Below are 72,089 nucleotides of genomic sequence, written 5' to 3'. Positions count from 1 at the left end.
AACAAACATGGAGTAGTGGGAGTAGTTTATAGGCCACCAAACAGTAGTGGTAATGTGGGACACAGTATAAATCAGGATGTAACAATGGTAATACAGTAATCATGGGGGATTTCAATCTACATATAGACTGGGTAAACCTAATTAACACTAGTGCTGTGGAGGATGAATTCCTGGAATGTATACAAAATGCTTTTCTAGAACATTATGTTGAGGAACCAACTAGAGAACGGGATACTTTGGATCTGGCATTGTGCAATGAGAAAGGGTTAATTAATAATCTCATTGTAAAGGAGCCTCTATGGAAGGGTGACCATAATATGATATAATTTTATATTAAGTTTGAAAGTGATGCAATTGAATCCAAAACTAGGGTCTTAAATCTAAACAAAGGAAACTATGGAGATATGAGGGCCAAGTTGGCTGTAGATTGGGAAACTACATTGAAAGGTATGACAGCAGACAGACAATGACCAGCATTTAAAGAATTAATATATGGTTTACAACAAATTTACATTCCTTGGAGGCACAAAAGCCCAAAAGGAAATGTGATCCAACCATGGTTAACAAGAGAAGTTAAAGATTGCATGAGATCAAAGGAAGAGGCTTATAAAGTTGCCAAAAATGTAGTAACCCTGAGGATGGGAGCATTTTAGAATTCAGCAAAGGAGGACCACGAAACTGATTAAGAAAGAGAAAATAGAAAAATAAAGTAAATTTCCAAGAAACATAAAAACAGACTGTAAAATCTTCTATAGGTACGCAAACGTTTATGGGTGGCACAGTGGCGCAGTGGTTAGCACCGCAGCCTCACAGCTCCAGCGACTCGGTTTCAATTCTGGGTACTGCCTGTGCGGAGTTTGCAAGTTCTCCCTGTGTCTGCGTGGGTTTCCTCCGGGTGCTCCGGTTTCCTCCCACATGCCAAAGACTTGCAGGTTGATAGGTAAATTGGCCATTAGCAATTGCCCCGAGTATAGGTAGGTGGTAGGGAAATGTGGGGACAGGTGGGGATGTGGTAGGAATATGGAATTAGTGTAGGATTAGTATAAATGGGTGGTTGAAGGTTGGCACAGACTCGGTGGGCCGAAGGGCCTGTTTCAGTGCTGTATCTCTAAACTAAACTAAACTAAACTAAAAAGGAAATGATTAGCAAAGACAAATGTGCACCCACTACAGACAGAGACAGGAGAATTTATAATGGGGAATAAGGAAATGGCAGAGAAATTAAACAAGTAATTTGGGCTGGATTTTACTAGCGTGCGGCCCGCTTTGAAGTCGGCAGTCCACCCGTGTGCAGCGGCCACCGCTGAGCCCCTGTGATATTTCATACGGGGGCTAATTTAAACGGAAAGCGCGGAGTGGCCACCCCCAATGCCGTAGAGGGGGCAGCAGTTCTGTACCTGGCAAGCGTCTGGTGCCACCGTACAGGCCCGGGCACCATTTTTAAAGGGCTTCAAGCCCTTTACTAGCATTTGCATATTTAAAAGGAACCAACGTTCAAAATTAAAGTTACACATATGGTAACATTTCACTCCACTCACTGACACCCCATGGAAGAATCAATTTATTAAATGCCTATTCCCCCCAAAAAAAACTTTTATGCAGATTCCGACCTTTCACCCCCAACCTTTATTAACTTTAAACCTTACCCATTCCCACCATCCCCCCACGAATCAAAAGACTGTACCCCACTCCTCCCCCCTCCCCACCAGTGTCTCGCCTTAGTTCCTCAGACAGGGATCCAAAGACACGGGACTTCCAGCCACCGGCCGGAATATTGGCTTGCCGGTAAAATGCGGTGAGGTCTTCTCCGCGCCGTGGGTCGAGGCGGGCCTTTCTGGGCAGAATTTTCCGGGCCCCCTTGCCATGACCCCTGATGTCTGAGGGCTGGTAAGATCCAGCCCTTTGCGTCTGGCTTCATGGAGGAAGATACAAAAAAACTCCCAGAAATACTAAAGAACGGGCGGCACAGTGGCGCAGTGGTTAGCACTGCAGCCTCACAGCTCCAGCGACCCGAGTTCAATTCTGGGTACTGCCTGTGTGGAGTTTGCAAGTTCTCCCTGTGTCTGCGTGGGTTTCCTCCGGGTGCTCCGGTTTCCTCCCACATGCCAAAAGACTTGCAGGTTGATAGGTAAATTGGCCATTATAAGTTGCCCCTAGTATAGGTAGGTGGTAGGGAAATATAGGGACAGGTGGGGATGTGGTAGGAATATGGAATTAGTGTAGGATTAGTATAAATGGGTGGTTGATGGTCGGCACAGACTCGGTGGGCCGAAGGGCCTGTTTCAGTACTGTATCTCTAACTAACTAACTAACCAAGGGACCAGTGAAAAAGAGGAACTGAAAGAAATTAGTATTCGTAGAAAAGTACTACTGGAGAAATTCCATTTGTCTTTTCCAATATCCAGAGTCCATAAGTCTGGCCACAGCAGAGCCACCCAAGCATTCCTTTGTTTCCAGTTGTTAAAAATTTCAACTCAAGTTTTCAACTTCATAGCTCCTGGCTGGAGTTTTTCGCTTGTCAGAAAGGAGACGTCCACTGACCGAAAAGTCGGTGGCGATCCTGCCTCCGCCGGGCCTGGGAGTCCAGTCCGGATTTTATGGACGCCAGGCCGTTAATTGGTCTTGGGCAGAACTTCCACCTCATTGAGGCAGGAAGTTCCACCTAATGGAGCTGCCGGCCAAACAGCGGGCCGGCAGCACTTAGTCCCAGCAGCGCGACCGGGAGCGATGGCCACAGCTGGGATTGCAACCCAGCTTCCCAATGAAGAGAAAGACAGCCCCGAAAATGGTAGGTTTTGGGGGCCTCACCGGTGGTGACTGGCTGGGCCCTGACAAGGCAAAGGGGGTCGATTGGAGGGGGCAGGTGTGCATGTTGGGCATTGGGGTGGTTGGGGCATCGGGAGAGGTCCTCCATCGGGCACAGGGTGCCCGATTAGGAGGGTCCCCCCAGGCCATCAGAAAGCCACCTACTTCTGTCAGGCAGCATTTCTCAGGCCTGGGCCGCCCGCCAGCCAATGGTAAAATCCCCGTGGTGGTGGGTGGAGGCTCTTAAGAGGTCATTAATTGGCAACTTAAGGGCCTTGATTGGCCCGGGGGTGGGCGTGCATTTCCCGCTGCCGCTGACCAGCATAAAATGGCGATGGGGGCAGGAGCTCCCCCCATGCCACCAGCCCACTCTTTGGGGGCGTAATATTCCTGCCCCTGTCTCCTTGTTTACAATCTGTGAGTCTGGGAGAGTAAAACCCATTGCTGTTCAGGTGTTACAACCTTGCCTTCTGCTTTCAAAAGGGTCTTTGATCTGGGTTCCTTGTTTGCATGGTAACCAGGATCCCTGTCTTGTCTCTAGGTAGACTTGGTGTAAGAGCTCCACATTAAAGATCACAGTTTTTAAAAGCTTAATCATACCATAAAGTCCAGCATTCATAACACTACTTACACCCAGATTTCACCTTCTTTGTAAAGGGTGGGGGTTTGGGGGACATTGGTGGATCAGCCACATACTCAACCCGATATCAAGGGACTATATCGAGGGGAGTTTCCAAGCACCCCTGGGAATTACGGCCATTATGATGCTATTAAGCCTCAGTGGAACCCAATGAGGCTTACAAAAGGCTCCAAATTGTACTTGACTAAGATAATCCATTAATTCTGGGGGAGATAAGTTACTTTGGTCTGCAGGGACAATGTTTCTGCAAGGAGCTAAAGAATTCTTTGGGGCAATTTTGCTTACTGTCCAGAAGGGTCAGTGGGCACCTCAGATGTTGCAGCTGTGAATCGCACCATCTTGTGGCACATGGATCGAGGCAGGTGTTGCTGAAGTGCCCTTGAAGGTACAATGCAACCACTCCAATCATGAAAATGACCCTGTCCCTAGGATTTGGGATGGGATCTTTAGCTTTGTGCTAGGCTAGATGAGATTCCGTTCCTTTCCACTTATGCTGGCAAAGCAGGCCTCTAGGAATTTCAGGAACACTGTTTCTCAAAGCTGTTAGCTACCAGACCTAATTCACCAAGACAAATTGAGGGAGAGATGGAGGGGATGCTTGACCTGAAAGGACAGGCCAGATTCATAATGTATCGTTAAAGTTCCTTTTCCCTCAATGATATGAAATTTAACACTGGCCGAGATTTTCCTTGTTACAAAACACCACGTGAATGAATAGTTGTGCAGAATGTCATGTACATGTCATTACAAAATAACTAAGACATGTGTTATGACGGTGCTTCTATATTTTTGCTAAGTTTTTTTGAGGACTCATGTATTTTAGAATTATGGGCATGCTTGTATTTGGGAAAGGATTCCCTGGATTTTCTTTTTAATTGGAGTAATTGAGGGGATAAATACTCAGCAAGGGCTTTTTGGACTAAGGGGAGATGTTTACAGAGAAATGACAGGTCAAGATTAATAGGGGTCAGGAGGCATGACTGTTGAGATTGTTTTGGTTTCGCTTTGGACAGTCAGTTGGGGTTTGGACAGTGTTTTGAAAGGAGTTTTAAAAACCAGCCAAAACAGCAGTCACCCCAGCTCAGCCTTTTCTATCTCTTTGAGAAGCTCTTTGAAGCGAGTGTAAGAAATAGAGAAATTGATGCTGCATTCCTCCTGAAAGGCCTGCCAGAAGCCCTTGATGCCACATTTCGCCCCGAAAATCTGCTAAACTGATCTTCAACATCGCCTGAAAAGAACTATTCTAGCAAGATCCTAGTGACAGCCATCTGTGCATATTTGGACATCAAACTAAAAAGGGACAACTGACATCTTTCCATATCTTCTCTTTGCTTTTTCAAGAATTAGCAAGTATTTGTCCAAAGTATTCTTTTTTGTTTTTTTTTGGTAACAGGCTTCTAAAAAGAAAATCTCTTTTTCAGTTAACTGGTGTGTGTGTGTGAGAGGCTAAGGTAAAAAGGGAACTTTTGTATTTCACTCTGTGTGTTAATGCTTTGCTTCGTTACTGATTAAGTCTTGTTTTATAATAAACTGATAATGTTGTTGTTTATTAAAGAAACCTAATTGGTGTATTTTATTCTGTGATAAAGAGTAGAGTTTATGATTGACTATAACTGGGTAAACATTTAAATATATGTTGTGACCTGTGGAGAAGAGGAACTAGAAAAGATAGTGCACTCCTCCCACCTCGGTTGTAACACATGACTTTAGAATGTTCACTTATCCAAAGAGAGCTATTCAAAATATGAGTTAAGTAATGTTGTGGAGTAAAATCTGACAAGCAAAACCTGGAACAGGCAAGACACGGTACACAGGGGAAGCATGAGAGCACAGCAGATTAACTGCAGGAGAGCCTCCGTTCTACTGCATACAGCAATAGACCAGCATAATTGAAGAGGACCAGATGGTGCGGTCAGTTTGTATACTGGTCTTTCATATCTCATGTTAATCCAGCCTCAACTGATTGGGTGAAAGTATTCATTGCCAGTTGTATCAACTCCAATGGAAAGGAGTTTGGCCAGTCTCAACCCAATTCCTAATAATTCCATAGTATGCAGCACATAATGCAGAATCAATCACAGAATCATTACAATACAGAAGGAGGCCATTCAGCCCATCATGTCTGCACTGGCTCTCCGAATCAGCAATTCAATGAGTGCCATTCCCCTACCTTCTACCCATAACCCTGCACATTCTTCCTTTTTAGATCTATCTCTCTATCTCAGACTTTCTCACTCTCTCTCTCTCTATCACACTTTTTCTCTCTCTATCCTGGGGTTTCTCTCCATCGTGGGCTTTCTCTCTGTCTCTCTCTTTTTCTCTATCCAGGTTTTCCCTCTCTCTATCCTGGGTTTTCTCTCTCTCCTGGCTTTTTTCTCTATCCCAGCTTTTCTTTCCATCCCAGTTTTTCTCTCTGTCTATCCTGGCTTTTCTCTCTATTCCAGGTTTTTTTCTCTCTATGCCAGGTTTTGTCTCTATCCCGGGTTTGCTCTCTATTCTGCATTTTCTCTCTCTCTATCCTGGGTTTTCCCTCTATCCTGGGTTTTCTCACAGGTTTTTCCTGCTCTTTCTCCTCACAGTCAAAATTCTTCCTGCCATAAAAGTGACCAAATTTACACCAATTTTCCTCCATTTGATCAAGTTTGCCTTGTTTCTCAGCCTTCTTCATTTCCTTGGCAGCAGTTAATATCATTACACCCAGCATAGTCTTTGTCTTTCAGTGATGGTATGATAAAGTTGATTTGTTCCATGTTGGAAGGTTGCTTCATTAAGTTGCTGCTCTTCTTTGTATAATTTCTTCTGTATCAAAATGCACATTTTTCTTTTTGTTTTTCCATGCACGTCGATGTGAGGAATGGAGTTTGAACAATGATGGAGTTGGGTGTTTCTCTGTGACTGGAGTTAAGCCACATCATTGGTTCACAGGAGATACTGTCACTGGATCAAAACCACAAAGCTACACTCCATTCTCCAATGCTGATGTTCATCATACCGATGAGCACAAAAGGCTACCAGAAAAAGCACAAACCAACCAGGATCCGAAATGAAGATTAAGAGTGGCTGACAGGAACTCAAAATGTTCAGTTTGAATTATGTCAGGTTTCACACTTAGGGCAACCTTACACTCTTTGGTAGAGGAGATAAATACAATAAGGAAAACTATAGCTGTTTCTCTATACAACACAATCAAAAGTATACAGAGTGACATGATTGAGAAGGCACACCCATGCATTTGTGCAGAAATATATTGGAACTATACTCATTGATGAGTGTACTGCAGCCCTGAAGACAAACTACATCAGCTTTGATGCAAGTGGAGTGCTTGGGTAATGAGATTAATCCTCTCTTACAGCTGTAATGCTATGTTTTCGAATTCAGTGTTGCAAATGTCAAGGCCAATCTGCTAAAATGTCAAATTTCAATTACATTTTAAAACAGCAATATAATCCTAGACTTAATAGTTACCTAAGGTGGAAACTCAATTCATTATCATACTAATTTAGCATATCGAAAATCTCTCAGCTTCAATTGGAATTCTGTTGTCTCTGATGATGTCTGATGAATTGTTATAATCATGTGGTACAGTTGATATCAGGCCAGCAAATAGATGGTTCAAGCTCAGGTTTACAATGCACCTAGCCATTTTTGTACCATCCATACAGTAAAGATTTCCTAATCTAACTATTTCACTGATGCCTTCTACTGTGTTTATCAAATGTACACCAATTAAGCTACACTTGCGTGTTTATATTTTTGTCTTTTCTTTTTGTTATTTCCTCATCCAGACCCCAAGTAGTGGGCACGTTAGTTAATAGGAAGGTTCGAGGGAGTGCAAAGGGTATGGCTGGTGGAAGCAGCAGTCATTGTTTTTCTCAATCTGTCAGCTCGTGATGCTCTCCTCTGGTGTAGGTGGAGGACGTTTCACAGGCTTGTGCCCAAATAACACTAAACAAGCGATCAAGGAAGAGGATAAACTGGCTTCACCCTGCATGTTGGGCTGTTAACCTGGGTTTATTTCTGCAGGATATGGTGAGAAGATAAATATATGGGGCTGGGAGCAGCTCGTCATGTCCTCATTGATTGGCGGAACAGGCTCGATGGGCTGAATGGACTATGTTCCTATGATTCACCCTCTAGCAGCACCACTATTGAACCCACCAAGATCTGCGGCCCAGAGGGAGTTCCCTCAGTTTTGCATATGAACGCGGTGTTCCAGCTGCACTGGCGGCTCATATAGGACACCCGCCTGCTCCCAGATGCCAGAAGGTCCAATGCATAATCCAAATATAAATGCTCAAACAAGGCTGGTAATTCCTGCAACATTTAATTATTTGCCAGAGAGCTCTGGCAGGATTTTATCTTTCTAGCTGTTCCATTTTTAATTTTAAAACATTTCTGTAAGAAAAGAAGTGGCTACAGATGCTCTAATCGCCTTCACAGATTGCATTAAATGCCCAATTAGATCTCATAAAAGAGGCTGAAATATCAATGATAGCACAAATGCTGTGGATTCATTTCATTTAGAATTAAGATTATTTTTTAAAATCTGGGAATGGTGGTTCTGAAGTTGTCATGAAAGTGTCAGTAATACTGACTGGAAGCCATATGTACAGCAGATAGTGAAAGATCAATATCATGACATGAACAGGTGTTCCAGTTCTTTTTAAAAGAAATGTCCTGATATTCTAATTTTTAAAAAATTTGTATTGCAATTTCCTTCTTTTGTCTCTATTCCCACCATCACTCTCATATCACCTCCTCACTGGAATTTGCTGAATCATACTTGTGAATGATTCCATGTGTGTAAATTGACCTCCAGCACTTCAACCAAGTACCCGATCCTCTGTGACCCCCAAACAGTGATTGTCAGCAAGCTATTCTGCGAAGGAGACTTCGCAGCCGAGCCCGATATAATCTTCACTGGATATCTGGAAATGCACATTTTACAGCAGGGTAGAGATGAGGAGCTGGAGTCCTCAGTGATATTTCCCTCCCTTGCCCAGGTCTATTGAAAACAATTACTGTCTCTTTACCACTGTTTCAGATAACATCACCTACTCACCACAGTACTTCAAGCCAGGGAGCTCCCTGGTCTGTGTGGCTTAATATCAGGCCATGGGATGCATTGGCCCATTACTTCATTTGGAAGGATTTTTTTCTCATTTGTTTACAAACACAGGTCATCATGTCATAGTGATGAATCATCACAGACCATGTCCCCTCTGAATCTTTTCCCTCCTTAGACAAGAATAGGTTTGCCAAGTACTTTTTCACAAACACAATATTCCTTTAAAACATTTAACTGAGGACCGGAGACAGATTATGCTTGGCAGCTGCACTCTCTAATAACCTTTTCTTAAACTGAATGATAACATTTCTCACAGTTCATTGCAATTACATATCAGTGATGTGTAATAAATTGACTGCATTGTGGCCAGGTTATTAATTGTTTCTGTCCAGACAGCGATGTTGATTGCCGGTCTCCAAAAATATGATTAACATGAATAAAACAAATGAGATAATGTAGTTTTCCTAATGAACATTTTCTAAAGTTACAAACACTATGCCACAGCATGATTCAGGTGTCAGCTTCAATTGAATAATTAATGTGTTTGGAGTCCTGCAAAGAAAGTGTACTGCATGTATCTTACAACAGACCATTTTATTTAAAAAACATTAAAAATCAAATAACTTTCTTATCCCTTCTGTGTTCCTCTTATAGATTTTGTTGTATTTTTCCCTTTGGCTAACGGTGCAGCAAGAGTTGTCCACTTGGTTGTTTCCATTATCTTATAAATGTGTTTTGCAATGGAGTGCAGGGTCCAAACACATAGCATGCAGCTCTTGACAAATCTCTTACTGATGTTGGCCAGGTATTGAGGTTCATACTCCATGGGACAGTCTTATCTGACAGTGCATGTGCGTGTGTGTGCAAACAGCATACAGATAGCCATAGATGAGGAGTTTAAGACTTCATTGAAATGCGTCCATGTATTCTAGTGGAAGCCAGTAAACAAATTGGATTTGGCCTTCAACAGTGGCAAGAGTGCTGAAGCACAACAACAGCTGGACAACGTTCTTGTTAGCTCTTGCCAGTGCCTCTCTATGTACAACTGGGTAATTATAATATTACAGCTACCCACCCCCTGCCCCCAACACACACAGCCAGGACAAGAAAAAACTACTTGTGGCTCACTGATAGAACCATCTAAGTGCTCAAGACATTGAGTTAGGTGGGCACAGCACAATTGTAAGCAGGCCAACAAAGAGTGGTCAGAAATCCATCAGCTTTACTGCTTTCGTTTGGAGGTCACTTGGAAGGACACTGCATCATCAGAGTGCTTGGAGGTCAGAATACGGACACATTACAGTACAGACATGCCTCACACATAATTATCACTGAAGCAAATTGTGGACACTGAACATGTGTTACTTATTTGTCCTGCTTATGTACACACTTATTCTGTTAACAAACTCCAAAGCTGCCTGGACATGGAGAGTGATATAAAGTAAGAATTGAGCAATCTATTTGCCTCTGTTTGCAGACATAACAGGGAAAAACCGAAACTGATTTTTCTTTCTGTAAGGTCCTACCTCATCTAAGAAGCTTCAATCAAGGTCTTGTTCTCAGCAATAGGTTCAATGTTCTCATCACCCCCTATTCCAATGGCCTGTATTCCTGTTGCCCATCTTTCCCTATTGTGCTTATTTCTTTTCCGAGGATAATATTTTGAACTGTGTATCCAGATGATAGATAGTATCAACCAGACTTTGTAATTTTGCAAAAAGCTAAACTATTAAATAGGATCGGTATTGAAATAATTGAAATCAGTTCAAACACAAAAGTTTGAAACAAATTCGCAGACTGTTAAACAGACAAGCCAGACAGATGATGTCTTTTGGAAAACTCTTTGCAGACCTTGGGTTAAGATAAGTAGTTTTCCGATTCCATAGCAAACTGACAGAATACAGTCTGGACTTTTGTAGAAGAGAACATAATAGATTTTGCAGGGTTTTTGACACTAAATTGTCAGTGTTCACTGACATTTTACCCCTCTGAATCTAGCTGCAACTTCAGGATTTAGCGCAAGCACAGATTAATGTGGAAATCCTGAAGTTGTGGTCTGTTATTCACTGCTCACAGATGCTCTCATTCACCTCCATCCCAGAGCCAGCAATCAGCAAAATCAATTGATCTGGCAAGAACTTACCCTGTACCGCTCTCATATCCTGTTAGAAACCCCATAAAGAGTTAAGCCTTGTTCAATGATGTGCAACTGGGTTTTTAACAGTGATCTGAAAAAGTTGAAGAGACTTTGCTGTTGGCAGGAAAAAAGACAGAAGCGCAAGGAGAGGCAACTGTGTAACAGCCCTGATAACCAATTTTATCTGCAGCACCTGTGGAAGAGTCTGTCACTCCAGAATGGGCCTTTATAGCCACTCCGGGCGCTGCTTCACAAACCACTGACCACCTCCAGGCGCTTACCCATTGTCTCTTGAGACAAGGAGGCCAAAGAAGAAGAAGAAAAATAACTAATGCTGAACAACTGATCGAGCACCGAAAAGCATAATTTTATATTTGTGGAATATTGTTAAACGTCTCCATTATGATAAATTACTAGATTTTTAAACTAGATTTTTTATTAACTAATTTTCTTAAAACTTTGTTCATGATATTTCAGCTTCTACCTTCACCCATATTTACATTCCAATCTTTATTTTGCTCTTCATAAAATTTTTAAAAAGCGATTTGATTACTCATGCTTTTCATTTCCTGGATTGCAGTCAGTGAGAATTCTTTAATGTGATTGGCTGCTTGGACAGCTTGATGGCATTACTGCAGCTCCATGCTGGGAATCCTCATGAAACAATGCTACAGTCAATTGCACAGTGAGAGTGTTAAAGTTTTTGCCACAGAGATCGCTAGATCTCTCAGCACCACTTTCTCAAGGTCAGCGGTGAGTGCCCTTGACTCCCCACTGGCCACAAAATCCAGGCCAATAATAACATTTCTTTGTACTCCTCTTGCGTGCAATCCCAGGTTACTTTACACGAGGTCAAGTTTAAGTTCACAGGGAGTGAAGCATTGCAGGTGGAAGGAGACTGTTTGCACAGGGCATGAATGAGCTTAAATTGTTCCAATTTCATGAGCTGCTGCGTTTTCATTGATGTGGTTATTTCTCACCATTGCTGCTCACTCCTTACTTATAGAATTAATTTCTGCTCCCCCCCCCCATAAGTCAATTTTAATTCATTGTAAATAGTGCTTAAATATTTGACATAATGAAATTCCACCCGTCTATTAAAATCTAATAGAGGTTAAAGGGTAACAGACATGGCCATGTGTGAGAATCAAAAGCAAATCACAGCAAAGAAAAAATAAGAATTAGACCTTATTTCCCACCTTATCTCGATCAGCAGAGAGATGCAGACTTCACAGTTTAATTGAGTTATAAACGGTGCGAAGTTGGGCTCTATAGGGCCACTGGTGCCGCAGAAGCCCTGGAGCAAGAAAATGGCACTGCCTGTGCTTCCGGCTACTTCTGCATGGCTTGTATGCTGCACCATGCTACGAAGGGCACTGGTACAGGTGTTTCCTGTGTGGACTGAGCATCAAGAATGGTGCTATCATGACATCAGACAACAATTCCGACTGATTTGACATTAGTTTCTGCACATGTTCAATGAATGCCTGTGCTGATCACTCCAAGTTGCAGTTGTGTTCAACAGCACAGGACCTTCACCTTCCCCTCCCCTCACAACTAGCATTATTTAAAATGACAGACATCGCCTTGCAGGTGAAATCCTTTGAATTTACTTCGGTTTAGGCTGTTTTTGGAAGTACTGTGCTGTATCTTTGGATGTGCTTTGGAGAGCTGGTGTTTACAATCAGGGTGGTCACAGGATTTTGTGACTGAGGTATGGGGGCTGTGTTTATAAATAGAGCAAAGGCTGCAGAGAGGGAAAGCTCTGCAAAGTGGAAGGAGGAGGTGGCTCTCCACAGAAGGCCCTACCCACCGACACATTTTCAGGAGCACCTTTCTACCTCCATCTGACCCAGAAGCAGTACATGAGGTGATTCATGGTCACTGAACTGTGCCACCTCCTAAAATCTGACCTGGAACTTCTCACCGGGCCAAGGCCCTATGCTGCCTGTGCAGCCACACAGCAACCCAAACGTTCCTGTGCCTGCTGTGCACAAGTTAGCCTCTTTAAGATACTATGGATGTGGAGTTGTGCAAAAACTTAAAGGGGCCATGCAGTTAAACAAATCGCCCACGCATATAAAAAAAATGAGAGGGTGCATTGGCAAGTACAGCCTTGCCAGTGGTCATCAAGGTCCCAGTGGCATTGAACTTTTATGTATCCGGGTCTTTCCAAGGGGAAACGAGCTACATGTTGAACATTTCCCAGTACGCCATCCATCAGAGCATTCGGGAGGTGACAGAGGCCATCTATTCAGGAAGGGAAGAGTATATCATCATCTCGCTCAGCAAGGACAAACAGGATGAGAGGTCAGTTGGCTTCGTTAGGGTAACAGGATTTCTGATGGTGCAAGGAGCCATTGACTGTGTACACGTGGCCCTGAGGGCTGCCCATGACAACGGAGGAACAGGAACCACAGTTGGCATGTGAAAACTCTCAAATATATCATGTCAGTTGATGCGTGCTATCCTGGCAGTAGCCATGATGCATTCTTGCTACGCCTGTCAGCCATACCACCGTCTTCGAGCCTCCACAGAGAAACATAGGGTGGCTGCTCAGGGACAAAGGCTACCCCTCTACATGTGGCTGGTGACCCCCCCCCCCCCCCACCCCACCGTCTGCCAACCAATCATGCAAAGACAGCGGGCATATAATTAGAGCCATGGAGCCACAAGAAAAAATGTGGAGCGGACAAAAGATCTGCTCAAGCAATCGGTCTGCTGCCTGGACCACTCGGGGGAAGCTCTCCAATTCACACCGGAATGGGTTTCAAAATTCATAGTGGTCTGCTGCACCCTTCATGACTTGCCATCATGGGAGTGCAGACATTGGATCAAAGCATCCAGAGGCCGTTATGTAAAAAGGAAAAGATTAGCAAAAACAAATGTGGGTCCATTGCAAGCAGAGTCAGGAGAATTTATAGTGGGGAATAGAGAAATGGCAGAGGAACTAAACAGATACTTCAGGCTAGATTTTACAGCCCCCCGGCCCCGACATCAGGGGTCATGGCGGGCGTGGGGGTTGCGGAAACTGTCTCCGAGAGAAGCCTGCCATGGGCCTCAATGCCGGGAAGGCACGGCCTGATATTGCTGGCGGCGGCGAGGCCTCGTGGCAGCCCCCTCCCCCCCGCTGCCGCTCAGAGTTGGGAGCAGCATTTACATATCAAAAAAATGCAAATTAATGAATTAAATATTTACCCGCTCCCGCCGTCCATTCCGGTGCCATATTGGTTGTGGCGGCCAGCACTCCTGAGCCATTTGGATCTCTGTTTTGGTGATCCGATGCGGGACACTGGTGGGGAGGGGGCAGCAGGTAAGTATTTCAGATTGGGTGGGGGAAATCGGGATCAAACTAACCTGAATGGTGGAGGAGATAGGGGAAGGGGTTGAAGTTAAATGTTTGTGAACTTTGCGGGGGGGTGCGGTTGGGGGGGAAGGTCACATACACAAGGTAAGTATTTTGGGAGGGGAGAGGGCAAGGAATGAGTGTATGGTGATTGGAGGCGGGGGTGGTGGGAGAGAGGCTGGAAACATGTATTTAATTTTTAAAAATAAATCACAAAGCACTGTCGCTTTAAAACTTTAAATTGTAATGTAGGTTGAAGCCCTTTAAAAATGCCATTAGCGCCTGCGGAATGGCGTCGGACACCATTGCCGGGGACTGCCCCCTGTTCCTCCAGGCCATTGGGGGGGGGGGCGATCCGCCCTGGCCATTTAATCATCTGTATGACCATACGCATTAGGAGAAGAAGTAGGCCATTCAGCCAGTCGAACCTGCTCCACCCTTCAATAAGATCATGGCTGATCTGTTTCTGTCTCAAATTCCACACTCCCAATTACCCCCGATAATCTTTGATTCCCTTGCTTAACATGAATCTATCTACCTCCACCTTAAAAATATTCAATGACCCCCGCCTCCACCACTTTCTGAGGCAGAGAGTTCCAAAGTTGCACAACCATCAGAGAAAAAATTTCTCCTCATCTCGGGCCTAAAAGGGCGACCCTTAATTTTAAAACAGTGTCCTGTAGTTCTGGACTCACCTACAAGAAGAAACATCCTTTCCACATCCATCTTGTCAAGACCGTTCAGGATCTTATATACTTCAATCAAGTCTACCCTTACTCTTCTAAACCCCAGTGAAAACAAGCCACGTCTGTCCAACGTTTCCTCATAAGACAACCCGCTCATTCTAGGTATCAATCTAGTAAACCTCCTCTGAACTTCCTCCAATACATTCACATCCTTCCTTAAACAAGGACCCCAAAACTGCACACAGTATTCAAGATGTGGTCTCACCAATGCCCTGTATAACTGCTTCCTGCCAAAGTGAACAACTTCACATTTTCCCACATTATGCTCCATTTGCCAGATTTTTGCCCACTCACTCAACTTATCTAAATTGGTCCGCAACCTCCTTATGTCCTCTTCATAACGTACTTTCCTACCTATCTTTGTGTCATCTGCAAATTTAGCTACCATGCCATCGCTCACCTCATCTAAGTCATTGATATAAATTGTAAAAAGTTGAGGCCCCAGCACAGCCCCCTGCAGGACTCCACTCATCACTTCCTGCCAATCAGAAAAGGACCCATTTATGCATACTTTCTGTTTTCTGCCAGCCAGCCAATCTTCTATCCATGCTAATATGTTACCACTACACCATGAGCTCCTACTTTGCGCAATAATATTTTACCTGGCACCTTGTCAAATGCCTTCTGGAAATCCAAGTACAGTATGTCAACCGGCTCCCCTTTGTCCACAGTGCATGTTACTCCTTCAAAGAACTCCAATAAATTGGTTAAACATGTTTTCCCTTTCTCAAAACCATGCTGACTATTCCTGATTACCTTGAGTTTTTGTAAGTGCCCAGCTGCAGCCTCCTTAATGATCGATTCTAACACCTTCCCCATGAAAGATGTCAAGCTAACTGGCCTATAGTTACCTGTTTTCTGCCTCCCACCCTTCTTGAATAGAGGGGCTAAATTTGCTACTTTCCAGTCTGATGGAACCTTTCCAGAATCTAGCGAATTTTGAAAAATTAACACCAACGCATCTGCTACCTTATTATCCACCTCTTTGAAGGAGATGAAGCCCATCAGGACCCGGGGACCTGTCAGCCTGCAGCTCCATCAGTTTGCTCAGTACCGCTTCCCTGGTGATTGTAATTTCACCAAGTTCCTCTCTTCCTTCCACCTCCTGATTTACAGCTGGTATTGGAATGTTTATGGTATCCTCTATAGTGAAGACAGAAGCAAAATATTTGTTCATTTCATCCACCATTTCCTTATTATCTACGATTAACTCCCCATTCTCACTCTTTAGAGGACCAACACTCACTTTCCTTACTCTTTTCCTTTTTAAATACTTGTAGAAACTCTTGCTATCCGTTTTTGCACTTCTCGCTAGCTTCCTCTCTTACTCTAATTTCTTTCTCCTGTTTAACCTTTTAGTCATTCTCTGCCATTCTTTATATTCTGACCAATCATCTGACCTGCCACTCACCTTTGCACAATTCTATGCTTTTTCCTTAAGTTTGATACTTTCCTTAACTTCTTTAGTTAACCACGGATGGTGGGTCCTCCCTTTAGAATTGTTCTTTATAGTAGGAATATACTTATTCTGAGTTTCTGAAATATACCCTTTAATGTCTGCCACTGCTTCTCTATTCATCTATCTCCTCGCCTAGTAACCCAATTCACTTCAGCTAGCCCAGCTTTCATACCCACATAGTTGCCCTTCTTTAAGTTTAAAATACCAGTCTTAGACCCACTCCTCGCTCTTTCAAACTGGATGTAAAATTCAATCATTTTGTGGTCGCTTCTACCTAGGCAGGTCTTTACTCTGAGGTCATTAATTAATCCTGTCACATTACACCATACCAAATTTAATATAACCTGCTGTTTGGTTGGTTCCAGAATGTGCTGCTCTAAGAAACTATCTTGAAAGCATTCTATGAACTCTTTATCCAAACTACTATTGCCAATCTGATTTTCCCAGTTAATATATAGATTAAAATCACCCATAATTATTGCCATCCCTTTATCACAGGCACCCAATATTTCTTCTTGGATACTTCGTCCTACATTGTGGTTACTGTTAGGGGGCCTGTAGACCACTCCCACTAATGACTTCTTTCCCCTACTATACCTCATCTCCACCCAAACCGATTCCTGACCTCCCGAACCAAGGTTATCTCTAACTATTGCACCAATGCCATCCTTGATTAACAGTGCTACCCCTCCACCTTTACCTAGCTTCCTATTCTTCTTGAATGTTATATACCTCTCAATATTATGGATCCAATCCTTTTCATCATGCAGCCATGTCTCCGTAATGGCTATCAGATCGTATTTATTTACTTCAATGTGCGCTATCAGTTCATCTACTTTGTTATGAATGCTACGTGCATTCAGATACAGTGCCTTTAGTTTTATCTTTTTGTTATCTTTGTAACATCTAGTCTTGACTGTTGGTGTATTCTTAGGTTTTTTCTCTCTGTCCCTTCCTGCCATTCTCTGACCTTTATTTCCCATATTACTATTCTGCTCTCCTGCCTTGATTCTACCCCTTGATTTTCTACATCTACCCATGCTTGATGCCTCTCCCCTGCTTGTTTAGGTTAAAGCCCTCTCTACTTCTCTAGAGTTTGCTAGAAGACTGGTCCCAGCACAGTTCAGGTGTAGACCGTCCCAACATTACAGCCCCCACTTTCCCCAGTACTGGTGCCAGTGTCCCATGAACCAAAACCCACTTCTCCAACACTAGTCTTTGAGCCACGTATTCATTTCAGTAATCTTATGTGCCCTCTGCCAATTGGCATGTGGCTCAGGTAATAATTATGAGATTATTACCCTTGAGGTTCTGCTCTTCAATTTGTTGCCGAACTCCTCATACTGTCTAAGCAGAACCTCTTTCCTAGTCTTACCTCTGTCGTTGGTACCTACATGGACCACAGCAACTGGATCCTCCCCCTCCCACTCCAAGTTCCTGTCCAGCCCTGAGCAGATGGCCCGAACCCTGGCAGGCAACACAGCCTTCTAGACTCATGTTCTCGACTGCACAGGTTGATCCCCCTCACTATACTATCCTGTACTACCACTACATTCCTTTTTGCTCCCCCCCCCACACTTGAATGACTTCCTGTACCACAGTGTCATAGCCAATCTGCTCATCCACCTTGCAGACCCCGCTTTCATCCACACAGGTTGAGAGCACCTCAAACCTGTTTGACAATTTCTAAGTCTGAGGCTCCTCCACTACTGTCGGCTTGGTCCCGTTACCTGCCTCACTCACGGTCACATCCTCCTGTCCCTCACTGCAGACCAAAACAGATGACCCTGTTCTAAGAGGTGTGACCGTCCTCCAGAACAAAGTGTCCAGGTATTTCTCCCCCTCCCTTATGTTGCGCAGTGTTTGCAGTTCGGCTTCCAGATCAATAATCCTGATCTGGAATTTCTCTAGCTGCTCACACTTTCTGCAGATGTGTTTGTCCTGGATCGCCTTGGCATCCAGGAGCTCCCACATACCACAGCTGCAACATAACACCTGTCCTGCCATTGTTACTTATGCTATTAGCTAATTTACTTTAATTACTTTCTTAATTAACTTGGAATAATTCCTACATATTGTAGAATTTACTGTGCTTATTAAATGCGAGTACCACCTTCAACTAAAGTTATACTTTTCTTGATCACACAGATATGTAGACCTTTCTACAGGTAATAGACCATACCAATGCTAATAAAGCTTTGCCAGTACTAATAAACCTTACTACTTTTAGTAAACCTTACGAATACTGATAAACGCCAGTAATATTTAATACAGCTAATGTATTAAGTTGTCCGAATTTGAGCGAATACGCTCCCTGCTGGTCTCTCTCTCTTTCACTCTGTGTGATAAATTATCAAATCCGCTTCAGTTTTTCGTTTATATACTAATGAATCAATCAAGTCTTATTTTATATTTGATTGATTGGGATTAAGTTAAATTCAAAGCTTACCATTATACTCACCCCGCTCTCTCTGTCGACTGTGACGTCACTCTGATGCAACTTTTCAATTTTTTTCCCCTGCTATCCTCCCGCCGTACTCTCTCCCTCTCTCTCTCTCCGGCCGTTCTCTCTCTCTCTCTCTCTGCAGCCGTTCTCTCTCTCTCTCCGGCCTCCGATTTCTTGGCGCACTTTTTAAATCTCTGCTCCTGTTGTTCTCTCTCTATGGCCATTCTCTCTCTCTCTCTCTCTTTCTCTGCCCTCCGATTTCTTGGCACGCTTTTTAAATCTCGGCTCCCGCCGTTCTCTCTCTCTCTCTCTCTCTCTCTCGGTGGCGTCTCCGCGATGAGCAGTCCGCACGGGCAGACCGCCATAGTTTATGTCCGCCGCCTATCTCGGTGATCTCATTCAACCGTACAAAATTATTACAGGGCTCGACAGGGTTGATGTAGGAAGGATGTTTCCCCTGGCTGGGAAGTCCAGAAGCAGGGGACACAGTCTCAGAATACGGTGCAGGCCATTTAGGACTGAGATGAGGAGGAATTTCTTCATTCAGAGGGTGGTGAATCTTTGGAATTCTCTGCCCCAGAAGGCAGTGGAGGCTCAGTCGTTGATTATGTTCAAGACTGAAATTGCTAGATTTCTACATATTAAAATCATCAAAGGTTACGGGATAGTGCAGGAAAATGGTGTTGAAGTAGAAGATCAGCTATGATCTCATTGAATGGTGGAGTGGGCTTGAAGGGCTGAATGGCCTACTCCTGCTGCTATTTCTTATGAATTCACTTCCCTAGTCACCTGCTCCCATTCCCTTCAGAGAATCTGACTTGAGGGCCTCCTGGCCCCTCGCAGAAACATGACCTCTCTTCTGTTCATCGCCATGACTAATGCCTCCAGCACTGCATCAGTAAACCTGGGAGCCTTGTGTTCCATTTCCCTTGTGTAGAATTGCAGCAATAGCATTCAGCAGCAGCCTCCTTTCATTCAGCGCACCTTCCCTTTAAGCGGAACAGACAGCCTTTAAGAACTGGAGGATAGCTGCAACACATGCTGCTAGGCCCCCTGTTGAGCATGCAGCTAACTAGCAGTGCAGGTCACACGCTGAAATGATCAGGCAGCATGAAGTTTGTATCCTGCCAGCCTCAATGGGAATGGATGCGAGTTGTGATCCCCACGCCCAAAAACAGGAACGGATGCATTTGTAGCCCAAAGACGTTAGTTTATTGCCCCTAGCAGGCATTTTGCACCTAAGAATGTCGAAAGCTTGAGTGAACATTCATTTCACATCCTCTATTGCTAGAAAAAGTAATTACATTTCATACTGATAACTTCATTGAAATGTATCTGTGTCATTGTGGACTGTGTTACATTATGTTTATTATGCGCTGCATTGGGTTATATTGCATTGATTGATGCAGTGTGATGTGTTGTATTGTTTTGTGATTACTGATGATGTGTTGTGTCGTGTTGCATTGTATAACTTGTTGATTCAGAACCTCAAGTTCAAACCCAAGTCTGGTATCCCTGTCATACATCACAAGTGATTTTTGTAATCCCTTAGCATGGTGTTTGTGTGTGTGTGTGTGTGTGTGTGTTGGGTGAGGTCGTCTGTAACCTCTTCTGAATATAAGACCGCCAATTTAAAGCATCAAGGGTAATTCTGTAGCTACTTGCAATCACTGTTGAGCATTTCTCTATAGACCACTTCTCTTTAAATTAAAAAAAAATTTGTATTCTCCCTTTGTGTTAAAAGAAAACACCTGCAGAGTGCCTATGGAACTGTGTCCAAGTGCAAGTCAGCATCTTCAGGCAAGAAAATTGGGGAGAGGTCACCATCCTGAAAGAGTATACATGCTTGTTACTGTGTTCAGTAATATTTATAGTCTGGTGTGAGAATCACCAAAATGCACTGAAATCCAAAAACCACAAAGAGCAAAAAAAAGGAAGAGATTTGAACTCTGGTGTGAGGAGAAATCTGCTAATCATACTGGAACATAGCTCAAGCTTGTGCTAACTTGTTGCACAGATTAGTAGTTCTTGTGATTTTTATTTTTCCTGTATTTCTGGCACATGCACATGATGTGATGCTGTTGACAGTAGCTCAAAGTTATCAACTTCCATCTCCCTTGCCCACTGAGCAACTTCCAGGATCAAAGATTGTTAGCGACATCTTAGGTCACTAGGGTGCACTGTAGCTAAACAAATACCTTTGGAACTGAATTGGCTTCGGGCCTTGTCATTTGGGTTCCAAATCTAACACTGAGCCAAAATGTGGGCATGCAGCGATTGGGGTCACACCTTGAGTTCCAGTGTTTGCTTTGCCGCCACTGCTCCAAGTTAATTAAAAAAGAAGATATGAAGAAAGCAAGTAAGAAAGACCTGCATTGATATAGTGCCTTTCCTGACCTCAGGATATCCCAAAGGGTTTTACAGTCAATAAAGTACTTTTGAAGTGTAGTCACTGTTGAAATGTAGGAAATCTTATTCATAATGGCAATAATAATCTTAATAATTGTATTGAACCAAAATAATCTTATTAATAACATTAATATGAATAACAATTATTTCATGCCATCTGACAACTTAGTAAATGGGGGAAAATGGACTTCTGTTAAAAAGACTTTGGCGTCTGTTATACATTTTAGAAATTTCAAGATGGCCTTCATAAGACTGGGCTGATGACAACACTAATTGCCATTTATTTGGGACTTCTACCATGAGAAAGGATACCGAGTTCACAATTGATAAATGAGGCCTGCTCATTTCCTAACTCAGCTTGTTGACTGCTCGACCACAAAGACTGCTTTATGTTTGTGTGGTATTGTGCTTTTCTCTACGAATTTTAATCATTTTTAGGACAGTTTAAAACATAAATGTGGATTGTTTTGATCCTTTTAGACAAATTATTCCACCTCATCACTAATATGAATGCTTTCGGAGCACTACTGTTTTCCTTTTTTTTAATGCATACTTGGGATGTAAGCATTGCTGACTGGGTCAGCATTTATTGCCCATTCTTAATTGTCCTTGAACTGAGTTGCTTGTTAGACTATTTAAGAGGGCATTTAAGAGTTGACCACATTTCCATGGATCTGCAGTCACATGTAGGCCAGACCAGGTAAGGATGGCAGAATTCCTCCCCTGAAGAACATTGGTGAACCAGTTGGGTTTTTTAATGATAATGCAGTAGTTTTATGATTATTATTAATGAAACTAGCACTTTATTGCAGAGTTATTACTTACATGAATTTAAATTGGCCCAGCTGCCATGGTGGTATTTGAATTTATGTCTCCAGAGCATTAGTCCAGCTCTCTAGATTACGAGTTCAGTATGTTACAACCAGGTGAAAAATGTATCTAGGGGTCCCTCTCAGCCTCCACCTGGTCTTACTGTAACAGGGTTTAATTTTAAACACACCGTGTTTTCAGCGCCCCCTTGGTAAATCCTTTTTCACCACTTACCAATTATAAGGCAAAGAAACCAGCACAACAGATTTTCTCAGGCTTAAAGAAGAAAAGTAAATTTTATTAAACTTAAACTTAAACTCTAATTTGGTTAATGCCTACGGATACATGACGGGCCCACGCTAGCATACACATGTGATACACATATGCAAATAGAGACAGAAAGAAAACAGAAGAAATATAGTGGAAAAGTTTGAGGCAATATCTGAGGAGGTTTTTTGTGTTACGGTTCTTCGAGCTCACTGTAGTGTCCTTTATTGCAGGTAGATCTTGCTTTTTGTTGGGGCCCAGTATTCTTCTTAAACCTTGTTCACTGTAGGAGACTTTCTCTCTTGGGGTTCAGGTGTCTTCAGTGGATTTGGAGTTCTGTGAGAAAGAGATGGGAGCAGGCAGACAGGAGAGGCTGTGGCGAGCCAGCCAGGAGAGATCTTCTCAGTCCAGGAGCATTCTGCTTTCTACCCAAACTGTTGGTACAAATTCAAAAAACTCAGGTTACCCAGCAGGTTAGTCATGTGACTAGCTGGTTTGACCATGTCTGTTTGTGAATTCGGCCATCTTAGTAGTTAATCTGGAATGTGAGCTCCCCCACCTTCAACGTCTGATGATCAGAAGTCCATTGTGGGTTGAATGTGTCAGGGAACGGTCCTTGGTCCTTTCCAAGCACTGTCTGTTAATATGCAAATGTCTTCCCTGCCAAGGGTCCATTGTGGGTTGAATGTGTCAGGGAATGGTCCTTTATCCTTCCAAAAACTGTCTGTTAACATACAAATGTCTTTCCAGCCAAGATCTGGCAATTTTTAAAAACAAGTCATTTCTTCACTTCAACAATAGTTTGAAATTTAATGTCCATATGAAGAAATTAATAATGCCTCATGCTTGGCAGGTGGGGGCCTGCATGACATTACCAATATGCTACCATCTCATTGTGAAGACAGCAGGGATAAATGCACCCAGTAATATTAAACTATCTTTCTACTGAGCTGCACCCCAGTGGCCAGCTGTGATTTCCCGTAAAGTATGCCACGATATACACAGCGGACTCATCAGTTCATAAATGTAGCAACTGGGCATGAAACTCCACCACTCAATAACTTCAGTAAAAATGTTGGAATCTGTACAAAATTGCAACTTAGCATCAGTTTCCTCATTTCAGAATTTGACCAAGACTTACTAATCAGTTCCTCAGTTTTAAATAATTTGTTTTAAAGCCTGGGTTTTACAGTCAAAGCACACATTTGTTTGCAGGATATTGCCAGAATTCTATTGATGGACTAGCAGTTAAATCACAAAACGACGAAAATATAAATGCACTTGAGAAATCACCATTTAGAAAAGTCTGCAATCCCTGAATCAGCATGCAAATGACTCGTAGATGATTCCAAGATTTGTTTTGTTCCACTATCATATAAACTCCATTCCAAGTGCTTATCGCATTGTACACATCCTAAAGATGTCTTTTGCAGTCCAAACTTGTGCTTGCTTGCTTTAGTGTCATGTGACCTTGAAATCGTGCTCCAGGTTTACCTTAACAACGTCCTTAATTAACTCAGCTAAGTCCTTTCAAGATGGAAAAGCCCATATTTCTGCAGCCTCAACCTCTATTACTAGAGATTGGTTGTGTGGCTCTCCTGTCTCCTGAATTTTGAACATCCTTTGTGCTGCAGTGGCTAAAATTTGACATGGAACTCAAGAACTGAGAACATCCTTGGCCGTGTCCTTTCACTGCTATTCTAAATTTGCAGACAGTGCAGACGAAATAACAACAACAACTTGTATTTATATAGCACTTTAGCTTCACTGGAATATTATAAATCCAAATATGACACTAAGCCATATAAGGGGATATTAGGGCAGATGACCCAAAGCTTGGACAAACAGGTAGGTTTTAAGGAGTATTGTAAAGGAGGAAAGCAAGGTAGAGAGGTGGAGAGGTTTAGGGAGGGAATTTCAAAGCTTAGGACCTAGGCAACTGAAGACATGGCTGCCAATGGTAGAATTGGGGATGCTCAAGAGGCCAGAATTAGAGGAGTGCAGATATCGCAGAGGTTGTCAGGCTGGAGGAGATTACAGAAATAGGGAGGGGTGAGGCCATGGAGGGATTTGAAAACAAGTTTGAGAATTTTAAAATTAAGGTGTTGCTTAACCATGAGCCAATTCAGCAAACACAGGAGTGACGGGTGAACAGGACTTGCTGCAAGTAAGGACATGGGCAGTAGAGTTTCATATGATGTCAGGTTTGTGGAGGGTAGAGCATGGAAGGCCTGACAGAAGCACGTTAGAATAATTAAATCTCGAGTTAACAAAGGCAAGGGTGAGGGTTTCAGAAGCAGATGAGCTGAGGTGGGGACAAAGTCGTGAATGTTATGGTGGTGGAAATAGATTGTTTTAGTGATGGTGCAGTTATGTGGTCAGAAGTTCACCTCGGGGACAAATTTGACAGCAGCCAGACGAGGGATAGAGTCAATAGCAAGGAAATGGATTTTGTGACGGGAATCGAAGACAATGGAAATTTTTGGCCAATGCGTGGCCTATCGAGGACACGGTTTTAACACGGCATATATCGATTTGTACTCTACTGATTTAGCAAACTAGTTCAGCATTCTATTTATTGCTGATTACTGCTCTGCATTGTCTGGGCATGTTAATGGAAATCTCTTTCAGCTTCATACTTGGCTGGTTTAGTCTATGCATGTCACTCATTTTATTTTTTGAAATGCTGCACTCAAATAGTACTAACTTTAATTTTCCACTTTTCTATCCACATATAAATTTTTATCTAGCTCACGTTATAATTATTTGTCAACTCCACCTGCCCTCCCCCTTCCACTCATCCCATCACATCTGCCCAGCTGCCATTTTGTATTGTTTGTAAATCTGACTGATTAGCATTGAATACCTGAGCCATTGATGTAGCAATCCAAATTGTCAATATGGATCTATTTACCCAGTGTGGTACACAACTATACAGACTAAGAAGATACTAGATTTGATCCCTGGTCTGTGTTAAGTTAGTTAATCACAGCTGTTGGTTGTCCTACGATTGATCTCAGCATCCCTGGGCTCAGGAATGAAAGCATCATTTTAGAATTTCTGCTCCTGATCTCTGTCCAGCTACCCCTGTTGAAAATGTGTGTGTATGGGCATGAAGTCAGGACAGGATCTGGTTTGGTTGTGATGCCCCTCATGGTCAACCAGCCTGTTAGCACTCTCTATCTTGGCTCACTCGGATGAGATACCAAAGAGTTGCTAACTCCCAGCATTCACACCTTCAGAAAAAGAGTAGAGAAAACTGGAACAGAACATATGCATATAAACAATGTGGTTAATCATAATAGGTTTGTACATCAAAAAGGGAATTCTTGCCAAGTAAATCAGATCCTACCTGATCAACCTGTTCAACTTCTTTCAGGAAATAACAACCCACATGAACTAAAACCTTGAATTAATTTAAGAAATAATTGGACAATGGGAGGGCATTAGGATCTCTCTACATGGCGACACACGTCTCTCTCCATTTCTTTTCTATTATTATTTTTCCTATTTTCTTTCATACCCTTTCTAAGCTCATCTCACCCACAACACCCACCTTTTGCTCTCTTGATCCCTTCCCCACAAAATTGCAGATCTCCGATCTTCCCTTCCTGTCCCCTATGCTAGATGACATTGTAAATGCTTCAAACGTACAAACATGCGAATTAGGGGCAGGAATAGGCCACACAGCCCTTCGAGCCTGCTCCGCCATTCAATAAGTTCATGGCTGAACTGATTACTCCACATTTGCACCTTCCTCTGATAACCTTTCATAGAATCATAGAAAGTTTAAGGCATAGAAAGAGGTCACTTGGCCCATCGTGTCTGTGCCAGCCGAAAAACGATCTACCTATTCTAATCCCAAATTCCAGCATTTGGTCCATAACCCTGCAGCTTACGGCACTTTCATCCTCTTGCTTATCAAGAATCTATCCACCTTTGTCTTAAAAATATTCAAAGTCTCTGCTTCCACCACCTTTTGTGGAAGAGAATTCCAAAGACTCACGACCCTCTGAGAGGAAAAATTTCTCCTCATCTTTGTCTTAAATGGGCGACCCCTTATTTTTAAACAGTGACCCCCAGTTCTAGATTCTCCCACAAGGGGAAACATCCTTTCCACATCCACCTGTCAAGACTTCTCAGGATCTTATATGTTTCAATCAAGTCGCCTCTTACCCTCCTAAATTTCCCTCTGATACTGCTCCTCTCCTTTTTAAATTTGCAATCAACACTCGCCCCTCATAAAAACTCAGTCGCCAATTCTGTCCTTGCAAGTTATCGCCCTTTCTCCAACATTCCTTTCCTCTCCAAATAGTTCTATAATATCTTCAAACATGTTGTCTCCTCCCAAATCACTGCCCAACGTCCTGATTCAATTTCTTCCATTAGGGAAGGTCTATAATAGGGTGGCAGGCAGGAATGATTAAATGACAAGGAGAAATCACAGACCTTCCCTTTTGTTCTTTCCTTCTCTCCCCGTTTCCTTGCCTCGCTTCAAAACAGTTACATCTCTAACTCTTTCCAATTCTGATGAAATGTCATCGACCTGAAATGTAACTCTTTTTCTTTGCTGCCGAGAAACAACATTATGATAATGACCAGATAATCTGATTTGTAGTGATGTTGGTTGAGGGATAAATATTAGTGGGTGAATTCCCCTGCTCTTCTTCACATAGTGCCACGGGATATTATATACCCTCCTGAGAGGACAAACGAAGGCTCAGTTTAACATCTCATCCAAAAGACAGCATCTCTGACAGTGTAGCACTCCCTCAGGACTGCACTGGAGTGTTGGCCTAGATTTTGTGCTCAAGTCTCTGGAATGGAGTTTAATGTAAATGACCTCATAAATCCACAGATTTGACTCAGTGAAAACATTCATAGCATCGCAGGAAAGCATACTTATCAAACAAGATCCTTTAACCTGCTCCAACTGATATTCAATTTTCTGTCAGCACATTCCCTTCAACAGAAATACAAATATTGTGTGATAGATAATTTGAGCCATGGTTTCTTTTATTTCAATACGTCCAACTGTAGTTTTATGATGGACGATTTTCCAAGATCTTTACCAGCATATTGACGATTGTATTCCACAATTCAACCTTTCCATTGAAACCATAAATTATTGGTCATATTGATAATCATGTTAAAAGAAAAACACTGTGGTGTCCCAAATCTTCTTCTTCTTTGGCCTCCTTGTCTCGAGAGACAATGGGTAAGCGCCTGGAGGTGGTCAGTGGTTTGTGAAGCAGCGCCTGGAGTGACTATAAAGGCCAACTCTAGAGTGACAGACTCTTTCACAGGCGTTGCAGATAAAATTGGCTGTCGGGGCTGTTACACAGTTGGCTCTCTCCTTGCGCTTCTGTCTTTTTTCCTGCCAACAGCTAAATCTCTTCGACTCGCCACTCTTTAGCCTCGCCTTTATAGCTGTCTGCCACCTCTGGCGATCACTGGCAACTGACTCCCACGACTTGTGGTCGATGTCACAGGACTTCATGTCGCGTTTGCAGATGTCTTTAAAGCGGAGACATGGACGGCCGGTGGGTCTGATACCAGTGACGAGCTCGCTGTACAATGTGTCCTTGGGAATCCTGCCATCTTCCATGCGGCTCACATGGCCAAGCCATCTCAAGCGCCGCTGGCTCAGTAGGGTGCATATGCTGGGGATGTTGGCCGCCTCGAGGACTTCTGTGTTGGAGATATGGTCCTGCCACCTGATGCCAAGGATTCTCTGGAGGCAGCAAAGATGGAATGAATTGAGCCATCGCTCTCGGCTGACATGCGTTGTCCAGGCCTCGCTGCCATAGAGCAAGGTACTGAGGACACAGACTTGATACACTCGGACATTTGTGTTCCGTGTCAGTGCGCCATTTTCCCACACTCTCTTTGCCAGTCTGGACATAGCAGCGGACGCCTTTCCCATGCACTTGTTGATTTCTGCATCGAGAGACAGGTAACTGGTGATAGTTGAGCCTAGGTAGGTGAACTCTTGAATCACGTCCAGAGCGTGGTCATCGATATTGATGGATGGAGCATTTCTGACATCCCATGATGTTCATTTTCTTGAGGCTGATGGTTAGGCCAAATTCGTTGTAGGCAGCCACAATCCTGTCGATGAGTCTCTGCAGCCACTCTTCAGTGTGGGATGTTAATGCAGCATCATCAGCAAAGAGCAGTTCCCTGATGAGGACCTTCTGTACTTTGGTCTTCGCTCTTAGACGGGCAAGGTTGAACAACCTGCCATCTGATCTTGTGTGGAGGAAAATATCTTCATCTGAAGACTTGAACGCATGTGAGATAAGCAGGGAGAAGATCCCAAACAGTGTAGGTGCAAGAACACAGCCCTGTTTCACGCCACTCAGGATAGGAAAGGGGTCTGATGAAGCACCACTATGCTGAATTGTCAGTGAGTAAATGGGGCACCCTAAATGCTGCTGAATCAGAAAGAGCAGTAAGATCTCAGTTGCATTCTCTTTGTCTGTGCCAAGACTGGGCAAGGCTGAAATAGTATTACTACAGGCACTGAGCCAGAGTGGTGGAAAAAATCAGTTGGACATCCTGTTCCTGAATAGCATTCAATGATTCTTCCTGGATGGTGTCTGTATATTGACATTGGATGAGGGGAGGATTGAATTTGGCTGTGATAACATCCATGGTTGAATAGCTTGCCAATACTCGCTGCTTGGTCTTGCATATGGAGAACATCTAAAGTCACAGAATTATTAGGCATTTTGACATTCCAGTATGAAACTGGCGTATTCTATTGGGAACCTCTGTGTCATGTTTCTGCATTTTTATATTTTCTCTCTCTACAAGCTAACCCCTTATTTGCAACCTCCCTTTCCTCTCCAAAGTCCTTAAACATGTTGTCGCCTCCCAAATCAGTGGCTAATTTACATGACTAAATCTCTCCCATCAGGTTTCCGCTCCTTCCATAACACTGAAATGGCTCGAACCAAAGTCACAAATGACAGTGTCTCTAACTGTGATCTTGGTGCATTTTCTCTGCTCATCCTTCTGGACCTCTGTGCAACTTTTGCCACGGTCAACCATTCCACTCTCCTCCAGTACCTCTCCTCTACTGTCCAGTTCAGCGTGAACGGCCTGGTTCTACTCTAATCTATCTGATTGTAGATAGAGCATTTAAAGCAATGGGTTTTCTTCCCATCCCTACATTGTTACCTCTTGGATTCCCAAAATATCTATCCTAAACCCTCTTCTCTTCCTCTTCTATGTGCTACATGGTGTCAGCTTTCACATGTATGTTGATGGCCCTCAGTTTAACCTCTCCTGTATTAACAAATTGCCTCTCCAAGTATCTAGAGCAAGATTTTAACTCATTCAAAACCCATCCACTTGCACAAGTTAAAATTGGGCCGCTGGTCTTGGATGAGCTGCAATTTCCTCCAGCTAAATATTGCAACTGAAGCCATCATCGTCAACCTCTGCCACAAACTCCTTACCCTAGCCATCAGTTCCACCCCCTCCTCAGCCACTGTTCCAGGCTGAACCCAGCTGCTCTATGCTTTTGCGTCCTATTAATCGGGAGCTGAGCTTCTAGCACAATATCTTCATCACAAAGACCCACCTACTTCCACCTCCATAAGATTGACCAACTGCCCATCTCTTTACCCATCTGTTGCTGAAATCATCATCCATGCCTCCGTACTTCACCCTCACTAAATTTCAGATCATCCAAAACACTGATGTTCATATCAAACCCCCAGCAGATCCAACTCGCCTATCACTCCTGTATTTGCTCACCTTCATTGGCTCCCAGTTCTCAAAAGTATTTAAATCCTTTCAATGACCTTGCCCTTCCCTTCTCTGCAATTTCCTGCTGCCCCTGCAATATACTCCTGAGCTCCCCAATTCCCCCACTCCCCCCAAGAAGCACTTTGGAATGTTTTTCTATGTTAAAAGTGCTATTAGAATGCAAATTGTTGTTGTACTTTCATTATTGTAAACAGGATCTGAGGGTTGCTATTCCACACACACTGCCAATTTAACTGTACTCAACACAAAACTTAATGTAAATATCCTCAGAAAACCACAGATTTGACTTAGTGAAAGCATTCACAGCCACAGAGGAAGGCATACTTGTCAAACAAAACTATTTAATCTGTCAAGCAGCTACAACTGTTATTCAATGTGCTCTCAACACATTCCCTTCAAAAGATGAATGTGTTGCATTGTTGATAATTAAGACCACTGTTTCATTTATTTGAATCGGCTTATTTGCAATTTTATGATGTGGGATTTTAATGATTACATTCCGCAATTCCACCCTTTCATGGAAACCATAAATTATTGGTCATGTTGATAATCATGTTAAAAGAAAAACACTGTGGTGTCCCTGATGGTCAGCAAGTAAATGGGACTCCCTAAATGCTTCTGAATCAGAGCAGAAAGTTCTCAGTTGCATTCTCCTTGCCTGTGCCAAGAGTGGGCTAGGCTGAAGTCAGGTTACTACAGGCACTGAACCAGAGAGGTGGAAAAAAAATCAGTTGGGCAAGGTGAGTACAACTAAAGTGTTTTTTTTTAATTCAGTGTAGCTTATTAAGGACTTTAGATTATAGTGGGTAGAACAAGGCCCCAAGTGTAATTAGCATTTTTTAATTAAGGGAGCAACTAATTATTCTAAGGGTAAGTCATGACAGGAGAGCTCAGCCCCATGATATGCTCCTCCTGCGCTATGTGGGAAGTCAGGGACGCTTCCAGTGTCCCTGATGACCATGTGTGCAGGAAGTGTATCCATCTGCAGCTACTGGCTACCCGCATTACAGAGCTGGAGCTGAGGGTGGATTCACTGTGGAGCATCCGCGATGCTGAGGGCGTCATGGATAGCACGTTTACTGAGGTGGTCACACCGCAGGTAATGGCTGCACAGGCAGAAAAGGGATAGGTGACCACCAGACGGAGTAGCAGGCGCAGGCAGGTAGTGCAGGAGTCCCCTGTGGCCATCCCCCTCTCAAACAGATATAAAGTTTGGATACTGTTGGGGGGGAATGACCTCCCAGGGGAAAGCAGCAACAACCAGGTCCGTGGCACCACGCAGAGCTCTGCTGCACAGCAGGGGAGGAAAAGGGGTGGAAGAGCTATAGTGATAGGGGATTCTAACGTAAAGAGTACAGATAGGCATTTCTGTGGCCACAAACGAGACTCCAGGATAGTATGTTGTCTCCCTGGTGCTCGGGTCAAGGATGTCTCAGAGTGGCTGCAGGACATTCTGAAAGGGGAGGGTGAGCAGCCAGAGGTCATGGTCCATACTGGTACTAACGACATAGGCAGGAAGAGAGATGAGATCCTGCAAAGTGAATATAGGGAGTTAGGCAGAAGGTTAAAAAGCAGGACCTCTCGGGTGCGCATAGGAGGATAAGGCAAATGAATGTGTGGCTGAAGAGCTGGTATAGGCGGGAGAGCTTCAGCTACTTGGATCATTGGGATCTCTTCTGGTGCAGAGGTGACCTGTACAAGAGGGATGGGTTGCATCTAAAGTGGAAGGGGACCAATATCCTTGCAGGGAGGTTTGCCAGTACTACTTGGGAGGGTTTAAACTAGTCTTGCAGGGGGGTGGGACCCAAAGTAGTAGTCTCTCCGATGAGATAGTTGAGGCAAATGTGGAGGTTAAAGCAAGTTAGTCCAGTAGGCAGGCCGGGCAGGGGCAGGACAGGGAGCATGGAAGGTCTGGTAGGCTAAACTGCATTTACTTTAATGCAAGAAGCCTTACAGGTAAGGCAGATGAACTCAGAGCATGGATCGGTACATGGGATTGTGATATTATAGCTATTACGGAAACATGGTTGAGGGATGGGCAGGACTGGCAGCTCAATTTTCTGGGGTACTGATGCTTCCGGCGTGACAGAGGTGGAGGTAAGAGAGGAGGGGGAGTTGCACTATTGATTAGGGAGGACATCACGGCAGTACTTAGAGAGGATATTCCGGGGGGAACGTCCAGCGAGGCCATATAGGTAGGACTTAGAAATAAGAAAGGGGATTATACTCTAGGCCCCCCAATAGTCAGAGGGAATGGGGAGGAGCATATGTGTAGGGAAATCACAGACAGGTGCAGGAATTATAGGGTTGTAATAGTAGGTGATTTTAACTTCCCTAATATTAACTGGGACTGCCTTAGTCCGAAGGGATTAGATGGGGATGAATTTGTTAAGTGTGTCCAGGATAGTTTTCTGAAGCAGTATGTGGATGGCCCGACTAGAGAAGGGGCTATACTCGACCGCCTCTTAGGAAATGAGGCTGGGCATGTGGTTGATGTGTCAGTGGGAGAGCACTTTGGGACCAGTGACCATAACTCTATTCGCTTCAATAAAAACAAAATACTGCGGATGCTGGAAATCTGAAATAAAAACAAGAAATGCTGGAAATACTCAGCAGGTCTGGCAGCATCTGTGGAGAGAGAAGCAGAGTTAACGTTTCAGGTTAGTGACCCTTCTTCAGAACTGGCAAATATTAGAAATGTAAAAGGTTATAAGCAAGTAAAGCGGGTGTGGGGCAAGAGATAACAAAGGAGAAGGTGTAAATAGGACAAGGTCACAGAATAGCTGACCAGAAGGTCATGGAGCAAAGGCAAACAATATGTTAATGGTGTGTTGAAAGACAAAACATTAGTACAGATAGGGTGTTAATGGACTGAAAGTTGAACAGCCGCAAGTACAAACATGAAAAAAAAACAGTGGGTAAGCAAACTGAACAAACTAAGATGAAATAAAATAAAATAAACACACACACACAAAAAAAATTTTTTTTAAAGGAAAAAGAAAAAAATAACTGAAAATAAAAGTAAAATGGGGGGCCCGTCATGCTCTGAAATTATTGAACACAATGTTCAGCCCGGCAGGCTGTAGTGTGCCTGATCGGTAAATGAGATGCGGTTCCTTGAGCTTGCGTTGATGTTCACTGGAACAATGCAGCAATCCCTTGACAGAGATGTGAGCATGAAAGCAGGGGGGAGTGTTGAAATGGCAAGCAACCAGAAGCTTGGGGTCCAGCTTGCGGACTGAGTGGAGGTGTTCCGCAAAGCGGTCACCCAGTCTGCGTTTGGTTTCCCCAATGTAGAGGAGACCACACTGTGAGCAGCGAATACAGTATACTACATTGAAAGAAGTACAAGTAAATCGCTGCTTCACCTGAAAGGAGTGTTTGGGTCCAGGGATAGTGAGGAGAGAGGAGGTAAATGGGCAGGTATTACACCTCCTGCGATTGCAGGGGAAGGTGCCATGGGAAGGGGACGAGGTGGTGGGTGTAATGGAGGAGTCGACCAGGGTGTCACGGAGGGAAATATCCCTTTGGAAAGCTGACAGGGAAAGGGAGCTATTCGCTTCAAGATAGTTATGGAAAAGGATAGGACTGGTCCTCAGGTTGAAGTCCTAAATTGGGGGAAGGCTAATTTCGATGGCATCAGACAGGAACTCTCAAACGTTGAATGGGAGAGGCTGTTTACAGGTAAAGGGACGTCTGGCAAGTGGGAGGCTTTTAAAAGTGAGATAGGAAGAGTTCAGGGCTGGCATGTTCCTGTTAGATGGAAAGGCAAGGCTGGCAAGTTTAGGGAATCTTGGTTGATGGGGGATATTGAGGGTCTGGTCAGGACAAAGAAGGAGGCATATGTCAGGTATAGGTAGCTGGGATCGAGCGTGTCCCTTGAGGAGTATAGGGGATGTAGCACGACACTTAAGAAGGAAATTAGGAGGGCGAAAAAGGGCCATGAGATTTCCCTGGCAGATAAGATAAAGAAGAATCCTAAAAGATTCTATAAGTATATTAAGAGTAAAAGGGTAGCTATGGAGAGAGTAGGTCCCCTTAAGGATCAGTGTGGTAATCTATGTGTGGAGCCATGGGAAATGGGTGAGGTCTTAAATGAATACTTCTCGTCTGTATTTACCGTGGAGAAGGTCATGGAAGCTAGTGAGTTCAAGGGAAGGAACAGCGATATCCTGGAGCGTATCAACATTACAAAGGAGGAGGTGTTGGAGGTTTTGAAGCGCATTAAGATGGATAAATCCCCAGGGCCTGACCAGGTGTATCCTAGGATGCTATGGGAAGCAAGGGAGGAGATTACTGGGGGCCTGGCAGAGATTTTTGTTTCATCATTAGCCACCGGTGAGGTACCGGAAGGCTGGAGGATAGCTAATGTTGTGCCTCTATTCAAGAAGGGCAGCAGAGATAAGCCAGGGAACTACAGGCCGGTGAGCCTTACATCAGTGGTGGGAAAGTTATTGGAAGGGATTCTGAGAGACAGGATTTATATGCATTTGGAAAGGTAAGGTCTGATTAGGGATAGTCAGCATGGCTTTGTGCGTGGGAAATCCTGTCTCTCGAATTTGATTTGAGTTTTTTGAGGAGGTGACCAAGAGGATTGACAAGGGCAGGGCAATGGATGTTGTCTACATGGACTTTAGCAAGGCCTTTGACAAGGTCCCGCATGGTAGGCTGGTCCAGAAGGTTTGAACACATGGGATCCAGGGTGAGCTAGCCAACTGGATACAAAATTGGCTTGGTGACAGGAGGCAGAGGGTGGTAGTGGAGGGTTGTTTTTCAGATTGGAGGCCGGTGACCAGTGGTGTGTTGCAGGGATCGGTGCTGGGCCCTCTGTTGTTTGTCATATATATTAATGACTTGGATGTGAAGGTAGGGGGCATGATTAGTAAGTTTGCAGATGATACCAAAATTGGTGGTATAGTGGACAGTGAAGAAGGTTATCTATGGCTACAACAGGATATAGATCAACTGGGAAAGTGGGCAAGGGAGTGGCAAATGGAATTTAACGCAGACAAGTGCGAAGTGATGCATTTTGGGACATTAAACCAGGGCAGGACATATATAGTGAATGGCAAGGCCTTGGGGAGTGTTGTTGAGCAGAGAGACCTTGGGGTGCAAGTACATAGTTCCCTGAAAGTGGCAACACAAGTAGACAGGGTGGTGAAGAAGGCATATGGCATGCTTGTGTTCATCGGCCGAGGCACTGAATACAAGAGTTGGGACGTCATGTTACAGTTGTACATAACGTTGGTTAGGCCGCACTTGGAGTACTGTGTGCAGTTCTGGTCGCCGCACGACAGGAAAGATGTGATTTAGCTCGATAGGGTGCAGAAAAGATTCACAAGAATGTTGCCTGGTTTGGAATGCTTGAGTTGTAAAGAGAGATTGGATAGGCTGGGTCTGTTTTCCCAGGAGCAAAGGAGGCTGAGACGGGACATGATAGAGGTATATAAAATTATGAGAGGCATAGATAGGGTGGATAGCCAGAGTCTGTTTCCCATGGTAGGGGTGACTAAAACTAGGGGGCATAGATTTAAGGTGAGAGGGAGGAGCTTTAAAGGGGATCAAAGGGGTAAATTTTTCACACAAAAAATAGTGGGCATCTGGAATGAGATGCCAGAGGAGGTGGTGGAGGCAGGAACAGTAGCAACATTTAAGAGGCATCTGGACAGGTACTTGAATGAGCAAGGCATAGAGGGATATGGAATTAATGCAGGCAGGTGGGATTAGTATAGATAGGCATTATGGTCAGCATGGACGCAGTGGGCCGAAGGGCCTGTTTCTATGCTGTACGACTCTATGACTCTATCTCTCTATCCTGCCCCTGAATAACACTTAATGATTCCCTCCTGGAAGGTGTATGTATGTTGGCATTGGATGAGGGGAGGATTGAATTTGGCTGTGATAATATCCATGGTAGAATAGCCTGCCACGGGTGAGGTACCGGAAGACTGGTTTTGCATAAGAAGAGCATCTAGAGTCACAGAAAAATTGGAGTCTTAGACCTTCATATTTACGAGGAGGCACGGAGAGTATGTGGAGACCAGAAATAGCAAGGCCAGGGACACATAAGTTCTGCCGAGCTTGGCATTTTGATTTTTGTTGTTACGCTGCTTGCCCAGCAGCCAGCCAAATAGCAGCATGGACGGCAGCAGAGAGGGAAAACCAGCAGCAGGAGGCCACAGCTGGAGATTCTTGGGGACAGTCCAGGCAATCCTGGGGTGGGGGCAGGCTGACATTCAAGACTTGGGGCGGAAGAAGCCACAAACAGTAGAGGAGATGCCAAAGCCTTCCTTGAGGGTCTGGGGAGAACACTCTTGCTCCTCTTGGCCCACAAGGAGTGCTGAGAAAGGAACAGTCATTAATGATTTCGGCAGTTCCATTGTGCTGGAAGGTAGGTTTTTCTACTGAAATTTTGGACCCGGGCCCTCTTGACAATTGACAACCCAGAATTTACGAGAACATTAAACTAACATGCATTTTTCCTTCATTGCCAGTTATCTCTGTGACAGAATGTGTTATTGTTAAAGAGCTCTGGTTTACATATCAGATCTAAAAGAGGATTTTTTAACAAAAGTTTTCCCTCCTTACTCGAATTATGATGCAGCTTTTCCAGATTTCCCTCCTTTACTTTAACCCTTTCTCTCTTGCTCTTGTTTTTGTTTTTGTATTCTCTTTCAGATACACATGAATGAAAGGTTCAACTGCCCCAGAGACTGAAAGACCCTTGCAAAATAAACAAGCAATGCAAAATGTCAAATCCAACGTTTCACTTGTCAACACTTCAGCAACTGTGACATTGTTCCCTTGGACATATTTCCAGCACAGGAATGATGAGCTGAATGGCCTCCTTCTGTGTTGAATTATTCTGTGATTCTATGGTATCATTGCCTTCAGGAGAGCCAATGGTAAAAGGTCAATGTTTCAGAAAGTGATGATTTTTGTACTCACTTCCGTTTTCTTGGCCAATCTTCTGTCCCGCCTTTCCTGAAGGCATTCACATCATTGGTAACATTTCCCTCCAGCGATCATTATTCATAAGAACCTCCACAGCGACTGTCAGCAAACTATTCACCACATTAGCATGACAGTCAAGCCAAATCCTGTTCTCACTCAACATCTGCACATGTGGACTTCCAGCATGGATCACTGGAAAGTGATCAGACCAACTTGTCCAGCATAATCCAGGGTTACTGAGGCTAATTGAAGTCCCCCTCCTGCAATTCCCTGCTGAGTGCAGATAACTCAGTACTGATGCTGATTTGAATCTGGGACCTTCCTGATCTGGATGGCTCAACTGCATCAACCGACTGAGTTGCTGGAGAGTATTCGATGTCATCCCCTGAGTTAAGCAGCAAATACATACAAACAAGTGGGAGAGGGGAGACTTTTCTAACAACTTTTGCAGAGACCAGTTAACACCGCATCAAAGCCAAGCACAGTATTGTAAGATTGGATTCAAAAGCTAGCACATACAGCCTCATTTGAAATGAAACCAAGGAAGTCTACTTCCCGGTGTTGTGGAATTCAATGGAAATATTAAGGGCTTTACATTCAGTTATTGTAAGAAGACCAGAATATGTGTCGCATGAAATGTGCCTTGTTACAGTGTTCCAACAATGGCACTTACACTTCTGTCAGAGGAGCAATAATGAAAGAGCAATCACTTTCAGCATGCATCATGCAGGAACAATCATTAAAGGACTCAACGTCTGTCAGAGAATGAAGGCATTCTGAGCCACAGTCACATTGGAAAAAAAAATCAGTTTAAATGGATCTAATAGAATTGGCAGTAGTCATTTCACACTATTCCTGTGTTTCACGCCACACTTGATTTTTATGGACATCCATGGGATAAATCTTCCCCTATTTTTGGCCTGGGAATGCAGTGACACAACCGTGTGCATTCCGATCCCAAGGTGTTGCTAATGGTCCCTGGTGTTGACTCCCAGGATGCATGAGGCTGACCCATGCATCCTCTTTGATTACTCTCCCCACCAGATGAGATACACCATGTCTTACATGTGACATGTCCGCACAAGAAATGGCATGCCTTTGAGTGGGAAATGCTTAGTTTAATGGACAATATCTCAAAACATGTAAAATATAAGCTGTTGATTGTTCCTTTGCTTCTATAGCTGGTTGGACTATTTTGCATTTTCTTATTGAAAAGAAGTGACCTTCTTTGGCCTCCTTATCTCGAGAGACAACGGGTAAGCGCCTGGAGGTAGTCAGTGGATTGTGAAGCAGCGCCTGGAGTGGCTATAAAGGCCAATTCTAGAGTGACAGACTCTTCCACAGGTGCTGCAGATAAAATTGGTTGTCAGGGCTGTTACACAGTTGGCTCTGTCCTTGCGCTTCTGTCTTTTTTCCTGCCAACTGCTAAGTCTCTTCGACTTGCTACACTTTAGCCCCGCCTTTATGGCTGCCCGCCAGCTCTGGTGATCACTGGCAACTGACTCCCACGACTTGTGATCAATGTCACAGGACTTCATGTCGCGTTTGCAGACATCTTTGAAGCGGAGACATGGACGGCCGATGGGTCTGATACCAGTGACGAGCTCGCTGTACAATGTGTCCTTGGGGATCCTGCCATTTTCCATGCGGCTCACATGGCCAAGCCATCTCAAGCACCGCTGGCTCAGTAGGGTGTATATGCTGGGGATGTTGGCCGCCTCGAGGACTTCTACGTTGGAGATATGGTCCTGCCACCTGATGCCAAGGATTCTCCGGAGGCAGCAAAGATGGAATGAATTGAGACATCGCTCTTGGCTGATATACGTTGTCCAGGCCTCGCTGCCGTAGAGCAAGGTACTGAGGACACAGGTTTGATACACTTGGACATTTGCGTTCCGTGTCAGTGCGCCATTTTCCCACACTCTCTTGGCCAGTCTGGACATAGCAGTGGAAGCCTTTCCCATGCGCTTGTTGATTTCTGCATCGAGAGACAGGTTACAGGTGATAGTTGAGCCTAGGTAGGTGAACTCTTGAATCACGTCCAGAGGGTGGTCGCCAATATTGATGGATGGAACATTTCTGACGTCCTGTCCCATGATGTTCGTTTTCTTGAGGCTGATGGTTAGGCCAAATTTGTTGCAGGCCGCCACAATCCTGTCAATACGTCTCTGCCGACACTCTTCAGTGTGAGATGTTAATGCAGCATCATCAGCAAAGAGGAGTTCCCTGATGAGGACTTTCGTACTTTGGTCTTCGCTTTTAGATGGGCAAGGTTGAACAACCTGCCACCTGATCATGTGTGGAGGAAAATTCCTTCTTCTGAAGACTTGAACGCATGTGAGAGCAGCAGGGAGAAGAAGATCCCAAACGGTGTAGGTGCGAGAACACAGCCACGTTTCACGCCGCTCAGGATAGGAAAGGGGTCTGATGAGGCACCGCTATGCTGAATTGTGCCTTTCATATTGTCATGGAATGAGGTGATCGTCCAATGTGAAAGTCAAAGGCCCATAATTCAGAGCATCACCAAAGTAGGGGAGCAAATGCGATACATTATGAAGTGGTCAGGTGGTGATAAGGTGACGCCAAGCACAGGTTTCAAAAGTCTGTAGATTTTTGGAAGGAAGGAATATGACAAGTAAGGAGTCCAATAACCTTTGACACCTGGGCAAGGAATGAGTTAGGACAGCGTGGGGAAACTTTAGCCTAGATTTTAACACAACCTGTCCGGCATGAATGGAGTGAATGGGTGGTTAAAATGGGTGTTACGCTGCCCTCCAGATGGGCCTCAGGCCCCACCCCCATGCTCTCCCATCATTTACTGAACAAACAACAGGAATGGGAGGGCTGGCCATCCTGGCAGGCAGGCATGGGGTGGGGACCTACTTTACACACAAAAGTCATGGCCTGATGGTGTAATCAGCATCGCCGTATGATTTTTATGGCAGCCTGCATGTCTATAAACCCACCAGCGATACTTGGCAAGAGTATAATGTTCTGCTTCTGCATTGCAGGCATTAGTGGCATGAAGCATTATTGTGTTAACCTATTGAGCAATGATCGAGAAAAATAACTGTTGCCAAAAAAGCCTCAGAAAAACTATATGCATGATGAAAAGATTTTCCAAATAAGTGGAAATTGGATGGACCAAAGTACAAATATTAAAATAACCTCTGGAAATCCTGACCTAAGAATTCATTTTGGTAGGAAACTATTGATATGTTGGGATAGGAATGAACTGTAACAGTGAGAATGTTCAGTCCAACATTCAAGTGCTGAATTAATGAAATTCCTTCTCTAACTTGGATATTGAGATGTGCTGACTAATAACATATATTCATTTATAATTAATTAACATTACAATGTTCAAGCCATAAAGGCATTAGAAAAGTGTTACTCTAAGGACTAAGTGTACCATACTGGGAAACAGGATTAAAGGTTGTGTTTCCAGCAGTTCCAGTAAATGATTTTCTTGACCAGCATTGACACAAGGGAGTGGGTGAATGAGATGTGAGGAGAAAGAGGAGAGGTTGCCTCTATATTCACAGAATTGAGTAGGTGGATGAGGAGAAAGTGAGTCGGTACAAGAGAAAAGGCCATTGCCATGCACATCGGGAATGCGATGATACAACGTTCACGGACTAACTGAAGAGTTATGAAACAACGGACTTTGCCTTTAAAAAATGAACCTTTATTTTAAAAAGTGGGCAATGGTCCAAAATGGCCACTGAAGATAAAAGGGATTAGCCTTTTGTGTATTCAGTCTGACAAAGACAAAGGCCAAATCTTCAAAGCCAAAACGTGTTAATGAAACCCATCTCACACCTATCCTCAAAACATTCCAGAACTGAATGTCTTCTTCTAAAACAAAGGAGGTGTGAAGTAGCCACATCCTGGACTATTGTATGATCACCATGGGGAAGAAACCAGAATGTCTCCGAACAGAAGGTGAGAGGTGACACAGTTTTACCTTAAAAAAAAAAGACAGCCAGAGAGAGAGACTGACCCAGAAGGTGAAGCTACTTGTAACAGCTGACATTCCAGCAAGCCAGAAAGCAGCTGCCCTGCTGGAAAAATCCAGCATCAACATTATACAGCAGAAAAAGCTAGAAGTGACCCACCATCTTCAACAGAACCTTCAATCAAGCGAGGAATCTACAATCATCTCAGACCTGCAACTATCTGGACTTTGAGTCTCAAGAGAATTCAACAGGTTTACTATAACCCTTCTCCTCCACAAAACCCACCTACCTCTTTCCCTTCTCTATCTGTTTCCTCTTGGTGTGTGTGTGTGAATGAATGTGTGAGTGAATGAGGTTGCGACAATTTCAGGATCAGGCATATTTGTCAATAAACAATTGACTTTCTGTCTTTTTAAAACCAACAAGAAAATCTGTCGCTGTTTGTTTAGTTGAAAAATAAAACCCCGAGATGCTAAACTCTTAATACAAATACACTTGCTGCGGTCAGGTGGGGAGTTTTAAAGTGGGAGCCACCCATGCCACACCACGTAGCTGTAACACCATTAAAAAAGAGAGGCAAAAAGAGAGATGTAGAAAGAAAGATATTAAATGAGAGATATTAAATGAAAAAGTGAAACCAAAGTAAAAGAGATGAGGGCAAGAAGTACTTGGCTGCTACAAGTGCCTTTTGAGCTCCAAAATGGTGGCTGCGCGCATGTGCAAACTTCTGGGGTAAATCGCATGGGATGCCCTATTGGTGCAGGTGTCAGTGTGCATACACACAGATCATGATGTCTGGTCTAATTTTGAAGCTCAACACTCCAGCCAGTGCTCTCTTTTAAACTCTCACAGCTGAGCATGTGTTCAGCAGCAGGAAGTACCCTGCACCAGTGCTATTTAAAGATATCATCAACTACTTAGTTGTTGATTGATTTCCTCTGACTGTTGTGACAATTCTATAAGGATTTAATGCTTTCTATAGTTGTTTCAAGTTGCAAAAGCCTACAGGAAGTGGTGTAGCAGGTGCTGAAGGACTTTCTGCTGACTTCAGGCTTCTGCACAGACCAGTTGCTCCCAGACATGGGTGTGCTAGAAGGTCTTCTTCTTGGAATCAAGCATGAACTGAGGTGACACAGAGCAGGACAAGCTGTTGGAAGAGGGAGGTGAAGGGCTGGGTAGAAGGGCTCTCAACAGGAGGCCATATTTGCCCAGGGTGTTCAGGGAGCAATTCTCCTAGCTGAGCCTCAGTGAAGGACAGTATATGACATGTCTGCGCATCACTGCAATCTGCCACCTGCTGCAGCCACAACTCCAACCTCAAAGCAGGGCAAGGACTGCATTACCAGTCACTGTGAATGCAGTCGTTGTGATGAACTTTTATGCATTTTGTTCCCTCTAAGCTGGAGCTGGATATATTTGCAACATCTCATAATTTGTCCTCCACTGTTGCTTTAGGGAGGTCACTGGGGCTCTCTATTCAAAGAAGGCTAACTACTTTGCATTCTGTCTTGCCAGAGACAAGCAAGCAGAGCACGCATGCAGCTTCACTAAGTTTGCATGCTGCAGGGTGACACTGACTGCACACAGAACTTTGCCCTATACGAGAACCACAAGGGATGCCACTCCCTCAGGAGTCCAGCTGATGGGTGAACATAGGCAACATATTATGCAGGTCAATGCCTGGTATCCTGGCAGCAGTCATGATGCTTTTATTCTCTGAGCCACCATGGTATACCAGAGGGTGGCTACTGAGCGACAAGTGCTATCCATTGAGGACATTTTTGATGACTCTGGTGCGCAGCCCATGCACATGTGCGCAGCATGCATGCAGTGAAAGCCATGTTGCGACACAAATTATGATAGAGCAGACTATTGACATGCTGAAACAATGATTTCACTGCCTAGACTGCCATAGAGAAACCCTGCAGTACTCAACAGAGCAGGTGTCATGATTCATGGTAACCTACTTCATGCTGCACAACCTCACAATCATGAGGGGACAGCCTTTCCCAACTGTTAGACCATGAGCAGCTGAGCAGTAGGAGAATGAGGAGCAGGAGAAAGAAGAGGAAGAGTTGGAGAAGAGGGAGGAGGAAACCTAGACAACTCCTTTTTTCCTGGGCTGTCTGTGGAGAACTTATCTGAGTGTGATACTAGTAGCAACAATCCTAATTCCCCATTCTTAGCAGTCCCAAACTATACCTTCTCTCTGTCACTAACCATTACTGTGTCTGTCGGCCAAAATGCAAAAATAAAAGCCACCACAAAATAAGCATACCAAAACAAATTTAGAATGAAACCATGCCATATTTCTTACAAATGTCAAGTAATCATTCTGGTGTATTCCTTTATTACCTCTTCCTTTGCCTATTCTAATGCTCCAATGCAGTGCTGCCCCATTAGCTGCAGCATGGCTGGTGAAAGGCTGCTGACTTTCAGTGGAGGAGTTTGAAGGTGACCTTGGAGAATGACCTCAACCAGCTGTGGGCCTAGAAGGTCCTCCTTTCTGACTGCTGGCTGGCAGACAACAAGCAGAGGCACTGGTGGAGTGGCAGAGGTGGGAGGATGAATTCTGTCTTCCCGAGAGAGGGCAGCAGATTCATGCTCCATGGAGCCACTGCCACTCCCCCAGGGCAGCACCTCAGCAATCCTATTTCTGTTGGAGGACAAATTGCTGGACTGCTGTGACACTCTGCAACTTTTTCTCGTACTGTTATCCACAGTTATGATGGCTGCAGTCTGAACTTGCAATGACAGCAGTCGGAGCTTCCACTGCAGCACTCAGACTTTGGGTGGCTGCTGCTTGTGCGGCACCGTGGTTAGCTCCATGGATTTGGCCACCACTTACTTGTTGGAAAAGATGGGCTCCAAGCTCTGCGCAAAGCCCTGCACCAACTTGGTGCTGCCTCCTGACATTGAATGCAAGCTTTCTGGTAGGCTTCCAAATGCACCAAGCATTTTGGTGTGCATATCCATCAGTGTTCCTCTATAGGCTGCCCCATTGAGGTCCTCATCTGAGCCCTCCCCACTAGAACCCATGATCTTGCTCTCCAGAGAAATGGCACATGCGCTATCCTAGCTCTCTGCCCTGGGTGCAGTGCAACCATGCCCAGTGTTTCATCAAGTGCAGATTCCACCTCCAATCTATCCTCTAAGATAGACACAATGCCAGTATCTGAGCTGATGGCTACAAGTGTGAAATTAAGTGGCAGTGCTGTGTCTTCACCATCACTCTCCTGTTGGTGTTCCTCCGCTGCCTACCAGGTTGAACCTCTTGAGTATCTGAAAGGAAAAAGGCACAAGAGTAGGTAAGGTTGTGGTGCAGGGAGGGGTGAAAGTAAGAGGTGCATGTTTACACCATCTGCAAATTGTAAATCAGACAAGATTGTGGGATGAGGGATTAGTTACTGCTGCCTCCGCTTGTCCTTCACCTTCTGCAACAGAGAGCGATGTGTGTCACTGAGTGTTCCCCATGTAAATGAGGAAGCAGCATGAAGTTAGCATGCTGCCTACATCACATTGAAGGGGTGCAGGTTAATTACGCATCACGATCCCTGCACCCGTTTTCGGGACAATCCAATTAGGTCCCCAGAAAGTGAAGGAGATAGGAAAGGAGATAAAAAGACAGTTAGATAAAAAGATAAACTGAAGAAGCACACACACACACACACACACACAGACAGAGCAATCTTTTAAATGCAAACACATTATAAAACTGAATGAACTTTAATGCGTCATTAATTGCAGGAATACAGAAATGTAACCTGTAAAAGACCCGATTAGTTTTTGCTTTCAATCAAGGAGCAATATAATTGGAGAAGTTACTGATAGTAGAAAATTGATATTTAAACTATTTGCGCAGAATGTCTTATTACTTGTAACATTTTAAAAGGTAATTGGGTTACAACCTTCACTGATATTATCAACAGGTTGTGTCTTCATTTTAAAGGGTTTAGAAGCTGTAGACATCCCGCAACTATATCCTTCTCTCCTTCCATTTTCATCTCTAGTCACATACTGAGGTTTAAATTGACTTACATCTATTCCCCTTCAATATTCAGGAAACTCCTTGCCAGTATCTAATTCCATGTCATTGTTACAGAGACTGTTGTTAGTTCTAATGTCAGTGAGTCTCCATTATTCCTTGGACCCTTCTCTTGGGTCCCCAGGGAGTCTGGATCGCATGCCAATTCCTGCTCCCACCTGTCTCCCCATGATGTTACTCATAGAATCTTTGAATAATAAAGAACAGAGGAGGCCGTTCAGCCCTTTGTGTCTGTGCCGGCTCTTTGGTAGAGCTATCCAATTAATCCCACTCTCCTGTTCTTCACCCATGTCACGTAATTATTTTCCTTTCAAGTATTTATCCAATTCTCTTCTGAATGTTACTATTAAATCTGCTTCCACCACAATTTCAGCCAATGCATTCCATATCACAACAACTCACTGTGTAAAAAAATTTATCCACATGTCGCCTCTAGTTCTTTTGCCTATTACCTGAAACCAGCGTCTTCTGTTACTAACCCTTCTGCCACTGGAAACAGTTTCTGTTTAATTACTCAAAGCCCCTCATAATTTTGAACACCTCTATAAAATCTCCTCGTAACCTTCTCTGCTCTGAAGAAACCCACCCCAGCTTCTCCAGTTTCTTCACAGAGTGAAGTCCCTTATCCCTGGTGCCATTCTAGTAACCTCTCCTGTACCATCTCCAAAGTTTTAGCATCTTTCCTAAAGTGTGGTGTCCAGAATTCCCACTAGTTTTGTGGAGGAGACCAATCTGAATGAGGAATCCATATCTCACCCATTGGCATCCCACAGCCATCCCACAGGCTATGATTTTAACCTGCACAGACGACAATCACACCCACCCAGAAAGTGGCAAGGTCCTTCTTTAAGTATGCAGATCGGGCTCTAGTGATGTCATGGGGGTCATTTGCCATTTTAATGGTAGGTCTGAGCAGGGAGGCAGTTGTGGTTTACTTGCTAGGCTAAACTAGCAGGAAGCAGAATCAGGGCCCAAAGAGGCCCAATAACTTACAGCTATTTACTTTTTCTTATAACTTTCTTTTTGGAGCCAAGAGAAACAGGAGTGGGTTTAGGCCTGCTTTGCACCAATCTCACTCACCCAACTGTGCCACACAAGGCCCTCCTGAAACCTTCACCCCACCCACCCCTTCCCCCCACCCCCACCACCGCCACCTGCTACCATTCATGGTCCAGTTGCCACTTCCCACTGGTTTTGGGTGGGAAACTGACTGAGGGTGTGGGGATGTGACCCTGGTTTGCCACCTGCCTCCGCCCCCACCCACTCAATTCCTGCCCCATGTTAAAATCAGGACTTTAAGAATTGTAAAAGAAGGGTAAAGAAGTATTTGGCACAAAAGAGGATTCAATATAAAATGTCTGTGAAACTTAGACAGACTCTCTTTTGGCTGGTGAACTTCATCGAACTGTGACTACATGTCCATAGCAGTCGTGTGGTCTGAAGAGGTGCTTTGTTTTTTTAGTAAAAGCAACACGTTAATAAAGTGAGCTATTACATGCTAACTCTTTTTCAACAATCCATATCAGCAGAGGAGTGAGGTTCTCGATTTTAGGTTGATGGTGTTCCTTCAGGGCAAATTGGGACAGGCATTGCAGCTTGAGCTGAAATTTCTGTAGGGAAGGATGTGTCATTTTATAAGCTGAAACAGAAAAATATCTGGTAATTGTGCTCAAGGCTTCTACGTTACATCCCTTATGCCAGAACATCCCACCTTTGAGTGAGTTACTCCTTCACTTCCTCTTGGATTGACAACTCTGATTGGAGGCGTTCCTGAAGATTTGATCACATGATGGTCTGACCACATGATGCCTGATCATCTGATGTCCGATCCAATGGAGTCTGCAAATATTCTTGTATGTACCTTATAGAGGTTGGGTACCGTGTAGTTGAGTCACTGGACTAGTAATGCGGAGGCCCAGGCTAATGCCTTGGGGACACAGGTTCAAATCCCATCATGGCAGCTGGTGGAATTTAAATTCAACTAATTAATAAATTCAATTGATTAAGAAAACAAAATATGGAATTGAAAGCTAGTCTCCGTAATGGTGCCATGAAACTATCAACGATTGTCGTAAAAACCCATCTGGCTCACTAATGTCCTTTAGGGAAGGAAATCTGCCATCCTTGCAGAGTCAGGCCTACATGTGACTCCAGACCGACAGCAATGTGGTTGACTCTTACCTGCCCTCTGAAATGGCCCAGCAAGCCACTCAGTTCAAGGATAATTAGGGATGGGTCACAAATACTGGCCTTGCCAGCAACACACACATCCCATGATAGAACTAAAAAAGAAGTATCGTTGCTCATGGTTTCATGTCAGCAGTTGTTGTGTGAGATCTTCCAAGGACCAGGAGGCCACTCACAAGAAGGCAAAGATGGGAAATCGAAGGTGGGGGTACGAATTGCAGAGGGGAGACCGTAGGTGGGAGGAATTTTAATTGCACTATTAACTAATAGTAGCTCACTGCAACTTTACTCATAATTAATAATAATACTCAGATTCCTCTCATAACCAGCATTTATTGCCCATCCCTAATTGGGTTGCTAGGCCATTTCAGAGGGCATTTTTAAGACTCAGTAAGATTGCTGTGGGTCTGCAGTCACATGTAGGACATTAGTGAACCAGATGGGTTTTTACAACAATTGACAACGGTTTTATGGTCACCATTACACTACTTTTTAATTCCAGTTTTTTTTTTTAATTAATTGAAGAGAAATTTTACCATCTGCCATAGAGCTATACAGCACAGGAACAGGTCCTTCAGCCCACTGTGGTGGGATTTGAACTCATGACCCCAGAACATTATCTAGGGTCTCTGGTCTACCAGTCCCATGACATTACCATGATGTCACCGCCTCCCCCACGTAACTGGTAGTAATAGGTGTAACCCTATAATATCCTAACTGTAACTAGTAGTAAACCTATAGCTCTCTGATATACAACCAGAATTCGCCTGGCAAGTTTAATAGGACCAATGAAGTTGTCGGAATGTGCGTGATAATTTAACCAAATGTCTAAGTAGGGCCATATGGTCTCAAACCCTGCTTCTCCTGGACTCACCAGGATACGTCAATCCTCCCCTGCTTTGGGCTTCCCTCCACTGCTTCCACCCCTCCACCAATCATAGACTTTACGATCCCCACAATTCCATATTTATTTTATCAGTGAGTCAGTCCCTTGTGGCTGTCTGACCGCTCCCCCTCCTCCAGCATTGTGAATTTTGACTCTTGCTTGCTGGCGGTGACATCATTTCCACTGATTTCAGGTGGGAGTCAGTGTCAGGGCATGCAGTTGAGGCTGGGAAGCCAAAATCTTGCAGGCCTCATGCTTCGGCAGCTAGAGGGTGCTGGGGCGGGGGTGGGGCGGGTGGTGGATGGAGGGGTAATGCTCAGACAGATCACCACCTGCTTCGGTGCCCGATTCCCAGCCTGAGTTAATATTGAGGCTTCAAACTCGATATTGTTTCAGTATAATTTGCCCTGATTATACTCTACCAGGTTGAATAATATAGTTGTTGTCAATTTGTTTATTGTTCTTCCTCAGTTACTGAACACTTCCAGCAAAATGCCTACTAACACCCTAATACTCCTTTCAGCCTCAGCTTAGCTATTTCTAGACCATTCATAAAATTTACACAATGGGGTCCATCTGCCTTCAACCCTAATGAGTTCTCTTTTTACTGTAGCATTGGCACTCCAGCTGGAGCTGTCATGATGAGGGCTGGGATCCTTGAAAGCAATTCAAGAAAAGCAAACCTTAAGCTAGTTTCAGTCTCACTTGATTGATCCAAATTGAGATCCTGTGTCACCTGAAGGTTGCTTTAGATGTGTGTATCTTCGTGATTTTGAACATGAATATCAAACGATTATAAATGGTGTCAAATATTGTGTTGCAACAAAGAGGATGATAGACACCAGCTCCTGAAATGATGAGATCTGAATCTCATGCATTATGGACATGCAGCATGCACTTTGATGGAGAAACATTCTGAGAGTGGATGACTGCTGGAGCAGTTCTCCTGTTACACCCTCTCCAAAAGGACTATGACCTGCCCATGGACAGAACATGGTACAAAGAGCTCTTCAGAACAGGAGAAGAGAAAATAATAAATACTGTAAAAATATGATATTTTAAAAAAAAGAGGAAATATTGTTGTAGGGATTTGAGCAGAGTTCCAGAGTCAAATTTCAGTTCCAACTTGCCCAACCATACATAAGGAGCGAACACCATTTTGACAGACACACACAGCACATGGTTTGCAATGAGCACACACAGACCAGTGAGGAAAAGACCTGGACCTGAAACAATGCAATGTAGACAAGCAAGACAATAAATAGTGTTTGTGTTGAATCCACATATAAAGCCTGCAGGTGTCAGTTAATGAAGACTTAAGACCACAGAAAAACATTACAATTCCTACAGAATCTTTGGTGTTCACCCAGTAATGGGTGTGAGGGTTATCCAGGTTTCCATCTCCCTGCCACTGTGCCCCCTCCCACCCCCACCTCCCCCAATCAACCAACTCATGAGTAAGGGGGCCAATTTCCTCTCTTCAGAGGTCCAGGCCACTTGCCTGACCTGAGGCTTACTGGTGGGGCCCATGTACTCCATTGCGAAGGCTGGTACTTCTCCACTTATTGGGTTTACTGGTCTCCAGAAATGCTGGATCCCATTCAGCCTAAAGAACCAGTACTGCGCATGCCTCTAATCCAGCCTTGAAATTTGCCTTATACTTAATATACAGTAATAAATATTAGTTGTACTGGCTATGCTGTTTCTGTAACTGATGCCATATGGTCCAGTTGTGATATATTTACCTTTGGATGGCTGGAAGGTTCTTGGCAATTCTAGCAGTTTAGTTCATTCACTGATGCTGAAACAATCTCTAATACTACAACAAAATAATTAGTAAGACATTAGTATTAGCTTTATTATTATACTATCAACTTAAGCTCCAAACTAAATGATAAAAGCATAGTTTTATATAAAAATAAAAGTGATCATTTTATTTGGACTTCATATTCTCTCAAGGTTTTTGTACTTCAACTTTAATTTTACTTAATTATATATTACTATACTCCAGTCACTTAAACCTTTATTCTCTGCTTTGTGTGGTTAAAGCCTTTTACTTTCCCTTTTCCTCCTGTCTCCCTCTCCCAAAATCTATTTTGAAAAGATGGCATTTGATTGGATAGAAACTGGCTCCAAAGGACAAACAAACAATTATGTAATGCATTGCTTCGGTAAATTTGCTTTTCAATCACAGTGATGGGTAAATTGTTGCCATCATTAGGTTTCTGCAGGATGGCAGTAAACATCAGAAATTGTACTCCAGGTCCTAGATTACCTAGAAGCAACACATCACGAGGTTTACTAATGGTCTCATTAAAATGTAACCAAAATTGTTTGTACCAGGACACTCCATCATTGTGATAGAAATTGGATCTTTGTGTTTTTAACAGGCTTGGAATAGCAAATTGCAACATGTGTAAGTTGTGGTTCAACTGGTAGCACTCTCACCTCTATGTCAGAAGGATGTAGGTTCATGACCTACTCCAGGAATATAAGTACAAAATCTAGGTTGATGCTTCCAATGTCGTATTGTAGGTAAGCTACACTGTTGGAGGTGTTTTGTGCTGTTAAACTATGGCTCTTTCTGAATTCTTGATTGACCATGAAAGATCCCATGGCACTATTTAGAAGAAGTGTAGGGGAGTTCTCCCCATTGTCCTCGCCAATAATTGTCCCTTACCAACATCACTAAAATAAAAATCCTGGCCAATATCAGCAGTTCTGTGGGAGCTTGCTGTGTGCATATTCCTTACATTTTGACAGTGACCACACGTCAGGAGTACTTCACTGGCTGTAAAATGCTTTGGGATGTCCTGAGATCATGAAAACTGCTATATAAGTGCAAATCTTATTTTTTTCAACTTAATGAGGCATTGTCTTCAAGAAAAATCATTTGTAACAAAAGCTTGGGGTGGTGTCAGAGAAGCTGGTTGTGATCATGCTGATGCCATCTACAAGTGGTGCAGTGATGTATTTTTGGGCAATTTCTGCCAATGTCTTTCACATTTGTAAACAAATAGAAATAATTCTGCCAGACGTTCTGCATGTGGACAGTCCCCTCTGATAATGTTTTCTAATTTCTGTTTACTTTATTTGAACTTTGGATATTTTTGTTTAAGTATTAAGAGTTGATGTCATTAGACCAGTCAGCAAGCACGACAGATGATATTGAAGCTGCAACTTGGTTAACAGCAGTATATTTCGATATAATCATTAACCCAGCGGTGCTTCAGATACTAAAGTGTGTGCATTCTAGCTCCTCACATTGCCCGGGTTAGAACTTTTTAAAACTGGTGTCATGACCCTATTAACAACAAGATTTATAACATCAGCGAGCAGATTTAAAATAATTGGCAAAAGAACCAAAGGCGAGATGAGGTGAAATTTTTTTATACAGTGAGTTGTTATGTTGTGGAATGAATTACCTGAAAGGGTGGTGGAAACAGATTTAGTAGTAACTTTCAAAAGGAATTGAATACATATTTGCATTGAAACGTTTGCAGAGCTATGGGAAAAGAGCAGGAGTATGGGATTAGTTTGAGAGCTCTTTCAAGAAGCCAGCACAGGTATGTTGGGCCAAATGGTCACCTTCTGTGCTGTATCATTCAACAATTGCAGAATGGAAGTATACTGATTGTGATGGAGAGGATATGAGGTCAGAAGCTCAGTTGTGAACTGTCTGATTCAACCTAAGTCAATGTCCAGGGAGGAAGAATGCAGTCAATTGCAAGGATATGTGGCAGGAGACGAAGATGATATCTTTAGTCTTATTAGTGTTTATCTGGAGGAAATTGGATGTTGGATAAGTAGTCTGACAGTTCAAAAGGCAAGTGAAGGGGTTACAAGAGATGCTGAAAAGGTTAAGCTAGGTATCAGCATGTGTGTGAAGGCTGATCCTGTGTGTGCGGTTGAAGCCACCAACGCGCATCATGTAGATGAAGAAGAGGAGAAGGCCAAGGTTGTATCTTTAGGAGACTCCTGAGGTGACAGTGTGGGAATGGGAAGAGAAGCCAATGCTAGAGGTGTTCTGGCTCAAATCAGAACACAGGAAATGTGTTGGAAGAGGATAGTGTAGTCCACCATGCCAAAGGCTGCAGAAAAGTCCAGGAGGACATGAAAGAATAATGCATCATGGTCAGTCACAGAGAAGGCCTTCTTAGCTTTGACTAGGGCTACTTTTGCACTGGGGATCAGAAATATGACCAGAGAGATTCAAATAGGGAGTTGCAGGAAAGATGAGGCCTGATCTGGGACGCAACAATATAGTTAAGGACTTTGCATAGGAAAGGGAGAGGTTAAGGGTGGATATTTTGAGGAGGGGTGAAGACAGTGGTTTGTGAAAGAGGTGGACAGTACCTGAGGAGAGGAAACTGTTTATAAGGTCAGCTAGTCTGGGAGCCATGAAGGGCCATTGAGTTGTCAGCAGTTTAATGGTAGTGGCACCAAAAGAGCAGGAAGTGTCTCTCATGATAGAGATGAACTTGGAGAGGGAATGGGAAGAGATAAGAGAGAAACTAGAGAGAGATGTGGATTCAGGGCTAGGGTGGAGGAAGGCTCCAGTAAAGATTTGGCTTGGTGGACAAGGAAAAGGGAGAAAGCAGGGGCAACTGTTGTCAGCATTCACTGTTTAAAGCAAACCAAAAAATGTTTATGAAAAATAGTAGTTATTTAGAATGGATTGAATTTTATCAAAGCCGTCAAGCATAGTTATTAGGTTACTGGACTAGTAATCCAGAGATCATGGACTAACGATTTGGAAACATGAGTTCAAATCCCACCACCACAGAAGCTGAGAAGTTTAAATTCAGTTAATTAAATAGAATCTGGAATAAAAAGCTAGTCTCAGTAATGATAACCATGAAACTACCAGATTGTTGTAAAAACCCATCTCCTTCACTAATGTACTTTAGGGGAGGAAATCTATCATTCTTACCTGGTCTGGCCTACATGTAAATCCAGACCAGCAGCAATGGGGTTTACTCTTAACGGCCCTCTGAAATGGGCTAGCCAGCCACCCAGTTGTCTCACCATCACTTTCTTAGCGGCAATAAGGATTGGTCAATAAGTGCTGGCCTTGCCGGTGGAAACCACATGCCATGAACATATTAAATAAACATGTGCTGGTAGAATGGTAGCTCCCTGTTTCCCACCCAGTCACTTTCCAATCTCAGCTATGGTGGCATGGTAAGACACTTAGTGGGGGCTGGGTACTTCCCCACAGGATGAGAATGGTCTCAGTTGGCTCCCATAAAACTGATATTACATAGCTTAAAAGCAACATTGTGGAGGGTCTGAGAACAGGTTAAATACCATCCTGCAATTTCAGACATGGATGTTTAGGAAACTTAAAGACATGATAAAAGGGAAATGTAGAATGCAACCCCAATTCCACCATCAGAAAGAAAAAGTGGGGTCTGTCTGGTGACCCTCACTCTATAATGTGAATCCTGCAAAAAAGAATGTTGTAGACTTTTTCTGGATATTATCCTCACCACATTTCTCTCCTTCCCTTGATTATGTTTTCTTCCATGGGTGCCAGTTGTCCTTTGATGTTCATTTGTGAGCCCTAATATTGTCAGCATATCTTTCACCCATTGGGGCATCGGAGATGAACTTGAGACCTGGCTCCGATTTTCACGGGGCCAGTTTGGTAAGTAGGGGAGCTGGGTTTTGGTTGACAGGCTTGGCTTCCGGTTGTGTGGGGACTGCTGTTGAATTGTAGACAGTTGCTAGTGGGAGCATGAGGGGGTGGGGAGTCCAACCTCAGGGTGTGGCTGGGGGCAATCCCCGACTCCAGGCGAGTCCGATCAGAGAGTCCTTGCATGTGGGAGGGTGTCCAATCCAAGGGAAGAAAGTAAGCCTGGGCAGGGGAAGGGCACAGGGAAAGCATTCCTTCTGGCCCACAAGTAGTGCTGTAAAGGCACTTACCATTTCACAGAAGCTGTCCTCTTTTTTAATTCATTTTTTTGTGGGATGTGGGCGTCACTGGCTAGGCCAGCATTAATTGACCATCACAAATTGCTCTTGAACTGAGGGGCTTGCCAGGCCATTTCAGAGGGCATTTAAAAGTCAACCACATTGCTGTAGGTCTGGAGTCACATGTCGGCCAGACCAGGTAAGGACGGCAGATTTCCTTCCCTCAAGGACATTAGTGAACTAGATAGGTTTTAGCAACAATTGACAATGGCTTCATGGTCACCATTAGGCTAGTTTTTCATTCCAGATTTATTAATTGAATTCAAATTTCACCATTTGTCATGGTGGTATTCAACTCCATGTCCCCAGAGCATTAGCCTGGACTCTATTACTAGCCCAGTGACAATATCATTATGCTACTGCCTCTCCATGCCTCCCTTCTGTTGTATTAGCACTTTAAGAGTGATGTCCCTCTTGTGACTATAAGCCACATGCACTCTGCACTGCAACACCCTTGACACAGGTTCTGTATATAGTTTGCTCTGTATTGGATGAATTAGGTTTAGTTGTTAATAAATCTTCTTGGCGTCTCCAAGAAACTAGAATCCATGTCCCTTATTGTGTCATTTAAGATAACACAAAGAAACACATGACATGGTGGCAACAGTGGTGTAGAGCGGTGATTGCCTTCTTTAAAAGACAAGATACAAGCTTGAAGACCATGGGTGAAACAGCAAACAAGATTTAAAGCAGTACCAGAAGTCAGAATTTCCCACAGTAGAGAAAACAGAAGAAAATAAGGTTTGTACTCCACAAAATTTGAGTATATTTGAACTGGGCAAGTCCAGGAAAGCAGCCAGCTGAGTTGGGACCATGCTATTTAAAATGTAAAGGGTGCCCCGCGCTGAACAAAGAAAAAGCATGCCTAAATTTAAGCAAAGAAAAAAAGTGCGGGCTGTAATTGGGAACAGAGCAGGGTCAATAGAACAAGTTTTAAAACAAGTTTTCAATCACAAATAGTAAAATCATAATAAGCACCATGCTGAAGGCACACACAGAGCTGAACAAAGTGAAATATAAAGCAGAAAGCACAGCAGATACACTGCGCGTACAGAGTATCCTTACAGTTATAGGATTACTGAAACATCTTTGCATATCCATAGTGTCTGAAAAAGGCACCAGAACAGAAGGATGGATATCAAATTTCGCAGCATGAACAGGAAGGCCATTGATCTCCGATCCCATTCAAACTTTTTGAACAAAGAATGCAGTTATGCTCCATAGACCAAGCTGTTGCAGAACCAGAGAAGCAGGCTGTGAAAATACTGATAGCAGTTGGAAATGAGGGGTTACACAGAATCAATACCTTAGGCTTATCTGAAGAAGACCAGAAAGATCCTGTAAAGATATGGAAAGTGCTATAAGATCAGCTTCAGTTAGGATTTTAGAATTCATCGCCTGGAATTGATTTCACACAGGCAACAGCCATAGAAATCAATAGATCAATTCATCATTAGATGCCGTAGTAAGGGCAACGAATGCAATTTCTCAGAAACTGAACTATCTGAGTGAATAATAGAACTGGTGATTGTCTCAACATCTAGTGAAGCATTTTAAAAAGACCTCTTGGGGTAAAAGAAAGGTCACAGCATTAATGCGCTGCTAGAAGATGGCAGGAAATGCAAAGCCATTGTAGCTGGACAAGAGCATCTGCAAGCACTAGTGCAGTCGGCAGTATCAGCACAATAACCAGGTCACAAAAAGCAAGCAAGCTCTGTGGTAAGTGTGGTTTGTCCCACTCATTCCAAAGCTGTCCTGCATTCCAAGATCTGTGCAATGTGTGTGGAGCAAAAGAACAGTAGGCCCACCTATGCAAGAAATCTGGCTCTTGTTATGAACAAGGTGGGAGTAATGCACTGTCAATTCAGACCCAATGCTCCACAAGTCGCAGCATATTATTAAAGTTTTCTTACCTATTGGAAATTAGCCAAATTAAAACACTTTATTATCCCCCAGAATAAAACAGACCAAACCAAGTATCTTTTGACAACAACAAATTAATTATTTATTAATAAACTAAATCTTAAACGCTATTGAGATAAACCTATGTCTAAAGACTTTACAACTTCTCATTTCTCGTAACCTTAATGCGCACATACATACATTGAAAAATCAACGGTTAACCAGTTTTAAAAATAGTATTTCTAAAATAAGTAGTTGGGTTGTAAGTCCTGGTGAGTTATGTTCCTGGTTGGTGAGGTGTCCCAGAATAGAACAATCAGATGCTACTCAAAGTCTCCAGGTGAATTCGATGAAACAGTCTTTTAACAGATAGACATTCGAAGCACTTTGGTTGCAGCAGGCATCACACAGTTCTTTTAACAAGGAGTATAGACACAGGTCTATTTGGATTCTAAAATTGGTAGTTTTTCAGTAGAAACTTTATTGGGAATTCCAGCAAGCACAAACAAATGACATCAAGATTGGCGCAGGCTTGGAGGGCCGAATGGCCTGTTCCTGTGCTATACTGTTCTTTGTTCTTTGACAGACAGTCCCTCTTGAAGACAAATGTTCTTTTTTCCACAGTTGTTTTTTTCTTTCCTTAGGCAATACAGAGCCTGAAGATAAATGTTGATTTTCCTGCTAAGAGAGAGGGATCCTTCCTTTCAGTGAAGCAAGCTTCACTGGTCTCTAGTTCAAACTGATTGAAGCCAATCTTTATCCACAGTTAAAAGTTACAGTACAATATGTGACCTTCTCTCTCTCCTGCTGTGATCTAGCAAACAGGTGCAGCTGTTGGAATACTTCATGAGTCTTAAAGGCACATTGTTTTTAAACAGAGTTTTAAAGGCACACTGTTTTAAACAGAGGAGAAAAAAAAGTTCTGTAACACTCCAAAGACGCAGCCAGAGGTCACAATAAGACACAAACAAACATAAGACAGGCACAGCAATATGGCAACAGCAACAAGGAGAGCACCAGAGACCTGTGTAAACGCAAGCCGATACATGAAGTCCACAGCGAAATAGACGTGAGACAAGATTCAGAATGGAGAGATTCTCAGCCAGAAGGCAATCAGATGTTTCACGTTGTGAACCTAATGCATTTTGTTGATGAAGTCAAACAAGTAGAAGCTTTTGCTACTATTATTATCATTTGACCAAAGAAAGTTGGCAACCCAGAATCAGGACTAAGATTGACATGGAAACTAGTGCAAATATTCTACCAGTCCAAATCCTGAAGGGTATGTACCGGGAGCATTGGAAACTAATGGTACAACCAACAACTGCAAAGTGAAGTGCATACAATGGGTCACCATCCCTTGCAGTGTTACACACCAATGCAATGCAGCTATGGCAAGTCGGCATGGAGACCACAAATATTTTACCTAGTAGATATGAGCAGACCAGCAGTGGCAGGAGTACAAGCATGTATGGACCCAAGAGAAATGTGCAATATTCCAATTGTGCACAGCGAACTCGAAAGAAGACACTCCACGATGAAGGTGTAACAGAACAACAGGACAACAACCAACACACTGACAACACATCTGTAAACCAAGAACAGCCAAGGATGAAATCTACATCCCCAGAAGGTTAAACCATAACAAGATCTGGAAGAGTTGCCAAACCACCAATACGATATATGGACTCTTAAGCTTCTGCACTCGTAAATTTTATAAACCCTATCTTCACACTCGTAAATTTTATAATCTCTATCCCTGTATAACTAATTTTGATATTATCCTATTTTATGTGCTTTTACTTGTAGTGTACAGGATTCATCTTTGAAATAAAGTGGATGTTGTAATAATCACTTTAAGAGTGATGTCCCTTTAACAACTCAGTTTGCTAAAGAGTTAAGTACCAAGATGTAGTCTTGTAGATAAGCCACATGCACTCTGCACTGCAACACCCTGGACACAGGTTCTGTATATAGTTTGCTCTGTATTGCGTGTATTAGTTTTAACCGTTGATAAACCTTCTAGAGCTCTTCAAGAAACTGGAATCCATGGACCTCATTGTGTTGCTTAAGATATCACAAAGAAATGCTTGACACTTTGTGCTGCCAGTTTCCTGAAGCATGGGAAACCAGGCCAGCCAGGATTAAACCTACAAAACAAGTTAAATCTGAGGCTGCCAGCCTGATGAAAATAATAGTATTTAAATGGCCAACACGCCTTCTAAAAGTGGGTTGGCTGCCTGCCTCTTCTCCCACCTCCATTAAAACCAGAAATGGGTGGGTTTATAATTTGTAAAATTTTAGTATCTCGTGTGACCCCAACACACTTGTTCTTGGGGGTTAAAATTCACCGCCATCCTGTACCAACACATGGGTGATTAAGAGTTGGAACTCTTGCTGATTATTTCCTGCCCGAGCCCAAACATGTTGGGACCAAATGTGGGACTCTTAATTATATTTTATTTGACATCAGCCAAGTGAACTAAGATCAGGGATCAAATCTTGAATCTTCCTAGTCTGTATGGCTCAGCTACTCACTGGATAAACTCACTGAGGCATTAGCAGGCATCAGGAGGGTTCTGCTTGTATTTCCATTGAATATCTCTTTTGATACTATTTCAATGTTCTTAAACTGAGGCGCCTGTCATTTACTGTACTTGTCAGTGCATTTTATGAAACAGTGTCTGTCTAGTTTCATTTTCGGAAAGGTCTCAATTTAAGCATCTTTAATATCATTTCAAATTCAGTATTGACTGAACTGGTTCCCAGACACTTTGCTATTCTTCCTTCTGGATGATTCAGCTTAGCTCTATTATGCATATGTTGCCCCTGAGGGCTCCTGAGTTCCATTTGCTGATGTCAACAAAGTTATTTTCTAAACCAAATGATTTAGTAGATGATTTATTATGCAGCATAAAGGTCTCCACCTCAGAAAAATCATAGCGTCATTTTATGAGAGATGTAATAGACTCTTCATATGTGATGCAATCTGTGTGAGATATGGGCATTTTAGGATATTTAATTTCTAAACATTAACAATATAATTATTTTAAGGGAACTATAGCCAACGTGAGGCAGGAAGTACCTGCAACAACTCATCTGTGCAAGTAACACAGTAACATTCTGATTCTGTGACATCTTTGAATTGTGGATGACATCTTAACTACTCAGTTGGAAATCTGTGCCAACAACTTTTCAATAGGGACAATCTTTTTGCAGCTTTTAAAGAAAAATCCCTGCCTTGAGGCATGGCAATGCCCTGGGAAAAAAACATTAGCAAATCTTTTGCCCACAATGAGATTCAAACGCATTCAAGTCAGGCACAGGCTAGATGTAGTGAGTCTTTTCCATGTCATTTCCCCCAGGTTTTCCTCTCTGCTGTGCTCGATACTTACACATATGGCTGCATTTTATTTATTTTGGCGGCGGGCAAAAAAAATTGCGGCCCGCACACACGGGTCGCACGTCGCAGAGCCGCCACGATTCCAAACGCGATGACTCATTAGCATGGCCAGGGCGGCAGCCCTCCCTCCCTCCCCCCCACCACCCCACCGATAACATGGAGGAGGCAGGCGAGCCAGCAACGGCAGGGGCGTCCAGCACCATTTTTAAAGGGGTTAGAGTCCTAAATCAAAGGTTGAATTTTTAAAGTCACACTCCATTAAAAAATATACAAAATTATTTTTAAAACTCTTTCCATCCCCTCTCCCACCCACTTCAATGTCTTACCTTTAATGCCTTGCCCACTCACCCCCCCAAAAATACTTACCTTGACTACGCGACCTTCCCCCCCGCAAAGTTCATGAACGATAACCCTCAATGCCTTTCCATCTTCCCCCTAACCAATCCAAAGCATTTGATCCCACTCTCCCCCTCCTGAACTGAGAAAATCACCTCCTCCCCCCTCCCCACAGGTGTCGCGCCTCGTTTCCCGAATCGGGATTCGAAGGCGCAGCATTGCCGGAATGAAGATCTCAACCTGCTGTCAGAATCTCTGTGGCCTGCATATTAATGAATGGTAAGTACCCATCTGCATATTGTAATATGGGTCCTGCCACCGATTGGCGGGGGGGCAGCAACGAGGCCTCGCTGCCGCCGCCGAGATTGAGACGGGCCCTGTCAGCGTCGGAGTCAGTGGCGGGCCTCATCTGTTGCCATCTTCATGCCTCCCCGCCACCGTTTCCGGCACGGGGACCCTTTAAAATCCAGCCCATAATACCTGAAGTCACATAGCAAATATAACATGGAAACAAGCCTTTCAGCCGCACCAGTTGGAGTTTATCCTTCACATGAGCGTTAGTCTTTGATTCGTGGTGCTAAGGTATGCTGATTATGATTCCTGAGGCACCAGCATTCCTATCGTACCTCGCCAAAGTGGCTACTTTGAAAGTGTAAACCAAGACAATGAGTTGTCAACAAGCTATTCTATCTGAAACGCCATCACTGTTGGGCCTTAAGCTTTGTTTCTTTCAATATCCAAACATACGCACTGTATAGAATTGGTTACTAGAATGTTAAAATTTTCATCCCTGGGTTCAAATCCTCCCATGGCCTCACCCCTCTCTATCTCTGCAACCTCCTCCAGCCCGGCAACCGTCCAAATGCTCTGCACGCCTCCATTTTTGGTCTCTTACACATTCCCAATTTCCTTTGCTCGACCATTGGTGGTTGTGCCTTCAGTTATCTAGACCCCAAGCTCTGGTATTCCCTCCACAATCTGCTACACCTCTATACTTCTCTCTCCTCCTTCAAGTCGCTCCTCAAAACCTATCTCTTTGCCCAAGCTTTTAGTCACATCTCATAATATCTCTTTATGTGGCTCTGTGTAAAATTTTGTCTGACTCTCAAATCAGCTACAATGTGGCTAAATCTTCCTTTATAACAAACATCCAATCAGTCCCTATTTATGATCCGTTCCTGCTGTCTCACTGTGGTCAAGATAGGAGACACGTATCTCTCTTTCAGTTTGTGTGGTCAGACAATCATCAATGCCTGTTTTGCCAGTTCAATGCTGATGGACTCAGTGTTGCTGCACAGAGTTTGAAATTATATTTTTTTATTCGTTCAGGGGATGTGAGCATCACTAGCAAGGCCAACGTTTGTTGCCCATCCCTAATTACCCTTGACAACTGAGTGGCTTACTTGACCATTCCAGAGGACAGAAAAGAGTCAACCTGGGCCTCAGGATTACTAGCTCAGTGACATTACCACTGCATCACCACCTACCTACTTTTTGCAGAAGTGTGATTAGAACAAACCACTCTGCATTAGTCGGTGACTGTTAACCCACAGTCCCTACTCGACTTATCAGACCAGATATGATTTTTGTATTTTTCAAACTGCTGAAGGCTACGTTGATACTTCAACAAAGTCCCTGCCAGATATTTTTCTTCTCACAGCCTTCCAGTTGTATTCAGTTCAAGTGACACCCCCATATCAGCCCTCCTGCACCTTGGAAAGAAATGACAATGCAATAAAATCCCTGTCAACTATCAGTACTTGGGCAGAGTATATTTGGCTTTGTGTTTTAGATACCATCAGAGTTATTGGGGAGTACACTGCCTCTGGAACCAGAGTTTGACTCCAAGGTCAGAATGATGAGATATGAAAGTCTTCCCTCTATTGAGTCCAGGGTTCTTAAGTGAAATGAATTTGCACAGTCTTAGTTCCCAGTGGCACAAACCCACAGCACATATTTGACCTTAACATTAGATTAAAACGGGCAATCGCCTTCAGTGAAGTTTCAGTGATGACTGGCGTGGGAAATGATAATGTAACACTGGTAAGTAGCTGATTCTCTTCTGAAACCTGTACTAAGGAACTTTAGAGCTGGAATTTATTTCCCATGTGCCACAGGATGAGCATTGAGGGGGTGGAAAAGCAGGGTCAATGGCCCTGAACCCATTTTGCACTCATTTGCATGAACCCTGGATTATCTGACTAGCTTGCTCTGTTGCACAAGCTTCATTACAGTATGCATTTAGGGGTGTGTTGGAGGCAGATCCTTGTGTTGTTCCATTGATGCAAGGCCAGTGTAATATTCCTTTTGCTTTAGTGTTGCTGTAACAAAGTAGAGGCACTCAATCAACAGACTTTTGCTGTCAGACCTTTTGCATTGATTTATCAGAACTGATGAGTGGGCAATGTGTTTGGCTTATTGTTCCATCTGGCTGGGATCTTTAATCTTTTAGAAATCGAGTTTCTCTCCCCTACCGCTAATAACAGTTTTTCAATAAGGGCAATAGTATCCTGCGGAGAGCATGGGAATTCCTTTAGGGATTGCTCGTTCCCTCAGGCAAATAGGAGAGGAAGAGAACTTTTACAGCCAGGATGGGAGATAAGTGCAATAACTACATACCTCTGTCCAATGGGAACCACGAACTGGCAAGACATTTTGTCATGGGTCAACTCCTCCACGTGCCAAAAACTTGAGACGTGGTGTCCCTCCAGCTGGCAAATATTCCCTTCAATAATGAGTTTTTGTTTTCCTATAATCGTAAAGGGATTTGCAGGCTGTTTCCTGGGACCTGCTTGAACTATGTAATTGATCTCTATATAGGGGGTAATTTTAATTTAATCCATGGGTTTGGTGGAAAGACAGTTTTACATCCTGCCCAATATTACTCTCTGTTGACTTCAATGGATTGTAAAATTGGGCAGAGTCTAAATCCAATGTTGCACAGGATCCAGTTAGCTTCCCGCTGGGTGAGTTAGGTTAAAATTGCCCCAATGTTTCCTAAAAGCAGAGTGCAAGAACAAGCAGCGTACAAATGGATGGCTGCACCAGACTTTTATCCAACTCCCCACACCTTCCAACGCTTATTTATGTTACGTGCTCTTAGTGATAGCGCTAGGTAAATGAGAGGACAGTGGAAAACCCAAAAATCCCCCGTGTGCACTGCCAGCTCAAAAGCACTTGCTCCACTGGTGAACAGGAGTAGAATTTCAGCCTTGTTTTAACATTGGGGCAAGCGAGAGGGGCATTGTTTATACTGAGAGAATTGGGTACTGCTTTAAAATAGGAGCTTTGCTGATGCAATTTTCTCTGTAGCTGTGTTGAACATCAAGCACTGAAACAAAAAGAAATAAAGACTGGCATTTACACAGCGCCTTTCCTGACCACTGGACATCTCAAAGCGTTTTACAGCCAATGAGGTACTTTGCGAAGTGTAGTCACTGTTGTAATGCAGGAAACATGGCAGCCAGTATGTGCACATAGCAAACTCCCACAAACAGCAATGAGAAAACAACCAGATAATCTGTTTATTGCGATATTGACTGAGGGATAAATATTGGCCAGGACAGTGGGGATATCTCCCCTAGTCTCCTTCGAAATAGTGCCAAGGGATCTTTTACATCCACCTAAGCAAGTAGATGGGGCCTTAGTTTAACATTTCATCCAAAAGGCAGCACCTCCAACACTGCCTCAGTACTGCAATGACATGTCAGCCTTGATTTTTGTGCTCAAGCCCTGGAGTGGGTCTTGAACCAGGACCTTATACCTCAATAGTGAGAGTGCTACCAACAGAGTCACAGCAAAAGCTACTCCTTGATGCAGATATGAACATGGCAATTTTTCAGTATCTTGCACTGAAGATTTATTTTACAGGTTGTGGGGTAGGTGGGAAATAGTCTCCCAAAAGAGATTTTCATTTTCCCTGTTTAATTTGGCATATTTTTGACTACTTTGTAGTAGACTGTGCAAATGTGAATAAATATTTTATGATGTGCATATATTCCTTCATAATGTGCAAAAGCACACCCAATAATTCAAACATACAAAACAGATGTCTCACTGAGTTGATCCAACGAATGACTGAGCCGTACAGACCAGGAAGGCCAACCAACCAGCAGTCAGCCACATGCAAGGCAGACATGAGCAGCACACCGGCAGCAGATACCACTTAGCCACAAGCCACTATTATCCAGCCATCAAAAGTCAGCTTGCAGTAGACACTTAGAAGCCAATCAACCACCCACAGAAGCTAACCTATCAGCCAGCTGCCGATTAGTAAGCCAACCCCTAGAATCCAGCTGGCCACAACCAGCCACCAGAACCCAGATAGCCATCAGCAGAAGCCAGTGTTCCTGCAGACATTCAGCTACTACCATCGACTAGCCTCCATCAGCCAACCACCAGAAGCCAACCAGCGACTTTGAGAAACCTGGCCACCAGAAACTGGCCAGCTGCTGATCCGCAGACAATCCCTGAAGGCCTGCATCCACAACTAGTCCACCGGTCGGCAGGTAGCAGAGTACAGGTACCAGGAACTAGCCACCATAGCATCCAGTTCCCAGAAACCACCCAATCACAGCCAGCATCCAAGAATTAGAAGCGACTTACACCATCCAATCAACCCACTTCCAAGTGATGGAAGCAGGAAAACTGAAATTATCAGAAGGACCGAGAGGAATCAAGAGCAGGACCCTAAACCTCTCCACCTCACCAACTCCTTTAAGATGCCCCTTAAAACCTATCTCTCCGACAATGCTTTTAGTCACCTATCCTGATTTCCTTTGCCTCGGCATCAATTTCTGTCTGATTATACTCCTGTGAAGAGCCTTGGAAAGTTGTACTACATTAAAGGCACCAAATATATGCAAGTAGCTGTTGTTGCATTGTCGATGACCCTCGCCTGTATTTTTTTTATTCTTTCATGGGATGTGGGCATCGCTGGCGAGGCCATTATTTGTAGCCCATCCCTAATTGCCCTTGAGAAAGTGGTGGTGAGTTGCCTTCTTGAATCTCTGCAGTCCATCTGGTGTAGATACACCCACAGTGCTGTTAGGGAGGGATTTCCAGGATTTTGACCCAGCAACAGTGAAGAAATGGCGATATAGTTCCAGGTCAGGAGTTGTGCGGCTTGGAGGGTAACTTATAAGTGTTTCTGTTCCCATTTGTTTGCTGTGCTTCTCTTTCTAGGTGCAAGAGGACATGGGTTTGGAAGGTGCTGTTGAAGAAGGCTTGATGAGTTGCTGCAGTGCATCTTGTAGATGGTACACACTGCTGCCACTGTGAGCCAGAGGTGGAGGGAATGAATGTTTGAAGTGGTGGATGGGGTGTCGATCAAGTGGGCAGCTTTGTTTTGGATGATGTCGAATTTCTTGAATATTCTTGGAGCTGCACTCATCCAGGCTCCTGACTTGTACCTTGTAGATGTTGGACTTATTATGTAGTATGTTCGTGGATGACACAAAACTAAGTGGGAATGTGTGTTGTGAGGAAGATGCAAAGCAGCTTCAAGTGGATTTAGACAGACCTAATGAGTGGGCAAGAACGTGGCAGATAGAATATAATGTGGAAGCATATGAAGTTATCCATTTTGGTAGGAGGAATATATGTGCAGTGTGTTTCTTAAATGATAAGAGTAGATGAAAGTGTAGATGTACAAAAGGACCTGGGTGTCCTTGTCAATAAGTCACTGAAAACTAACATGCAGGTGCAGCAAGCAATTAGGAAGGTTAATGGTATATTAGCTTTTATCGCAAGAGGATTTGAGTACAGGAGTAGTGAAGTCTTGCTTCAATTGTATAGAACCTTGGTTAGACCGCAGCTGGAATACTGTGTGCAGTTTTGGTCCCCTTACCTTAGGAAAGGTATTATTGCCATAGAGGGAGTGCAAGGAAGGTTCAGCAGACTTGTTCCCGGGATGACGGGACTGTCCTATGAAGAGAGATTGGGGAAACTGGGCCTGTATTCTCTCGAGTTTTGAAGAATGAGAGGTGATCTCATTGAAACCTACAAAATACTTAAAGGGATAGACAGGGTAGATGCAAGTAAGATGTTTCCCCTGGTTGGGGAGTCTAGAACCAGGGGACACAATTTCAAAATAAGGGCAAGCCACTTAGGACAGAGATGAGGAGAAATTTCTTTACTCAGAGGGTTGTGAATCTTTGAAATTCTCTACCCCAGAGGGCTGTGGAAGCTCAGTCATTGAGTATGTTTAAAGTAGAGATTGACAGATTTCTAAATGCCAATGACATCAGGGGATATGAGGATAGTGTGGGAAAAAGGCATTGAAGTGGATGATCAGCCATGATCATATGGAATGGCAGGGCAGGCTTGATGGGCTGAATGACCTACTCCTGCTCCTATGTTCCTGTGGACAGGCTCTGGGAGTCAAGAGGTGAGTTATTTGCCTCAGAATTCCCAGCCTCTGACCTGCTCTTGCAGCCACAATATTTACAGGGCTGGTCCGGTTAAATTTCTGATCAATAGTAGCTCCAAGGATGTTGATCATGGGTGAATTCAGCAATGATAATGCCGTTGAATGTCAAGTAGAGATGGTTAGATTCTCTTTTGTTGGAGATGGACATTGTCTGGCACTTGTGTGGCGTGAGTGTTACTTGCCACTTATCAACCTAAGCCTGAACTTTGTCCAGGCCTTGCTGCATGTGGACACTGACTGCTTCAGTATCTGAGGAGTCGCAAATGGTGCTGAACACTGTGCAATTAACAGCAAACCTCTGACCTTATGATGGAGGGAAGGTCATTGATGAAGCAGCTGAAGATTGTTGAGCCTAGGACACTACCCTGAGGAACTCCTGCAGTAACGTCCTGAGACTGAGATGATTGACCTCCAACAACCACAACCATCTTTTTCAGTGTTAGGTATGACTCCAATCAGCAGAGAGTTTCCCCTTGATTCCCATCCAATTTTCCTAGGGCTCCTTGATGCCACACTTGGTCAAATGCTGCCTTGATGTCAAGGGCAGTTACGCTCACCTTACCTCTGGAATTCAGCTCTTTTGTCAATGGTTGGAACAAGGCTGTAACGAGGTCAGGAGCTGAGTGACCCTGGCAGATCCCAAAATGACTGTCAGTGAGCAGGTTATTGCTGTCTAAGTGCCACTTGATGGCACTGCCAATGACACCTTCCATCACTTTGTTGATGATCGAGAGTTGACTGATGAGGCAGGGATTGGCCGGGTTAGATTTGTCCTACTTTTTGCCAAGACATAGCTGGGCAATTTGCGACATTGTCAGGCAGATGCCAGTGTTGTAGCTGTACTGGAACAGCTTGGCTAGGGGTGAGGTATGAGATGATCTAGTATCTGACTACACCACACCACCCATTCCCCCCACCCCACTTCAGCATGAAAACTTACTGCAAAAGATCATTGTGAGTTCCAAAATTCTGTGAAACTGCTTCTTCACATAATCTCGATAGGTGAGTTGATCCCCCTCAATTCCTAATTAAATTACTTCTTAACTGCATCCTAGTGAGATAATTGCCTGCCAGCCACTACCAGGTGGGTGGCTGCACTCCCCAAGAAGGAATTCCTGGAAGAATCGCGTGGAGGCAGCTTCATGTTGGGCAAGTGGCACACCGCGCTGCAGCATGAATTTACTAGCCCCCCGCCTCCCCCACCTCCACTGCCACATCATAATCCAGCCCTGCAAGTTCACCTCCTTGGCCACCTGCTCCCTTTTCCTTCAGAGGGCATTCCACAGGGATGGAAGTGCCACAATGATGCAGTAAAGCCTGCCATTCTAATGTTGGGGTTAAGGCAGGCTATTAGGACAAAGCTGAGGTTATACTGCATGCTCTCTGATCTGGGAGTGCCAAATGGTAAATTGGAGTGCGATTTACTCTATATCTAATTCATGTTACATTGAACCTGTCCTCTAACTGACCTAGATCTGTTGATTGCTGAGACTGGGTGGAATAAAGTGGAATAATACGTTCCAATCCCCACTATTACATCAGTCATTTTGATGAGGCCAATATTTTATGAATAATAGTAATGCTTTTAATCCTACTTTAGTTGTTATATGTCTCAGAGCTAGTAAATTAACACCTACTTTTGGATATGATACCTGTTTGTGAAAGACAATTCAAGATCCCATGGGGAAAAGGTTTTATTTCCATTTGGCTTGAGAGATAAATGCACGTAGTGTCTATATTTCAATAATGACAAAACCACCTGAAGACAATCATTTATATAATTCAGCAGTTGCCATAAAAATGAATGTTTTACAACATTTTTTGTGTAACTCCATTTAATTGATGATCTTGTCCTAGAACCATCATAAAACATCAGAGCAATAAAACTTCTGTCAGGGACTGCATCCCTCCTGCGATTATTCCGTCTAAACAAAGACACTGGTGAACAACAATAGTGGACACTATTTTAATCTCCAAAATCTAAGACATCCAGTAACTTGGTGGATAAATGTATTGTGTCACGTGATACTGGGCCATACAGACCTGAAAGAATCTTAACTCAATCTGTGGCCTGTTCTAAAGTAATTTATCTCATCTAGGCAACTCTTCAGAATTGTTTAATTCGTTGCAGTGTTCTTGGGCTAGGAAAGGGATACAATCTGCTTTTGGCATTGCTTAAGGGATAAGTGTTGGTCTAGACATTAGGAAATACCCGGCTCTTCTTGAAAAAGTATTGTGGGATCTTTTTACAACTGCCTAAACTGACAGACACAGCAATGTCTTACCTGAAAGACAGCACCTCCTACAGTGTAACAGTTTCTTAGTACAGCACTGGTGAATCAGCCTAAAATATGTCAAAAGCAAAATACTGCAGATGCTGGAAATCTTAAATAAAAACAGGAAATGCTGGAAATACTTAACAGGCATGGCAGCATCTATGGAGAGTTAATGTTTCAGGACTGTGACCTGTTACCAAAACTTGGAACAGTTAGAAATGTGATAGGTTTCGAGCAAGTGAAAGGAGGAGGGTGGGAAGAAGAACAAAAGGGAAGGTCTGTGATAGGGTGGAGGGCAGGAGAGATTAAATGACAAAAGGTTTCATGGTGCAAAGCCAAAGGGAGTGGTAATGGGACAAATAAAGAAACAAGATGTGCATAAATGAGGTGTGAATGGCAGGATCCTGAATAGCTGATATCTAAAAGCAAAGGAAATAAGAGAGGAATGAGGGAAATAAACCAAACCATCAAAGAAAAACAAAATAATTGGGGGCATCTAAAATTGTTGAACTCAAAGTAGAGAATTAAAATGACCAAATGTAGACTGGGTGACCATTTTGCAGAACACCTCCCTTCAATCAACAAGTGTGATGCTGAGCCTCTAGTTGGCTGTCATTTTAATTTGTTCCCACTGTAACGTTTCTGTCCTTGGCCTGCTGCAATGTTCCAATGAAGTGCAACACAAGCTTGAGGAGCAGCTCCTCACCTTTCTTTACTTTACAGCCTTCTGGACTCACTATTGAGTGGTCTAACCAGTGACACCCACATCCCATGAACGAATAAAAAAATGTTTTAGGCTGTAACGTCTGTCCCCACTTGGTTTGATTTTTCAAAATTTGCAGTTCAAAACAATTGAAAACTCATATTAAATACAGGTATTGAAAAAAAAACGGATCAGATTTCTGAACCATACTACTGTCTCTAGGTAATCTTTAGCAGAGTATTGACAGTATTTCAATGTGCTGACTGTTCAAAACCAGGTAATTTAGGAACATTTTATTCTTGAATCAAGAGTTTGGTATATTATGTTTGGATCAGGCAGCAATTGGGAAGTGGTTTGTTCCATGGAATTCAGAGTTATGCTTGGATCAGGAATGTGCATCTCTGGAGTTGACTGTAACTTTGTGCAAGCTGATGCCCAGCCAATTAGTCTGCTCAAGGTCTTAGTTTCAACAGCAGCATTTCGGATCAGGGTGGTATTGCTGTGGTTATGACAAGTATGAATCAAATCCATAATGTTTTTTTTTTGCAAAATAATAATGTAATTATCTATAATCGAAGAAGTTAAAGCGTCATTTAAAGGCAACTTTAAAATAGCCAGAGCTCCACCCTGACCTGAGGACTTCTGCATTGCTTCATTGGGCTGGGGAGTGCTTAAAGGGGTGCAGTCTTCTTAGGAATAGTGTTTGGTGATTTAACTGAGAGTCCGGGCTAAGAGAATACAGACTCGAGTTAATTCAGAGCAAATGTGTTTCAGATGTGGGAATACAAATTTCTTTGGTCACTATGCGATTGTAAGCATTTAATCGGGAGTGGGAGAGCCAGCAGATTGAAAGTGAGACAGACAGCGACATGGCAACAGTGCAACCAGAGATGTGGCAGTGGGAGAAATGAAAATGTTGGGAGTGTGAGAGTTGTGTGAGGGACATTCGGTTTCTACTGTGAAGTTTAACTGATGTTCAGTCATGTCTTATGCTCCTGATACTTGCTATGACCAGCTGCTGTTGGTTCTGTAGCTGCAGTGCCATCCAACTACTACTGTTCTTTTGCAACACAGGAACAATTCTATTGGGCGGATCATTAAGGCAAGTTTGAAGTATCGACATATTTGTCTCTAAAATTATAAAAATAGGCATTGACTTAATTCCACACAGAGGATAATGTTGAATTTGTGTGTTAATGTAAAATGGATAATGGCAAATCCATTTAAAATAAATATTGGGAGAGGTGTAAAATAGGTGCCGATTCCCTAACATCCACAAAGTCAAAATTACTCCCTTGGCTCTTGTCTATGCTCCTGAACATGGATCCATCTCAAGTTCTTTTCTCTGATGGAAGAGCATCAGCACAGATGATAGACAAACAAATATGCAAGTGGAATTCCCTCACAGATGGACTTCAAAGCAGCAACGTGAGAGAGTAAGAAGGATCAGCAGAGAGGTGAGCCAAGGGGATTGCATGGACCCCACTCCGTGCCAGCACTTTGTGCAAGCAGATGAGACGGCTGCACAGCAGCAAGCCCTTGACTAAAGCAGCAGCCATTTAAAAATATATATAAAAGGAGGAATCATTGAGCAGAAGCTCATGCACATTCACCAACCTGCCATTTTTGAAGCAGAGGTGTACAATTGGGATTGGTGACGGGGGAGTGGGGAGGGTCTTGAAGGCTGTTTGTTTCATAAAAGTGCAAGGAAAGTTTAACAGCTGAGGTCCTAGTGCTTGATACTGTGTCTGATCATGGGGGAACCACCAGAGATGAGCTGGAGCAGTAGGGAGGAGCAGCGAGCCCAGAAGTCACATGATGGCCATGGATGCAGAGGTGCTGGTCGAGGGGCAGGAGGGGCCAGAAGGCAATACACGTGGAATCATGTGTACTATCATAGGATCAGCTTCTTGAGCATGTCAGAGCAACAGTGTCACCGACAGCTTTGCTTATCTAGCCAGGTGGTGGCTGAGTTGTGCACACTCTTGACCTAATGCCACAAGGCGCGGGGAGACATCCTATGCCAGTATCTGTCAACTGACTGTGATCTTGAACTGTCTAGCTTCGGGCTGTTTCCAGGGGTCGGTAGCTGTCCTATGTGGTATCTCGCAATCGGCAGCTCACAACTGCATATCTCAGGTGACGGAATGCACTTCTTGTGAGAGTTTCCGACTTCATCGCCTTCAGCACAGTTGCAGACAGTCAGGCACAGAAAGCCATGGGGTTTGCCCCAATGGCTGGATTCCCTCAGGGGTAGAACGTTCAATAAACTTCCACCCTCTCTCAGCCGCACACCAATCTCACCATTGCCGACTGCCTGTTCTGCAGCCAACATTCTAATATCAAGGGTCTTCTCCTCCGTGACTGCCAATATTACCAGGTTGACCACTCCACCTCTGAATCACTCCTCTCACCGGCATTATGTTCTCATTTCTGCTGCAATGTGAGGATGGAGAAGTCGGCTACACTTAATCTTCCCATTTGCCCATTCTGGTCCACGATCAGAAGTGATGCTCCTGTCATTGCATTTGCCCAGGGTTTACATTAGCATCCTTCCAAGCTTACATCACTTTGCTCGCTTCCCTTGGGTGAGGGTTGGCAATGGACAATAATCTCCTCCATGTACCTAATCACTGCCTGCCTCGAGGTCCTCCTGTACAGAGGTGTGTCATCTCTATAAGATACTCACTGCTGACAGCTTGGCTTTGCTTCACACTTTCCTTTCCAGAACACAGAATGAACCCTGCTTACATTAGACCCAAGTCTTGCTCACTACTCACCGTTAATTGGTCGCCTCCCACAAAATGCTGATGTTCAGTGCACTCTGACCTCCAGCAGAGTCAGGACCCGGTAATGGTCCCAACGCAGTGTATAGAAATAGAGCAAGGGATGCCGATGAGATCTGGAAAATGGGGTCTGAGGACTTGGGAGCAATACCACAACAGGCCAAATGACTTCACACGGGTGCCCAAAGTCAGTGAATGCATCTTCATATGGCATTTCCTACCCACTGTAAAGCCAGCCTCTCACACTGCTCAATGTACCACACCCCCAGCACTCACGACTCAGATACAGATACTCCACCTCACCCTCACATCTCCCACTCACTGCCTCCAGCTG

The sequence above is a fragment of the Heterodontus francisci genome, chromosome 15, assembly GCF_036365525.1.
Source record: "Heterodontus francisci isolate sHetFra1 chromosome 15, sHetFra1.hap1, whole genome shotgun sequence".
NCBI classification, from domain to species: domain Eukaryota; kingdom Metazoa; phylum Chordata; class Chondrichthyes; order Heterodontiformes; family Heterodontidae; genus Heterodontus; species Heterodontus francisci.
The sequence above is the reverse complement of the archived record's forward strand: the minus strand, read 5'-3'. Positions refer to the sequence as shown.